The following is a 72,089-nucleotide window of genomic DNA, read 5'->3' as shown; positions in this document are numbered from 1 at the left end:
TGGATTCCATCTCCTCGGTCTTTTCACCATTATTTTCCTTGTTGGTTGTTCCATTGATCCTTTTTGTGGGCTCTTTTTGTAGTGCCTACGACGAGTCACCAGCGTCCAACCTTCATCATCCTCGGGTTGATCTTCTTCAACTTTGTTGTTCTCCAGTAATTCTTCAACTTTACTTTCTTTAAAACTACATAATTCGTCTGGACTGAATGAGCCAAATGTGATGGAGACTTGGTTTGCGCTTGCTTTCTCATCTTCAAGCACGATTTTCTTTTTGCGAGCCAAGTCCATAACTTTGTCCTTGAAGACAAAGCACTTCTCTAGAGGGTGGCTCACAAGTCGATGGTATTTGCAGTACTTTGGGTCATTTGTTTTCCCAGCTTCATTTGGTCGATTCATCTCCGAAAGCTCAATGAGATTTAACTCAAGAAGTTCTTCAAAAATAGCTGGCACATCAGAATCCATAAATGGGTATTCTTTCTCTTGCATTTATTTTAGAGTCAAATTTCCACTTGGATTATCCAGAAAAAAGTGAATTTCATACTTTGCTTCTTGGTCACCTTCGTCGTGAACCTTACAGGTGATGTGTTGACATTTATAGCTTTTTTGCTTTCAGGCTTGGGTATGAACTTGCTCCATTTCCTGACGTCTTGCTTGGCGTTCCCTTTGCAAGGCTCATAGATAGGCAACCTTTCATTTCCAGGGGAGGCCATGCTCAACTCCATTTCATGGGCACGAGTCGCAAGTTCTTCAAATGTGCCATGCTTGATACCTTGCTGACACACCTCCTTTTTTGCTACACCTGCAAGGGCATAAAGGAGTTTTTCCACTTGAAGAACAATCGGAACGGGATTTAGTTATTAATTATTCAGAGTCACCACTTGGGAGATTAATGATGTCCCAAGTCACCGTTTGAATCTCGAACCGAGGAAAAATATGACTGTGTATTACAGTCCGCGAATCAGAAATCCGGATAAGAATTTTGTTAACCCGGGAGAAGGTGTTACGCATTCCTGGGTTCCGTGGTTCTAGCACGGTCGCTCAACTGTTGTATTTGATTTTATCTGATTTTAATACATGCTAGCCTATGTGCCTTTTATTCGTAAACCACTTTTATTATTATTTTAAAAGAATTGCAACGTCGCGAAAATGCATCTCGAACCACGTCGCAATCAATGCACCCGTGGTTGTTAACACATTTGACTCCGTTGAGATTTGGATTTGGGTCGCATCAATGCGCACCCCGAGTTTAGGAAAGTAATTTAATTAAATCGCGCCTAAAGAGTCTAAGGCATTCTTATTTTGGGAAAGACCGTGAAATTCACTAAACGGCCCTCCGAATTCTAAGCATTTTGATTTAACCATTTATTGAGGACCCCGCAATTTATTTGTTTTGTTCGGCGAGGCTCGTTTCATTTTATGTAAAGGTAAGCCTAAGAGTGACAATGATTTTTCTATGTATTTTTGTCTCTAATAATAGAATAAAGATCCTAATTAATTACTATTAGAAATTGGGCTTCAAGTTTAAATCCGGGTCCAAACAAAAGGAAGAACCTTTTAATTTGAACCTGCTACCTAACTCAAAACCCAAACCTACGTTGTTGCTTAAATCTTGAATTGAATTATTTGAACTAAGCCCAAATTGTTGGCTCACTGAACTAGGCTCGTGTAAAGAGCCCAATCCCTAATTTTCTCGTTGTGTGCGGACCAGACATCGAGTCTGGGTGGAAACATTCCAAAATTCCACCCGAAAGTCCACATTCACATGGCATGCGTGTGCCCAGTTCATAGAATCTTCACGTTGCGTTTCTACAATCAGCTTCTAATTACATATTGGGCCAAAACCCACAACCCAGACATGCTGGAAATTCTCCTTGATTTATGCTAAGTATTCAATGATTGTGGCAAAAGAAGATGGTACACGATTACTAAAGGAACCGTTAAAACGTAATTCCATCCATTCCACCTACTAATGTCACATTGAGTTCTCAGATGTTAATAACGTAAAGACACAGCCAAATGGAATGTGATTTATAAACACAGGATGGACCAATTATTTTCGACTCCAGTTATCCAAATTACTGCACATCGATTAGGTGAGCGTGATGTTGATACTGTATTCCATTACTCAAGTAAACTAAAAATGATCAACTTAATTATGAAGCCTCTTCAACCTAACATGAGATTAACTGCCTCTAAGTGCATAACAAACTGGAAACAATGACTAACATAGTAGGCTGATTTTTCATCTAATTATTATTAATATAAGAGTTCAATTGAAGCCACAGGATCTAACAACCAACCAATTCAAAAATCAGTGTTCAAGTTAACACAGTCCCTACAGTTCGATAGTGATTCCAGCTTAACCCAATTCCAAGCAAACTACCAATGTCCTAATTTTACAATCTTTATAACTGCAACAAAATTCATATAGCCTTATGCAATATCAATACAACTATAACAGAACTTAATTACAATCTAGCAATCAACAGGAGGCACTCATTAACATATAAAATCGATGAAACTTCTTTATTTCGCCTTCCAACTCACAATTACATTACAACGAGTTCAAAATGGTACCTGGAAATAGAATTTGCAACAGAAGAAGAAAATCAGCAGCAGCAATACACCAGCAAACCAGCAAATATACGAACAACAATAATACACAGCTCAGGGAATCAAGTTATAGCCCAGAAGATGTTTGAAATCAACCAAAACGAGAGATCAGACTTGACTCGATTCCAAAACAGACCAAAACTCTTAAGAATTATCTAGAATACTCAATGCTTTCAAACACAACCCAAGCTCGATCAAAGCCAAACTGGATTGGATCTTCTTCACCCAAAATCAGTCTAGTATACCCTTGGCATCTCAAACAGCAAATTTGAAACTATGAAATTTGAAATCAAACTAGAATTTCCAATGAAACAGTAACTACCATTTTTTTTTATTTTTGAGTTTTCCTTCTATTTATTTTTTTTTAAAAGTGTGAATTCCAGTTTCAAATCTGGAAAATGAGAGAATCTTGGTGAGGGAGAATTTTTGGTTGAAAGAAGAAAAAAAAAAGACCCTTAACAAAGCAAATGTGATGCCTTTTATAGGCACAAAGAGTGAGTTATCAGATTTTAAATTATCTCTTAGGTCCCTGTTCATTTTCCACTTTCAGTCCTTGAGTTTTCTAACTTATTTTGCAAGCTAACACCCTTTTTTTACTGATATTCCACTATGACCCCAACCTAGAAGCTTCTACTGTATTCTAGCTACCTGAATTTTACTAAGTTAGAACAAATCGATCCTAAAATTATACTATTAATTCGACTAGAATTCGAAACAAACCAACAAAAGGAAAAATTAAGCACAAGATTAAAACCAAAAATCAGAACTGAAAATGATCAAAACTAACGGGAATTAAACTAACAATTAATCGCTATGAGAACACAAGATGGAAGAAGGTTAAACAACAAAAAAAACAAAAAATAAAAGAGAAGAAAATACATTTACCGGACTGCCCTTGCCCAGGCTGCTTCTGACCCAAATTTCCTCGGAATTTCAGACCATAATTATCCCTAATCATGTGTTTTCATAAGAAAACACATGATTAAGGACTATTATAGCCCGAAATCAAGGAGACCTCAACTTTAGCAAATTAGGGTTTTCCGGCCTAAATTCAAATTTAAATTCGAGACAAACTGACGACATTCAAAGACATCTAACTGGGGATTGGAGATGAGGAAGGGTAGAGGAGCATGAGGTGTGAATTTGGACCGATTTGGACAAGGTTGCGACTTGGCCGAAAAATTTAAAATGGATATTCGAAGATTTCTAGGTGGATTCGAGGGAAGCCATTTGCATATTCGGAAAGAGGGTGAAAAAGGGAGTTTAGGGTGTTATTTTGGTGGCCATTAGCGTAATTGGCGTCGTCGCCGCCGGCGAGCTCCGATGAAAGGATATTGGGGCGGCTGGTTTTTAGGGTTTAGGTTAGAGATGGACGGGGGGGGGGGGGGTCTGAGAGGGGTGGGTTATCTTCGGACATTTATATAATAACGAGGGGTGAGTTCCTGACCGTTAGATCTGATAACCTCGACGGCCAGGATCTATCGTGCACTAAACGGGGTCGTTTTGGGGGCACTGAAATGGACCGGGTAGGGCGATATTTGGCGCTGGGCGGGTGGAAATGATTTGGGCCATACGAAATAAATTGAAATTGGCCCAATTCGGGTAGCCCTTTTTATGTGTTTTGTTTTCATTTTTTATTTCATTTGTTTCTTTTATTTATTTTTTGTATTTTGTTTTGTATATATTTTTTTGTATTTTTCTGATTTTTATAGAATTGCAACAATTAAAATAAAGTCCTAATATATTTCAAAATTAAACTAATTAATTACTAAAATTATTTTAAAAACTATTTCGGGGCGAATTCACAATTAAATAATTAAAAATGCAAAAGTGAACTATTTTTGTTATTTTCTTCACATTTTGTTCTAAAACAAATTAACCCTTAATTAATACTAAAATATGAAATTAAGTCCTAGATGCAAATACATATATTTTTTTTGTATTTTTCGTATGAATAAAAATGCACAAATAAAATGCAACAATTACCAAAAAATGCCCCAAAATTCACAAAAATTGTAAAATAACAAAGAAATTGTTTTGTTTGAATTTTGGGAATAACTCATGTATAGGGAAAAAATCACGTGCTCACAGCTGCCCCTCTTTGTTCGAAAACATGAAAGGTTTTCGGGCAAAGATAAGTGAGCAAATACGAGCGATTTTTGCCCGTTTGAATATTCCGTGTGAAGCATTTTTGAAAAAGTTGACCACACCCTGCTTCAGAGGTTGCCTACATATCCTAGGCTAAACAGGAATCAGGTCAGTGTAGTTCGGGAGTGTCTAGTAGCTGGGACTACCAGGAGCTGTGATTTCACTGCGCTTGCTGCTGCTACTGCTTGCTGACCTCCCTTATTACACCGTGTCAAAGATAAAAAGAAGCTAAACTAGCTATGCTCTATGAATTGCAAAAGTCCTATTTAAATTCTTCAAACTTGACTCTTGTACTTCCTTGTTGCCTTGATGTCTTGTGTTTTCTTATTGCCTCGTTGTCTTGTGTTTTCTCGATGAAATCCCTTGTTGCCACTTCAAATTGTAAAACTGAGGTGTTGTTCCTTTTCTTCAAACTTGAACTTGAATGTATTCCCTTGTTGTACGAGTGGGCTCCCTACTTCAAAACTTGAACTGTATTCCTCTGTTCTCCAGGCGGGCTCCTGACTTCACAAAAATAGACAAAACGAGGAAAACTTTCTGCCCCAGTTTGGAAAACTGGGTGCTTGTTACCCTATACTAATAAGAATTGAAAACTAAAACTTGAATTGTGATAAGACTGAAATATCACTTTAAAATTTAAAGACTGAAATGTATTCCTCTGTTATATGGGCGGGCTCCCAATTTCAACACTTGAAAATTTAAAGACTGAAATATAATTTCAAAATTTAAAGACTGAAAATGTATTCCTCTGTTATATGGGCGGGCTCCCAAATCCAAAACTTGAAAATTTAAAGACTGAAGTATAACTTCAAAGTTTAAAGACTGAAATGTATTCCTCTGTTATATGGGCGTGCTCCCAACTTCAAAACTTGAAAATTTAAAGACGGACATATTTCAAAATTTAAAATTTAAAGACTAAAATGTATTCCTTTGTTATATGGGCGGGCTCCCAACTTCAAAACTTAAAACTTAAAGACTGAAATATATTCCTCTGTTATACGGGCGGGCTCCCAACTTCAAAACTTAAAATTTAAAGACTGAAATGTATTCCTCTGTTATATGGGCGGGCTCCCAACTTCAAAACATGAAAATTTAACTTCAAAATTTAAAGACTAGAATGTATTCCTCTGTTATATGGGCGGGCTCCCAACTTCAAAACTGGAAAATTTAAAGACTGAAATATAACTTCAAAATTTAAAGACTGGAATGTATTCCTCTGTTATATGGGCGAGCTCCCAACTTCTACTTGAATTTTGTCCTAAACATGCAAACCTTGAGACTAACTTACATTTCCCTATGTTATTCCTTATTATCTTGCATTTTAACCATACCACACTTGCGGTCGAACCTGATTACTGCTTGCTTTTCCCTCATGGAGAATTCCTCCTGAACAACCAACTTTTCTGCCTCTGTTTCAATCAAAGAAAATTTTATTAGTTTAAAACGGTGGTTAGTTGATGGCATTATTGCTGAAAAATCCTTCTGTTGCCTTGCTTTGTGTTGACTGACTTCCTTGAACTGACCCTGAACCGCTTGACTTTCTGACTGACTCTCAAATTCCCCAACCTCTGACAACCCGAATGTTTTGTACCTGTGCTGTTGTTTCATACCTCCGACCCCTTTGTCTGAACCTTTACATTTCCCACAACATTTCCCAATTATTCCACCGATGAAACTTCCGGCGACTTCCCATATTCCCCTTTACATCATGTTGTTGTTGACATGCTCTGACCACATTATGCTTTACCATGTTCGGAAGCTGGTAGTGAGCTTTGAAATCCTTTTCACTTACATTGAACAAAACTGGCACTGAAACATCTTAGATAGATAAAACCCTCAAAAGAAATGAAATGCAATGATTTTACGAGTTAAGGATAAGAAGAATCCAAAACTAGATGACTGTTAAAAGGAAAAAGAAAAGAAACTTATCTGACCGGAACAGCTGGCACCAATGGTCATGACATGCATTTCGGACTCATCAGCCCAATCTGTCCAACTAACCAGCTTTCAGTTGCCATACTTTATTGCCCCAGAATTTCCATCACTTGATTACTTCACCCAAACGTTAACCTTGTTCATCCTGCGGTGCCTCGAAACAGTTTTCCCCGACAGACCTTTCTCAATTAGCCATTTTTCAACTCACTTTCGCCTCAAGGTGCCCGCTAGTGTTTTCACCAAGAAGACTCTCTCATTTATTTTTCTCTCAGCTCCCGTCGCCTTGTGGTGCCTGTGAAAGTTTTCACCAATAAGACTCTCTCATTTTTTTTACCTTGTTTTTCTTGCTTGAACTAGAGTGTTGCCCCTGTCATGAGTTATCTCTACCTGCTCAACATGGCATTTCTCAAAAATTGATCAGAAGGTCTTTCTTTGGACCGTATTGTAGGCTTTTGGATTGGGTTAGAAAGAAAGGGTATAAAAAGCTCAAAAACAATTCAACAGGGGTTAACAATTACAACTTTCGGAATCTAATCTTCCGCAATAATCACAACGTTTGCCCCAGTTTCTTGCTTGGGGGACTTTTGGGTTTTTATTTTGGTATGACTGAACCTCAGAGAGGCTGCCTACGTACCCTTTTGGGATCAAGTCAAACGTAGTTCACGTCATAGAGACTACGTTGTTGTGTTTTTTTCTTTTCTGCTCTTCTTTTCCTTCCTTTTCTTCATTTTCTTTTCTTTTTCCTTTATTTTCTTTCTTCTTTTCACTTTCAATTTCCTTCTTATTTTCTTTTCCTTCTTTTCTTCCTTTCTTTTCACTTTTCTTTCTTTTTCTTTTCATTTTTTTTCCCTGCACTCGCATTTCTTAATGGTGCCATTGATTCCGAAAGAGGGATATGAAAGAGAATAAGTAAGGCTCAAAGGGGATGACAAGGGGTAAAAATGTTTAGATAGCAGAACAAAACGCCTTCGTCATTTCAATCTTTAAAATATGCCAAATACAAACAAGTACAATTAAAATAAAGAACTCATACATAGTATCTCTTGACCGCATCGGAATTGATGGCCATTTCTAAACATTTTCCTTCCACATCTGTCAGATATAATGCACCATTAGACAACACTCTGGTTACGACGAATGGTCCCTGCCAATTTGGAGCAAACTTTCCTTTTGCTTCGGCCCAATAAGGCAAAATACGTCTCAACACTAACTGTCCCACCTCAAACTTCCTCGGACGCACTTTCTTGTTGTATGCTCTTGCCATTCTTTGCTGGTATAGCTGACCATGACACATGGATGCCAATCTCTTCTCATCAATCAAACTCAACTACTTAAGGCGGCTTTTCACCCATTCATCATCATCGATCTCAGCCTCTGCAATGATTCGAAGAGACGAGATTTCCACTTCTGCGGGTATCACTGCTTCCGTGCCACACACCAAAGAGTAAGGAGTTTCCCCCACCGAAGTACGAACAGTGGTGCAGTATCCCAACAATGCAAAAGGCAGCTTTTCATGCCATTGTCTAGATCCTTCCACCATTTTTCGGAGTATTTTCTTTATATTCTTATTGACCGCCTCAACCGCACCATTTGCCTTAGGGCGGTATGGAGTAGAATGACGATGAGTAATCTTGAACTGCTCACATGTCTCCTTCATTAAATGACTGTTGAGATTAGCTCCATTGTCTGTAATGATCACTTTGGGTATCCTGAACCGACAGATAATGTTTGAGTGCACAAATTCCATACAGCTTTCTTGGTCACAGACTTGAATGTTTTAGCCTCTACCCACTTGGTGAAATAATCTATAGCCACCAAAATGAACCTGTGCGCATTTGACGCTGCTGGCTTGATTGGCCCGATAACATCCATGCCCCATGCAACAAAAGGCTATGGTGCGGACATCGTGTGTAATTCCGAGGGTGGATAATGAATCAAATCTCCATTCACCTGACACTGATGACATTTTCGTACATAGCTGATGCAATCCCGCACCATCGTGAGCCAATAATAACCTGCTCGGAGAATCTTCTTTGCTAAAACATACCCACTCATATGAGGTCCACAAACTCCGGCATGTACCTCAGTCATGATAGATGTGGCCTGTCTCGCATCAATGCATCTCAACAACCCGAGGTCTGGAGTTCTTTTGTACAACACTCCTCCACTAAGGAAAAACCCGCTTTCCAACCATCGAATTGTTCGTTTCTGATCACCTGTGGCCCGTATCGGATACACACCCATCCTGATATATTCCTTGATGTCATGAAACCATGGCTCACCATCAAGTTCCTCCTCCACCACATTACAATAAGCGTGCTGATCGCGGACCTGAATCTGCAAAGGGTCCACGTAAGCCTTATCCGGATGGTGTAACATTGACGCTAGAGTAGCCAACGCATCAGCCACTTCATTATGAATCCTTGGAATGTGCTTGAATTCTATTAACTGAAACTGCTGACAAAGCTCATGCAAACATTGTCGGTACGGTATAAACTTTAAGTCCCGTATTTCCCATTTTCCTTGAATTTGGTGTACTAGTAGGTCCGAGTCACCCATGACCAAGACTTCCTGGACACCCATATCTACAGCTAATCTCAACACCAAGATACATGCCTCATATTCTGCCATGTTGTTCGTACAATAGAAACGAAGCTGAGCTGTAACGGGGTAATGTTGCCTTGTTTCAGAAATAAGTACCGCTCTTATTCCCACGCCTTTCATGTTTGCAGCCCCATCAAAGAAAAGTTTCCATCCTAGCTTCTCAACTTGTTCCCACTCTTCAACATGCATCACCTATTCATCAGGGAAATAAGTCTTCAAAGGTTCATAATCTTCATCAACCGGATTCTCGGCCAGATGGTCCGCCAAGGCCTGTGCTTTCATCGCAGTCCGAGTCATGTAGACAATGTCAAACTCTGTGAGCAGGATCTGCCACTTTTCAAGCCTCCCTGTGGGCATAGGCTTCTGAAAGATATACTTTAACAGATCCAAACGAGATATGAGGTAAGTAGTATAAGATGACAAATAGTGTTTCAGCTTCTGTGCCACCCAAGTTAGGGCGCAACATGTCCTTTCAAGATGAGTATACTTAACCTCGTAGGGTGTGAACTTCTTGCTGAGGTAATAGATGGCCTGCTCCTTCCTTCCAGTGATATCATGTTGACCCAATACACAGCCGAACGAATTGTCCAATACCGTTAAATATAAAATCAAAGGTCGCCCTGGTTCTCGCGGAACCAATACGGGTGGATTTGACAAATACCCCTTTATCTTATCAAACGCCTCCTGACATTCATTTGTCCACTTGACCGCAGCGTCTTGCTTTAACAGCTTAAAGATAGGCTCACAAGTTGTCGTGAGCTGGGCGATGAACCTGTTGATATAATTCAATCTTCCCAGCAAACTCATCACCTCGGTCTTGTTCCTCGGAGGTGGCAATTCATGGATGGATTTAACTTTTGATGGATCCAGTTCAATACCCCGGCGGCTGACTACAAACCCCAACAACTTTCTAGACGACACCCCAAACGCGCATTTTGCAGGATTAAGCTTGAGATTGTACCTGCGAAGCCTTTGGAAGAACTTTCTCAGATCCCTGACATGGTCAGATTGCTGTCTAGACTTTACAATCACATCGTCCACATACACCTCGATTTCCTTGTGTATCATATCATGGAATATTGTTGTCATTGCCCTCATATAAGTTGCCCCAGCATTTTTCAAACCAAACGGCATGACCCGATAACAATATGTTCCCCATGGCGTGATGAATGTCGTCTTTTCTGCATCTTCCTCGTCCATTAAAATCTGATGATAACCCGCGTAACAATCCACAAAAGAACCAATCTCATGTTTGGCACAATTATCAATCAATATGTGGATGTTTGGCAGTGGAAAATTATCTTTTGGACTTGCCTTGTTAAGATCCCGATAATCGACGAACACCCTGGTCTTGCCATCTTTCTTCGGCACAGGCACAACATTAGCTAACCAGGTGGGATACCGTGTAACCCGAATGACCTTTGCATCAATCTGCTTGGTAATCTCTTCTTTGATCTTTACACTTATGTCCGTTTTGAACTTTCTCAACTTCTGCTTGACAGGGGGAATGCCGGGTCAGTGGGCAATTTGTGAACCACTAAATCAGTACTTAGCCCCGGCATATCATCATACGACCATGCAAAAATATCCTTGTACTCAAACAATGCTTTGATTATCTCCTCCTTGAGCTGTGGCTCCAAATGAATACTTATTTTAGTTTCACGGACATTGTCTTGGTCCCCTAGATTAACTGCTTCTCTGTCATTTAGGTTAGGTTTGGGTTTTTCTTCAAAGTGACTTAATTCTTTACTAACTTCCTCATAGGCCTTGTCATCATCATACCCCACCTCATCATCACACTCGATTTCTTGTACTATTATTTCTGAGTTAGATTGGATTTTAAAACTGGGCCGAAGATTCCTCATGCATGTCATGTCATTGATATCAGCATAAAAAGAAGTGTACAGAAAAGAAAAGAAAAAATGGAAACAAAATTAGGAATTAAGAAAGAAAAGGAATTGCATTTCATTGAATGTAAAGATAACAAGGTTTTAACTCATCCAAACGGATGGAACATAGTAACTGAATTACAAACCCTAGAATAATCCAGGTAAACAAAAGGAAAACAAAACCCACTACCACGACTCCTTCCGAGATGGACGAGGAGTGGCTTCCCAGTTGGTGACATTAGCACGTGGCCCGATGTACTATATATTTGCTTTGCTCGACCCTTCCCCGGCCTCAACCATGTTCACCTCAGCAAATACCCTCTCAAGCCCTTTCTCCAAGTTCCCATCTGCACCAATCAGTAGACCAGACACCTTTGCCAATAATTGCTTCCCGATACTTGGCCTGACGAAGGACCTGGACAGACGTGGAATTGGTTTGGGAAGAACCCAGACTCTTTTCTTCATCTTGCGGGCTTGTCTCACATCCGCTGCCGTAGGCTTGAACCCCAGCCCAAAGGTATCCAGATTCTTGGGCAAATAAACTGGCTAAACAATACCTTGCAAATCAGCACCCAACCCTTTGCCTGGTACAAACCTATTTTCAACATTTTAGAGGCTACCATGACAGTTGCAGCCGTTATTCTGGGGACTGGGATGCTTTTCCCTTCAGGAACCTTTTCTACCGAGACTGTGTCGAACATCTGGTAAACCGGCGGCCCCTTATCATCATCACTCTCTATGAAGGGTACGATGGCATCACTTACAGTGCTCATGTTGTCTTCCCCATGTACTACGATCTCTTCTCTATCCCACTCGAAGGCACCGCTTTGGCAGCGTGGATCCATGGTCGCCCCAACAGAAGATTATAAGACACTGCCACGTCTAACACCTGAAACTCCATGGTGAACTCGACTGGACCAATTGTCAATTCAAGTATGATGTCACCCACTGTGTCTGTACCACCACCATCAAACCCCTGAACGCAGATGTTATTCTTATGAATTTTGTCATCATCAACCTTCAACTTGTTCAATGTAGACAAAGGACAGATAATAGCACTGGACCCATTATCAATCAGTACTCGAGTGACTACCGAATCTTCACATTTCATGGTCAAATAAAGAGCTCTATTATGTTTTGTACCCTCAACGGGCAATTCATCATCAGAAAATGTCACTCTGTTTACCTCAAAGATTTTGTTCGCGATTCTCTCCAAATGATTCACTGAAATTTTATCGGGGATATGAGCTTCGTTCAATATCTTCATCAGAGCCCGGCAATGTTCATCCGAGTGGATAAGCAATGAAAGCAACGAGATTTGGGCTGGCGTTTTCCTTAGCTGCTCAACAATAGAATAATCTTGCACTTTCATTTTTTTCAAGAACTCTTCTGCCTCTTCCTCCGTAATATCTTTCTTAACTGGCACCGGATTTTCCTTGGGAGCCCTGGCCTTTCTCAACTCTTCGGGGGCAAAACAACGTCCCGAGCGAGTTAAACCTTGTGTTTCATAGACTTCCTCTTTGATTTCCTTCCCCTTGTAGGTCACAACTACCTGTTCATACTTCAACGGAACGACTTTACTGTCAATTACTGGTAACTGAGTTACTGGCTTTATAACAACTGGTTCTATGTGAGCCCCCTTCACGGCTGCCGCAGGTGTGCTTGATACTCCCTGAACCACTACCTTGATCGGCTTTGGTTTCTTCGCAACAATGGACGATCCTTTCCCCATCACCACAACTGGCTTGTTGTCTATTCTTTTCAATTGAACCGCTGGTTTTACACTAGCTGACTTTTCGTTCACTTTGGTTTCACTAGAACGGATCATCATGACTGTCTGTGAGAGCTTCTTAAGCTCTGCTCCCTTATGTATCAGTTCAATCATGTTGGCCTCATGATGTGCTGGCAACAGGTTCTGGTTGATATTGGGTGCCACCGGGGCCTGAACCTCGATCCTGTTTGTGTCAATAAGCTCTTGCACATCAGTTTTTAATATCTAACACTTCTCAGTATCATGTCCAGGAGCCCCTGAACAATACTCACAGCTCACTGAATGGTCCAGATTTCTAGGAAGGGGATTTGGCATTTTGGCCTCAACCGGGTTCAACAGGCCTAACTGCCTCAGTTTGTGGAAAAGAGTGGTATAGGATTCTCCCAGTGGAGTGAATGTTTTCTGTTTCTGTATTCTCTCGTTCCTGAAAGCTTGGTTTGGGCGAAAGCCGGATCCTGGCCTATAAGCCCTCGGGTGTGGATATGTGTTTTGTGAAGCTGGGTATGTGTTTTGGGGAGCCGGCGCACGTCATTGCGCGTGAGCCGGAGGCTGGGTATAAGTTTGGGCATGGTGGACGGAAAAGTGTGGCTCTGGTGGTGGATAATAGTGTTGAGGAGGGCCATATGGGGTATACGGATAATTTGGGTGGTGGGGTCTGGGTTGGTTGTAATAGGGTGAAGGGCTTCTAGACCTGGACCATGCTCCGGATTCGACAGTTGCAACCTCTTCTTTCTTCTTCTTCCCAAGCACACCCCCAGTGTCGTTTTGAATGGCTTGGGTGGTTGCTTTGATTGCTGAATAACTCATGATCTTATTGGATTTGAGCTCCTCCTCAACCATGCCTCCCATTTTCACGACTTCATTAAAGGACTTGCCCACTGTTGACACCAAATGACCAAAATATGTGGGCTCCAAAGCCTGCAAGAAATAATCAACCATTTCACTCTCTTTCATCGGGGGTCAACCCTCGCCGCTTGCTCTTTCCAACGGAACCCATATTCTCGAAAGCTCTCACTGGGCTTCTTCTCGATCTTTGTCAATGACAGTCAATCTGGGATGATTTCAAGATTGTATTGAAACTGACAGGCGAAGGCTTGGGCCAAGTCGTCCCAGGTGTACCACCTGCTATGGTCTTGTCCAGTGTACCATTCCAACGCCGATCCGCTCAAACTTTGGCTGAAATATGCCATCAGCAATTCATCTCTCCCTCCTGCTCCTCTCATCTTGCTACAGAATCCCCTCAAATGTGTTACTGGGTCGCCATGCCTGTCGTACAAATCAAACTTAGGCATCTTGAACCCGGCCGGTAACTGAGCATCTGGGAACAGACATAAATCTTTATAGGCCACACTTACTTGGCCCCCTAACCCCCTCATGTCTCGGAATGATTGCTCCAGGCTTTTGACCTTTCTGATCATCTCTTTCTGCTCAGGGTTTTTGGGCGGCTTCTCGGTGCCTGCCGTGAGATTAAGATGAGGGGTATAAGAGTAGGGTTCTGGAACTTTGAAGGTAGGCTCAGGGAGATAATACTGGTTGTCGTGCGTCTGGAACAAAGGTTCACTAGGGGATCGGTGTAGGGCAGCAGACGGAGGTGCCACAAAAACGGGAGTGATTGGTGGAGGAGGGTATGAGATTTGTTTGGATGGAGGAGCCTGTGATGTATGAGAAGTGGTGCCTTGGCATTGTTGGTAGAGGGAAATACTGGAGATGAATTCACGGTGGATGGTTCCTGAGGCTGAGCCAATGGTGGGATATGAGCAGGGTTAGCGGGATAAACTGGCGGTGGATACCCCTTCGCCCAGGCTTGGTACATTTCAGCAATATGTTGCTTCAGCTTATACATTTCCTCCCTCATTGCATGAACGTCCATTTCTTCTATTTATTTCGATGGGTCAGCGATACTCGTATCAGATTCCGGGCCAGTCATGTTCACTTTATCTTTAGACCGGGTGTTGTATGGATGGATTGCCAGAATGCCAAACAACTAACCACCTACCTGGACTCAACATCAACAACAGCTTGGTCAATAGTTAGGGCATGAGCAGATTTGATAACCGCATGTTGGGGAATGAATGTACCTAAGCAGTTTAACGGATTCTATTATACATTTGCTCGGCTGCTTGCGTCATCCCGGCTTTTATTTCCGACGGCAACTTTCTTTCTCTTTTTGCTTCCTTTTTTCCCTTCTTTCTTTTTTCCTTGCTTTTCCTTTCTTTTCTCTGTTTCCTTTTCAATTCTTGCCTTTATTTTCTGCTTATGTTGGTTCTCTCACTTCATCGACTTCTTATTTTTACTCTTTCTTGTTTTCCCGCTCTTTTACTTTTTTTTCTGTTTTTCTTTCATTTTCTTCCCTCTCTTTTGCTTTTCTCTTAAAGTTACGGCCGAATCCGATGAGGATTGCCTACGTATCATGACCCCGTACGAATCAGACCGAGCGTAGTTCGTGAAAATAAGTGCCAAAATAAAGGAACAATTTTTGGGAATTTTCAAGTTTTTCATTACCACAACATTCTATTACAAACTAAACATTTTGAAATGGAAAATAACAGACTCCAACTAAACTCAAATACAGACTCCGAACATACTAGCATACTTGGACGCAAAAAGAAAACAGACTGACAAGCAACAAACTCTAAAATGGAAAATACAGACTCGATCTATGAATACATTAGTGCTTCAAAAGTGGGTGCCCGCGGGGCATCGTTCGGCCTCGCCGCGGGCTTAGGTTCCAAATCCCTTTAAAGTTGCTCCAGCTCATACATGGTTCGCTTGACATAAATCATCACTGCCGAGAAGAAGGTAGTGCGGGTCATGTCTTCACATGCCCGGCATCTCCTAAGGATGGCGTGGGCAATGGTCTCAATCCTGTCTCTTGTTCGACCCTTTTTTATAAGCAATCGCCTTACTTGATTATTGCGAGACTCTAACACATGAGAATCCTGAAGATGCTGATCCTGCAGCTGCTGTATTTCTACTTCCATTCGGGCCAGTAAATCATAGCAGTGTCCACTTTCGGTCTCAAAAGCTTTAGCTTGCTTAGTTGTTTTATCCTCAAGGGTGACCACTTTTCTTTTCAGACTAGCAATGGTCTTTTCATAATCCTTCTTTAATTGTTGCATGTAATGGGTGCGTTCTTCTATTCTTTTTACCCACTGTGCACGGAGTCCCGCTATGGTGCCTTCGAATTTTTTCAGCTCATCCCAGCACTCACTAATTTCCTTTTTCAGCCCCTTTATCAACCGCTCGTCCGACCGACTCCTTTGTTAGTTATTGGCAGCTATCCTCATTTGCTGGATTTGAGCCCTAAGCGCCTCATTTTCTTGGGCCAATCTGTTCTTTTCTCCCTGATCAGCAGCAACTTGCACACTGTTCTCAAATTTTAGAGCTCCAATCTGTTGTTTTAGCTTGCCGATTTCAGCCTGATAGCCTTCTTCTTTTGATAGCCAACCCCATTGTTCTTGTGATGATTCAGTGAAATCCTGGATGTGGGGTCTTTTAGCTGGCCTTTGATGCTCAAGTTCTCTTCTGTACCATGCGAGGTATTCTGGCGACATTTCTCCTTTGGCCCAATCCTGCACACAAGTATGTGCTTATAGATATTGACATTCATTCCAAATCTCGCGGACTTTTGCTTCGGGAAACTGTCCGTCAGGGCTAATCTCAATTACTTGAGCACTAAGATCTTCCTCCTGTGGCACTGTTTGGCATCTTTCGAGTTGTCTCAGAACCCGATATGAAGCATAAGGATGGATGCTCTTAAGTCCCATCAAAAGAAAATGTGACCTAGCTACTGGCATGTATATGATTTCTTCAACAAGCAACCATCCCAAAGTCCACTATATCTGACTGTCCGTGAGAGTACGAAAGTATGATATCCACGTTGTTACTCCTTCATGTAGACTAACCCCATCAATCCTTGTGTAAAACTCTCCTATACAGGTTTTGTTAGACGAACCATAACTCAAGAGCTGGGAACAGTGGCATAGATGCTCGGTCATCCACATTTGTAGCAACAAGTTACACCCCTCAAAAAAATTGCCTCCGGCTTTGCAGGCAGTGAGAGCTCGGAAAATGTCAGACACGATCATAGGCGCAAGAGTGCTTTCATCTTGAGTAAGCAAGGTACTGACGACCCCGACTACTTTTATATCAATATTCTCGTCTTTCCTTGGGAACACCAAGAGGCCCAAAAAGGTTATCATGAAAGCCACCCGTCTGTGCTCATCCCATTTTTGACGGTTATTTTTACTGCATAGCTTGATGTCCGTCTTGTTAAACCCTCCCACGTGGTCGTACCTGTCGTATATGAAGCGCAGAGTGCAGAAGCCTTTTGCCAAATCTGGATTATGGACTGCCCTGGGTATCTTCAATGAATCTAAAAACCGATGCACCGTGATGGCTCTTGGAGCAACCAGATATTTTTCTCTTAACGGAACCTCAGCATTTCCGATGTACCCGGCTATTTCCTCCAGAGTTAGGGTGAGCTCAAAATCTGAGAAGTGGAAGACATTGTGCGCCGGGTCCCAGCAGGTGACCAACACTCTTATAATATCACCCCGAGGCTTGATTTCCAATAAACCCGTAAGACCTTTCAGATATTTCTTGACTTCGTCTTGTCCTTCTTTGCCTAAATCGTTCCACCATAGCCACAACTCGAAAGGGATTTTAGTCATTATTGAGAAAGGTTCGTTTTGCATCGTGCTCATCCTGCATATTTATTAAAGTGATTTAAGCGAAAACAAAACTTTTATTTGACTCAAAACAAAATTAACTATTTCCTTTTCCAAATTTAAAATGAAAGACTCGGTTTTCGAACATGGCCTTTCAGCACTCCCAAGGACGAAGATTTTAAGGCTGTGAGAGTCAACCGGTCAAAAATCAAAATTGACCAAAAATGGTCGTCTTTGCAAAGTCAACCTTCCGGCGTCCCTTTCGGGAATATTCGGCTATTTTGACAAGACGGCAATACCCGACTCATTATGACTCTTTCCTTGTTCGTCAGAATAAGTGACACGGTATTGCAAAACACGGCCTTCCAGCTCCTCGGGGACGAAAAATATAAGGCTGTGCGGGTCAACCGGCCAAAAATCTAAAAATGACCAAAGGTGGCCATTATGCAAAGTCAGCCTTCCGGCGTCCCTTTCGGGAACGTTCGGCTGTTTTTGACGAAAACGGCATCACCCGACTTATTCATGCCAAAATTTAAACTTAAATATTTTTGGCTATTTTTGCAAAGGGGAGGTTGGACCCGATGAGGGTTGCCTACGTATCCCACACCCTGTGAGAATCAAACCGGCGTAGTTCGGGCAAAGAAACTAACTATATTTTGGAAAACAAGGCTCTTTCTTTTCATTTTCCATGGCAAGACAAACTATTTTTCCTTTTCTATTTTTGAAAACAAGACAAAATAACGACTCTCCTTTTCTTTTTCATTTTCAACAAACAATAAACAACCTATTTGTTTTCCAAACTAAAACAAAGACTCTTTTTCTTTTCTTTTTCAACAAACAACTTTCCAAAAATAAAAGACTCTTTTTCTATTTTTCCTTTGTTTTTTAGTAAAACAAACTATTAAAAATAAAACATTTTCCTTTTTCCATTTTCTCAAAATTTCGGCAGAGTTTTGACAGTATTTGGTCATTGGTTTTTTTCTAAAATAATCAATTAACTCCCTAACTGCTATTTCTCTCTTTTTCTCTTTTCCTCTTTTTCTCAATTTTCCAACACTCCCGAGATTCAAAAACCGGTCAACATGCCGGTTCGAAACAAATATATGTACAGAACAAGTAGGATGCATCAGGATGGTCTTTTCATTTCAGGTTGCTACCCCTAGACGGACCCAACCCTTGTGTTGAGTCCCCTAAGTCAAATGCAACACGATGCAATTAAGCGCTCCTACTAGGGACCCGGCATGAAGTCAAGTTATTTTAGGTTCAAAACATGGGTATGTGTTCTAAACAGTGCACCCGAGCGGAAAACTCGAGTCGAGGAGGGGACAGCATATCGGGGACCCGCAAGATCGTCTGGCTTTGCAACTTATCCGAGCCTCTTTTTATTTTAGGGTATGACACTAATAGAATAGGGAGTCTCAACCAGTAAGCACATCCCCGGATGTGAGAAGAGAAGGGTTTCGGCACAGTTTATATATAGTTCAGATAATATCAAAGCGGTAAAGCATTTAGCACATTTAGCATGAAACATGTAAGGAGATCAGATAAAGTCAACACAACAATTATTCTAAGCTCGAATTCTTAAACCCTGAACTGAAGTTCTGGGTTTGCGTCCCCAGCAGAGTCGCCAGAGCTGTCACACCTCCTTTTTCGCTACACCCGCAAGGGCATAAAAGAGTTTTTCCACTTGAAGGACAATCGCGGGATTTAGTTATTAATTATTCAGAGTCGCCACTTGGGAGATTAATGATGTCCCAAGTCACCGGTTGAATTCCGAACCGAGGAAAAATATGACTCTGTATTACAGCCCGCGAATCAGAAATCCGGATAAGGAATTCTGTTAACCCGGAAGAAGGTGTTAGGCATTCGCGGGTTCCGTGGTTCTAGCACGGTCGCTCAACTGTTGTATTTGATTTTATCTGATTTTAATACATGCTAGCCTATGTGCCTTTTATTCGTAAACCACTTTTATTATTATTTTAAAAGAATTGCAACGTCTCGAACCACGTCGCAATAAATGCACCCGTGGTTGTTAACACATTTGACTCCGTTGAGATTTGGATTTGGATCGCATCAATGCGCACCCGAGTTTAGGAAAGTAATTTAATTAAATCGCGCCTAAAGAGTATAAGGCATTCTTATTTTGGGGAAGACCGTGAAATTCACTAAACGGCCCTCCGAATTCTAAGCATTTTGATTTAACCATTTATTGAGGGCCCCGCAATTTATTTGTTTTGTTCGGCGAGGCTCGTCTCATTTTATGTAAAGGTAAGCCTAAGAGTGACTATGGTTTTTTATGTATTTTTGTCTTTAATAATAGAATAAAGATCCTAATTAATTACTATTAGAAATTGGGCTTCAAGTTCAAATCCGGGTCCAAACAAAAGGAAGAACCTTTTAATTTGAACCTGCTACCTAACTCAAAACCCAAACCTACGTTGTTGCTTAAATCTTGAATTGAATTATTTGAACTAAGCCCAAATTGTTGGCTCACTGAACTAGGCTCGTGTAAAGAGCCCAATCCCCAATTTTCTCGTTGTGTGCGGATCAGACATCGAGTCTGGGTGGAAACATTCCAAAATTCCACCCGAAAGTCCACATTCACATGGCATGCGTGTGCCCAGTTCATAGAATCTTCACGTTGCGTTTCTACAATCAGCTTCTAATTACATATTGGGCCAAAACCCACAGCCCAGACACGCTGGAAATTCTCCTTGATTTATGCTAAGTATTCAATGATTGTGGCAAAAGAAGATGGTACACAATTACTAAAGGAACTATTAAAACGTAATTCTATCCATTCCACCTACTAATGTCACATTGAGTTCTCAGATGTTAATAACGTAAAGACACAGCCAAATGGAATGTGATTTATAAACACAGGATGGACCAATTATTTTCGACTCCAGTTATCCAAATTACTGCACATCGATTAGGTGAGCGTGATGTTGATACTGTATTCCATTACTCAGGTAAACTAAAAATGATCAACTTAATTATGAAGCCTCTTCAACCTAACATGAGATTAACTGCCTCTAAGTGCATAACAAACTGGAAACAATGACTAACATAGTAGGCTGATTTTTCATCTAATTATTATTAATATAAGAGTTCAATTGAAGCCACAGGATCTAACAACCAACCAATTCAAAAATCAGTGTTCAAGTTAACACAGTCCCTACAGTTCGATAGTGATTCCAGCTTAACCCAATTTCAAGCAAACTACCAATGTCCTAATTTTACAATCTTATAACTGCAACAAAATTCATATAGCCTTATGCAATATCAATACAACTATAACATAACTTAATTACAATCTAGCAATCAACAGGAGGCACTCATTAACATATAAAATCGATGAAACTTCTTTATTTCACCTTCCAGCTCACAATTACATTGCAACGAGTTCAAAATGGTACGTGGAAATAGAATTTGCAACAGAAGAAGAAAATCAGCAGCAGCAATACACCAGCAAACCAGCAAATATACGAACAACAATAATACACAGCTCAGGGAATCAAGTTATAGCCCAGAAGATGTTTGAAATCAACCAAAACGAGAGATCAGACTTGACTCGATTCCAAAACAGACCAAAACTCTTAAGAATTATCTAGAATACTCAATGCTTTCAAACACAACCCAAGCTCGATCAAAGAGCAACTGGATTGGATCCTCTTCACCCAAAATCAGTCTAGTATACCCTTGGCATCTCAAATAGCAAATTTGAAACTATGAAATTTGAAATCAAACTAGAATTTCCAATGAAACAGTAACTACCGTTTTTTTGATTTTTGAGTTTTCCTTCTGTTTTTTTTTAAAAGTTTGAATTCCAGTTTCAGATCTGGAAAATGAGAGAATCTTGGTGAGGGGGAATTTTTGGCTGAAAGAAGGAAAAAAAATGACCCTTAACAAAGCAAATGTGATGCCTTTTATAGGCACAAAGAGTGAGTTATCAGATTTTAAATTATCTCTTAGGTCCCTGTTCATTTTCCACTTTCAGTCCTTGAGTTTTCTAACTTATTCTGCAAGCTAACACCCCTTTTTAACTGATATTCCACTATGACCCCAACCTAGAAGCTTCTACTGTATTCTAGCTACCTGAATTTTACTAAGTTAGAACAAATCGATCCTAAAATTATACTATTAATCCGGCTAGAATTCGAAACAAACCAACAAAAGGAAAAATTAAGCACAAGATTAAAACCAAAAATCAGAACTGAAAATGATCAAAACTAACGGGAATTAAACTAACAATTAATCGCTATGAGAACATAAGAAGGAAGAAGGTTAAACAAAAAAAAATACACTTACCGGACTGCCCTTGCCCAGGCTGCTTCTGACCCAAATTTCCTCGGAATTTCAGACCATAATTATCCCTAATCATGTGTTTTCATAAGAAAACACATGATTAAGGGCTATTATAGCCCGAAATCAAGGAGACCTCAACTTTTAGCAAATTAGGGTTTTTCGGCCCAAATTCAAATTTAAATTCGAGACAAACTGACGACATTCAAAGACATCTAACTGGGGATTGGAGATGAGGAAGGGTAGAGGAGCATGGGGTGTGAATTTGGACCGGTTTGGACAAGGTTGCGACTTGGCCGAAAAATTTAAAATGGACATTCGAAGCTTTCTGGGTGGATTCGAGGGAAGCCATTTGCATATTCGGAAAGAGGGTGAAAAGGGGAGTTTGGGGTGTTATTTTGGTGGCCATTGGCGTAATTGGCGTCGTCGCCGCCGGCGAGCTACGACGAAAGGATATGGAGGCGACTGGTTTTTAGGGTTTAGGTTAGAGATGGACGGGGGGGGGGGGGGGGTCTGAGAGGGGTGGGTTATCTTCGGACATTTATATAATAACGAGGGGTAAGTTCCTGGCCGTTAGATCTGATAACCTCGACGGCCAGGATCTATCGTGCACTAAACGGGGTCGTTTTGGGGGCACTGAAATGGACCGGGTAGGGCGATATTTGGCCCTGGGCGGGTGGAAATGATTTGGGCCATACGAAATAAATTGAAATTGGCCCAATTCGGGCAGCCCTTTTTATGTGTTTTGTTTTCATTTGTTTCTTTTATTTATTTTTTGTATTTCATTTCGTATATATTTTTTTGTATTTTCCTAATTTTTATAAAATTGCAAAAATTAAAATAAAGTCCTAATATATTTCAAAATTAAACTAATTAATTCCTAAAATTATTTTAAAAACTATTTCGGGACGAATTCACAATTAAACAATTAAAAATGCAAAAGTGAACTATTTTTGTTATTTTCTTCACATTTTGTTCTAAAATAAATTAACCCCTAATTAATACTAAAATATGAAATTAAGTCCTAGATGCAAATACATATTTTTTTTTGTATTTTTCGTATGAATAAAAATGCACAAATAAAATGCAACAATTACCAAAAAATGCCACAAAATTCACAAAAATTGTAAAATAACAAAGAAATTATTTTGTTTGAATTTTGGGAATAACTCATGTATAGGGCAAAAATCACGTGCTCAGACTTGCAAGATATAGTATAGTCCTCAATGCATGTCTTGGATGCACATCTCTATGCCCCAAGCTTCACTAAACATGTCTTTGCAGTTGAGGCTTGCATTCCTCCAACGATTTATAAAGTCGATAACTTGTTCACTCTTTCGCTGACGAGTATTTGTAAGTTCTATCATACTCACAGTACGTCTCGTGCTATAAAAGTGATTGAGGAATTCTTGCTCTAGTTGATCCCAACTAGCAACAGATCCAGCCTCGAGGTTCGTGTACCAATCAAAAGCATTTCCTTTTAATGAGCGGACAAAGTGCTTGACGAGTTAATCTCCATAAGTCCCAGCATTGTTGCATGTCTCAACAAAGTGTGCCACATGTTACTTTGGATTGCCTGTGCCATCAAACTATTGAAATTTTGGAGGTTGATAGCCAGCATGCATCTTTAATATATCGATCCTTGAAGTGTACGGCTTTGCGTAGGTAAAGGAGGACTTGGAAGCAACTTCATATTTGTTTTTTATAGTCCATTCAATAAACTCCTTTAGTTGATTGATTGGAATCATCCCTTCTGAAGAGACTGGAATTTCCTTAGTGGATGCAACTTGTCGTGGGGGAGGATCAATCTCTTGAACTTCTGGGAGTTTGCCAGGTGCATGGGTGGATTCTTCTTCCATCAAGATTCCCACCCTATCTGTTAGTTTGTCTATTCTAGCATCTTGATTTTGCATGCACTTGGTCAGGCTAGTGATTGCTTCCGTCAAGTTCGCCAACTGCTCCTCCACAGATGAAGTGTTTGTCATCATGGCTTGCATGATTGTCGTGGATGATGGAGAGTAGCATGGATTTTCACAAAGATTGATCCTTGATTGGCTAACGCTATATGGTGTAAGTGGGGAGGATTCATCACTTGAAGCATCATCATCTTCCTTCACAGCAAAGTGCTTGGATCCGGAGAGATCAAGCAGAGCAAGAGTTTTCTTGATTTTTCAGCAACATCGTTTCCTCTTTCGGGTGCGTTTGTGAAAGATCTTGCTCCTTTTGAGGATAAAGATCCGAAAACAGGGGTTGATGTGGACGGCACTTGGGGTGCTTGTTGTCCTAACGAGCTTGATTTGCTCCTCATAACTGGTCCAAAGCTTCCAAAGGTAACTTCGAGTATGTTTTCCACATCAGCATAGAACCTGGAATTAGCAGCCTTAATGGAAGTTGAACTGGAGTTGGTTTTCTTTGAAGCCATTTCGATGTTCTTGAAATTTGGTGATTGAAAAGCTGAGATAAGAGGTAGAGATTGTCCCACTGGGCATGCCGGAATTTGTAGACAATAAATTGTGTCAAGAAAATAAAATCAATACCGAAAAATATTCCAATTAGCGTAGTATTTTATTTCGAATATTTGAGTGTTACAATCTCCATGAATCCTCTGATTCTACTCTTCCAATATAAATTCAAGGGCATTTGAGCTTGATCTTGAATTTTAATGATTTATCCATCGCGAACACTTTGATTGTTGCCAAGAATTTTATCACGAACAAGTAGCCTTGATCTTGAACGTCTTGTATTTGATTTGACTTCGTTCTTGATCTTAAATACTTGAATTGTTTTTCGTTCTTGAACTTGAACTTGATTGCTTGAAGTCTGAAACTTGTAGAGAAATTTGCGGCGTTTAATCCACGAGCTCTCTCTTGCTTCTTGTTATAACTTATGGTGTCTTTTCTAGGTTATGGAGACCTCTATTTATAGTTGTGAGAGGGAAGAGTTATGATAAGAACAAACTCTTTCCGACCAATCAAATTAAAGTGTGACAAGGCCGTATTTGATTGGCCGAAACATGTTACTTGCACACGTGGCATGATTTCATTGGCCTTTTAGTGTGACTTGGCACGCCTTGTCATTTTGACACGTGGCATGATCCTATTGGCTCTTTCATTTGACTGGGCGCGCCACGTCATTTGACACGTGGTATCAAACTAGGCCTCTAGGAAGATGACATCTTGGGCTTAATGAAGTGGGCTCATCACTTTAGCCTAATTAAATGGGCTAGCTCAATGGATTAAGACTTATTTATTTAATCTATATATATTTGATTTATATAATTAATCCAATTATATTAGTCCATAATATTTATTTGGATTAATATATTAAAATATAGTCCATATTATTTTACGGATTTTATTCCGATAAAATTTATATGCCCACAGATGGATTTCTTAATATGTGTGAAAATAGCCAAATTAATTACATTGAACCGGAGAGAGTATATTACAATGCTTGTACATAAAGTTTGCATTACAGTTCCTGCATTACTGATCTCTGTGCTACAATCCATACTTATTTCTAAATTAAATGATACCTAAGGGTTTAATCTAAGTTACACTTTAAAAAAATGTTGGTAGTTGTAAAACATGTTTTGGCTTTTAAATTTCCACAACTACTAAGCAGGCGCAAGCTGCGGACACGTCAGGCGTCACCGGAGCTTAATACGACGCCGCTTAGTTTGCATAGGAAGTTCCATTTAATTTTTGCCAGCTGCAAAAAGTAAAAGGCGAAAAGAAAAAGAGCGTTGGGGGAGAGGGGAAGCCAACGCTAGACAAAGCCATGAAAAAGATGGCAGGTTTGGCGTCGGCAGACTGGCAATGGGAAAACGCCACCGCCGGCGCCGTGGCTGGCCTCGCCACCGTCACTTTCTCTCATCCCCTTGACGTTGTTCGTACCAGGTTCCAAGGTAACTGTCTCTATGCTTTTTAAGCTATGTAGCAAAATGTCTGATCTCGTGTTGTAATTCCGACCTTGATTTTGACGTAAATGTTAAAATCATAGTTTACGATGGAAGAATCTCGAACGTCCCGGCTTATAGGAACACTCCTCACGCTTTATTTACCATTGCTCGAAGTGAGGTTTGTATTTTCTGTATTTTATAATTTCCCTGCATATATTGAAGCTTAGCTATATATGTATTGCTACTATTCCAAAAGAAACTGCTTTTCAATTCATCAAGTTGGTAGTTTTTCATGAAAGACGAATCCTATAGTAGTATGTCAAGGATGCATGTTTCATGAATTTTGAGCTTCTCAAATAGGTAATATCAGCATTGGGAAAATAATTACATGGTTTAATGTTGGGATTGTTACACAAATAGCCGGCTAGATTGAATGTGTATTTTTTCTAGCCGTATACATAGATTATATATTGATTATACACAGTTATACATGAATTTATATGTAAATTATACATTTGATGGCTATTTTTAGTTTAAGAGATTAAGTGGACGGCATTTGGGTTAATTCTTCTTCTTTTGAGTGAATGCCCTGACCTAGGTGTATCTAAATGGCATGGTTTCAGCAAGTATCCTTCTATGGCGAAATGAGGTCATGTTTGTGTGGACCCTAGCACTACTGATTTATACCTATGGAGTTTTATGTTTGCTTTCCTGAATTCTCCACATTATGATATCCAATCCACGGTAGCAATATCCATTTTATCTCTCAATAATCTTCTTGGAACCAAGAGGAAGTGTCTCCTAATAGAGTTTGTACATTGCTACTCCAACTAGAAAGACAGGTTTTCTGTAAAGATGGTTAAGCTCTTTACTTGAATGTCAAGAGGGAAGTGAGATGTCAGTATGCAAATCTTGACTTGACTGAATGCGTTCTTGTTACTTAGAGTTGATTCATTCAGCCTCATGACATAATCAAAGGGAGAAACTCCATCACACTTTGTCAATCACAATCAAACATCCTGCTGACGTATGCTTTTATATATGATCCTTTCCTTGCTTCCCACTTTTGAGTTTTGTGCTGCAGACTGCCGAATCTTTACCTTATTACCCATATAAGTGCTCGTGTTTCCGCCAAGATGATTTCATTAAGTTATCATATTGTCTGTGCTCCAGGGTCTTAGAGGACTTTATGCTGGCTTTTACCCTGCTGTTCTTGGGTCAACTATTTCATGGGGTTTATATTTCTTCTTGTAAGTAAAGATCTTCTGTTGATGTCCTTGATAATATACTATTTTACAGTATTTCATTGGAGAACGTTAAAGACTGAACTTCATTTCCCAGATCCCAAAAGCATCTTTGGAATCAATTATGTGATAATATAAATTTTTGCATGTTTTAGCTCTGTTCCAATCCGCAAGAAGGCTGCTCTCCGTCAGTCTATCCGTTTTTCCCTTGTGAAGTCTTTGCTCCACGCAAGTTGTATCCATCAGTACATGGAACACTATTTAGTCTCATTCAAGACCTGATCAAGGGATTTTCCCTTTTTACTTTTGGTCTATGTTATTATATTTATTTGGGTTCCCTTTGTAAAGCCATCAAAAAGAGACAAGAAATCAAAATATAGCAAAAGAACAGATCTATTTGATAGAGCTTCTTACTATACCTATGAATTCTATTGCACATCGAAATATACATTGGAAGATCCCATTAGGTCTTTCAGTATCAGTACATTGATTGTTTCACTTGAATCTTGTATAGTCAACTAATGATTGACAAGCTGCAAGTATTCTTTCGTGTACACAATCCATTTATTAAAAGAAAGTTGCTTTCTCTTTGATTCTTTCTTTTTTATAAGGTAAAAGTTTATTTATAAGGTACCAAGATGGTACAAAATGATACTGCTTTCTCTTTGATTCTTCTTACATGTCTAGGCTTGAGAGACATCTTTCTCAAACTCATACATCTGAAATTTCCCTCTCATAGCTATAGCAAGGCTAAGCAAAGGTATCTGAGAAGCAGGGAGGAGCTGAGTCCCGGCCTTCATCTTGCTTCAGCTGCAGAAGCAGGAGCTCTGGTCAGTAGTCAGATTTCTGATGCTTTAATGAATGTGTAGTTCATGTGTTTAGATGTTCAACATTTAATTAGTCAGTTTTTGACAGGAGTGTCAAATATAGATAGTTGGAGGATGTGATTCTTTATTTGCTGTAGTTGTCCTTGTAGGAGTGCAATTGTAGTTGTCTGGCTGGTAATGAATCCCTTACTTTACTGTTGTTAGAAGTGTTACCAATGTAAATTCTTTTTCTCAAATAAAGGCATGGTTGAGTAATAAACCTATATTTTGGACTCGAAAAAAAAAGAGAGGTGATTCCCATCAATTGTTGGCAAACCACAAATGTCTGTGCTTAGGTGTTAGTTAAATAATGGAGCTGGAGAATCTTATTGACGAACAAATTTGATGATTGATGACTTATTAGGTTTACCACTGACATGAAAATCTTTAGGTGGACAAAATTTGTGGCATGCTTATTTATGTAACTTTAAACATCCCCCCCCCCCCAAATATGCAGACTATGTCATATATTAAAAAGTGTATTTGTTGGAATTCAGGTCAGTTTGTGCACCAACCCTCTTTGGCTTGTGAAAACAAGATTGCAACTTCAGACTCCTAATCAGATTCGTCCATACACCGGGTTTCATGGTCTGCTTCACTCTTGTATTAACTTGTCACCATCGTGTATTTATCTAACTTTGAGCACTCTAGGACAACTTCTTTCCATCTTAATTTAATATAAGAGTTGCTTCCTCTATTTCTGAATTTTGCAGTTCTATAGTTTCGCATCCTTTTTTTAATTTTTTTTTATCAGACATCAGCCACAAAATTTACATGTATCTGGAATTCTGTATGATAGCTTTTTGCTGTCCACAATAGCAAGATTCTTGTATGTCAAGAATGGACTTACCTATGGAAACTTATTCTTGATCACTGTGTACAATTCTTAGTTTTTTTAGATAGTTTCATTTCTTTTCTGGTAATTTGTTTCCAATAGTTAAAATTGACAAAACTCCTCTTTATAAAAAAAGAATTTTTTTTTTGATAAAGCTCCTTTATCTCAGTACGGTAGTTGCATCTTGTGTCAATATCTCCTTCAAGGGTTTTAAATGTTGATTATGTAATTTCTAGTCATTGACCTGGAAAAATGAAGAAGTGCTTTCTACTGATTGAATTCTAAAATTTAAAGATTTCTCGTGACTAGCAACATTCTTTTATAAAGCCTCTGCTCTCTTTTGTATCTGCATGCACATTCAGTAAGCCAACTGGCCTCTTTTGTATCTACTATCCTACTTATTAACTTCATATGAACGTTGTTGTTTATGGATTGATTCAGATGCTGTAAGAACCATAATGAAAGAAGAAGGATGGAGGGCACTTTATAAGGGGCTTATGCCAGGCCTATTTCTGGTTAGAATTACATTTTCTTTTATTCTTGCAGTCTCTCTGCCGTTCTGTAAAATGTGTTCTTATCTTGACGTAAATTTTCAAAATTATACCTCATAGCTTCTTTTAACTTTTTAGATAGATTATCCAAACATGATATAACCAATTTAATGTTGAAATGTAAACTTTCATTCATGAAACATGCTGGTTTGCTGTTGCTTCAGCAGGTTACCCATGGCGCTATTCAGTTCACAGCATATGAAGAATTTCGTAAAGTTCTTGTTAGCTCGAAAGCTCAGGAAAATGAAAACACTCTTGCCTCAGCTGCTGACTTGTTGGTGAGGCTCTAAAAGCTATGCTATTGATTTCTTTGGATGTAATTTACAACTGAATAGTTCTTTTTATCTTTTGGATGACCAGCAAACCTGATCCCTGTATCTAAACACTGTCGAACTCTTAGTAGTGCGATTTTCTATCCTCATTATTTGGTCGTGGTACTTGTGCACAAACATTAAGTTGGTGTTCTAGGAAATCCTGTTCGCGCAAAAACTTTCAAACATTTCTCATTGAGTGACTAAGGTATCATTTCTGTTTCATGTCTTCGGATTATCCAAAGGCACATTAGATTTTTTTTTTCAGTCTCTAAATGACTGCATCAGAGTGACACTAGCCTGACCAACCCCTTCCCCTCCCCCATTAAAAAGATAAATATACAACAACATACCCAATGTAATCCACAAGTGAGGTCTGGGGAGGGTGGTGTGGACGCAGATCTTACCCCAACTACTAGAAGAAAGTAATTTTTCTGTGATAAGCAGATCAGAATGAAGAATGATTCAGTTATTTTCTAAACTGACTTTGTGGTTCTTGTTATTATTTATGTGGTGAGAGATGGTTTATTTTAAGCCAGTGAACTGCCACTCGTTGATCAATTTGTAGAAACCCATCTGCTCCTAAGTGGTGATATACTGTATGTTTTGTCTGAAAAGCAAGGAGACTTCATTAAGCTCAAAGTAAATGGAGAAAAATTGGTTGCACCATATCTGGAGGTTGATCATTACTCAAGGACACGATCAGATGCCAGTGATATTGTGATCACTGTTATGATTAGTTTTCCTCGTCGGAACATAAGGAATAAAATAGGATTGCTAACTTCTCTTGATTGTCATGAAGTAATACTGTAGACTTACCCCTTAGTATTTGCTCGTCAATTTCTTTCGCAGGATTCAGTTGACTATGCAACACTAGGAGCTTCTTCCAAGCTGGCAGCAATTCTCACAACATATCCATTTCAGGTATGTTAGGGGTGTGATAAGTTTGTTCTTATCTCTGTTGTTGGCGATATGGGTTTGGGAACAGAAGGTTTTGAGAGCATTATGGAGCACCCACCTAAAGGTGCCTATTTGTTCCAACAATCTTTTACCCTGTGCCCCTTGCTTTTCTCTTTATCTAATTATTATGTGTTTAAATGGAACTTTTGCAGGTTGTACGATCTCGATTGCAGGTAACTGCTTTTCATATTACTATTGTGACACTTAATGCAACTCTTCCTGGGGAGACGAGCATCTACTGGCTCTTGATTTTGATTTTCTGTAGAGTAGTTAAAAGGTCTATCTTCTCTTTGAACAGCAACGACCAAGTACAACTGGAGTTCCGAGATACATGGATAGCTGGCATGTTGTGAAGGAAACTGCAAGGTCAGGATAAATTTCAGCCTTATTTACTGCTGATGCACTTGATTGGCATCAAACATAGAGTTGCTTTATATTGAACTGTGTTCAGAATTTAAATATCTGTTCATCAAATGCTCTTAATTGTGGCTTTCAGTATCAGGGAATCAAACTGAGAATAAACAAAAGCCAAAGAAATTATCATTCCTTTTTATTTATTTTTCTACACTGACACTGTAATTCTTTTTTAAGACCGGTAAGTTTAGTAAAAAGATACAAATTACATGTTTCAAGTTTTCGAAGTCCTCTCTCAATCCTTATTTTCTCCATCCTATGTCTTCCCGTCATCTAATAACATGCAATAAAGATCGTCTACATAGTAAAATAATAGAAGAAAGTAGAACCCCCTTTATTGGCAAAAGTACTCCTTAATTTTTCCCCTCTAGTTCTTTTCTTTCGTATTGTGGAAACAGGTAAACAAATTATATGAATATGAGTGAACTTTCATCATTTAGTTATTGAAGAATTTGTAAATTATACATTTGATGGTCTCTTATAACCAACACACAAAAAAAAAAAAAAAAAAAGAATTATACATTTGATTGTTGGAAATTGTGTGAGTTCTTGATGTAACTGCAGAAAGAAAAATTCGGACCTTGAAAGATAAAACACAAACTCAACTTCAAGAAAGAAATCTGAAAATTTTGTCATGATTTAAGGAGGTTTACTTCTTAAAAGAAACAAAATAAATTTATGCCACATTAGAGAAGTTCAACCTTTGAAGGAGGTATGGTTCCTCTCAAAAATATGTATCCCTTATTGAATCTTCTTGGTGTAAATTGGAATGGTAGATGATAGTGAAACCCTGTTATAGTTCATTAAATCTTATGCGTAGATAGTCAGTGTTTTTCTCCTTCTTCAAAGCTCCTTTTGCTATCTTTTCGGATGTAATTACAACACTTTCTTAGTGTTGGCTTCTGACATCAATAATACTTACCATTTCAAATAAAAGTTGTATACCATATTCTCTATAAAAATAAAATGAATAGACCTGATTTGTTAATTACCCTTATGTCTTAATCCACGTCACCAAGTTAGCACCCACTTGTGTAAAATGCTATTGCACTTAATAGTGTAAATTATAAACTACTTTTTCTCAAAAATCTAGTAATGCAATTGCAGTTTCATGCTAGGGGTTTTGAAGAGTTTATCCTGAATTCTTATGAAGATCTTCACGACTTATAATACTAGAGAAACTACTAAAGTTTCTGTCATATCATGTATCAATGGAGTTCTAGTTGTTACCAGATATTGAATTTATTTTATCTTACAGGTTTGAGGGCATACAAGGCTTCTACAGAGGTATCACAGCGAACATGCTGAAAAATGTCCCTGCAGCTTCCATTACGTTCATTGTCTATGAGAACGTCCTAAACCTGCTAAAATTGTCTAGGAGAGAGTATTAGTTTTTTTACATTCTTTTACCTCCGGTTCTTGTTGTAGCATTAGGATTCTATACTAGTGAAACAACAACAACAACCCAGTAAAATCCCACAAGTGAGGTCTGAGGAGGGTAGTGTGTACGCAGACCTTACCCCTACCCCGAGGGAGTAGATAGGCAAACACTAATGAAACAATTTTGGAAAATATACTCAAAGATTTGACGGGTACAAAAAGATTCATGATGGCACTACGGGTTGGGTCACTTGTATCATATTTTGAATCTTTGTAATTTATCATAAAAGAAATAATCTTTTGAGTCTTTGTTCAAGTACCCACGAGACTGCTTCTGTAGCAAGAATAATACTAGATGGAACCTATGCTCTGTCGCTTGATTTTTGTTCTTGTTTTTTTTATTTGCTATTTCAGCAATATTGATCCCTTGTAATTAACGAGGAAGAGAGCTAGTTGCATTGTACATGTTGCCAACTACTTGAAAAAAGAAAAGGTGTTGAGGAAGGAACAGTAAGGGAAATCCAATTCTGAGTATAACGGGAGTAATTTCAGTCCAATTTCAAATCTACGCTTGCCAGTTCTCTAATTTTGATTTTCGTGTATTCTGATTAAAATTTTCTAATTGGTTTAGTGCCAGTTGGAAAAGCTTGATCGATAGTATAAGATAGCCTTCTATTGATAGTCTTGGGAGATTTTAGATATGTGACTACATTGGCTAAGACAAGTACCTGATGGATGTGAGTGAGATACGTCCTATCATGAAACATGCGGCAAAAGAACTTAGTGACATCAACCTAATCATATACTACTAATTTGCTTAGAGATGTGTATATTAATAAGTAGATCAAATCATTCAGATTTCAGATGAGTTTCTGTGGCAATAACTCATCGCATGATCGCATATTAGGGTAGCACAATATAGGAGTAAACCTAGCTGTCCTTTTTTCTTCTTTTGCCAACTATTTATATCTGCTTATGCTCACCTCAACTATCATCTGATCTAGTTTATGCTCACCTCAATTATATCATTTGTACTCGCTACCTCCCACTAACACATGTACCGGACTGAGAAGAAATCACCTAATATTTTTTTGTCTCTATTGAGATTTGAACCCTAATCTCCCATGATATTTACTCGCTTGCAGTAATAGGCCATACCGTTGGGTGCATGTCTTATTACAAACTACCTATGAGAAAGAGTGGAGGGTCCAAAAAACTAGAAACCTTCCTAGTATTATTTACCAGATATTACTCAGCAAGCTAACAAGGAAAAAAAGGGCACCAGCCAAACAAAGAAAAAGTGCAAACTTGTTTAAACGCCAGAAGAAAATTCTTCATGAGGTATCAATTAGGCTGTAGTGTATTTGATAAGAGTACATAATCTTGCACAAGTAGCTCAAAAGGAAAATCAGTCTCATTTACAAATACTGGACGGTAAAGGCCAATTTCCTGCACATAAGTTTTGTGCTGACACTGGCCATGGATATTTGGAAGTGTTTGACATTAGCATTTGATTTTATGTAAGCAAATGCAGCAATGTTGCCTCAAGGGTCAGATAGACACCCATCACACCTTATCATCATGGAACCACCACCTGGTTTCCTTGGGGGATCTGCCATTTCTACAGTTCTTCACGTAGCGGTCATTATCTTCAGGGCGTTGCTGCACAAGTGATGGGAACCGATAAGAATTAAAACTAAGATAAAGCACGAAAAGCCCGTCGGAACAACGTGGTAGATTACATATTTTCTCAGAGGACAAGAAAGATATAGATCCATACATATTTAAAACAGCAGGCCTTATTAGCACGGCGCAATCTCATAATAGCAACTCAAATTAATATTATAAAGAAACACCGGAAACGCACCTTCACAGTTGAACTTGACAGCATGGAGAGAATGCTGATGCATATAGAACTGACTGTCATGGCAGGAGACCATGAATCATACAGAATATCTGCAAAGACATGAAGAAGCTGCTGTCAACTGATGGTTTTACTGATGCATCTCCAATTTCTATCAGGTGTAGAAGAATCTTTCAGGGGATGGAAGCTTAGCGCTAGGCCGCTAGCACACCAATTAGTGAACTGCCCATCGGACTTTAAGTTTTCACCCGCAGAAAAATAAGAGACTGCTATTTAACAACATAACAGGAGAAACTAGAGAGAAAAACTAAAGATGGTATTCCAAAGTTTTCCACCTCTACGCCTTACGAGTCCAAAGGTCACTTAAGATGTTATGTGAATGTGATTTCTGCAAACCCACATTAGAGGAAGAAACTAGTAATAAAATATATATATAAAAAAAAACTGAAGAATATGATTTCTGTGAACACTGACAAGCGCATTCGAAGAACCTTTCAGTTTGAATAGGGTCATAGTCATACAGATAAGACAACGAGCTCACAGGCTATGTACACAAAAGAATTCAGATTCACTCTTATTTGTTACACAAATAGATTTAACTTAAAGGTGAATGGTTCCTCTAATAGATATTGAAGTTTATTTGGTACAAAATTTAGTTTCAGGAAAGAAACTTCGGCCTTAACCAATAAATTTAGTTAACAAATGCACAAGGAAGTTCAAATTTAGAAAGAACAGATGAAATATAAGTTATTCTCATGATGATTCAGTTCCAACAAAATGAAACATTCACCAAATGACCAATTCTTTCTGGTCCTAGTTGGAACTAATTTTGGATTAATTGAACTTCACAAAGAATCTGCGAGCAGATTGCCATTAATGAGATAGGCGGACTCTTGGTTTCTGCAGATGCACCCAAGTCAAACAAACTGGGCACGGATATGAGCACTTTTCACTCGTCTTACAGAACACGGGATACCAGCAAGAGATTGATAGCGGATGCTAGCAAATCTGGTACTCGTGCCGATGCCGACATAGTATAGGTTATGAAGGTTAAACCTCCAATGCCAGGTTTTATATACTATGTAAGCCATATTTGTGCATTAATGTTCCAACCCCTCCAAAAAGATTAGCATTTAGTGCTATTTAGTTGAGATAAGAATAGCATCACCTCTGTTGCGCACATACGACTTTTACAACACATTGTAATGATGTCATTATGGTAAAAAATAATCTAACTATTTTGGAAGATTCTCATAAAATACTTCAAAAACTGATACGGCACCGTAAGATACTGAAATCACTATTTCAAGCAACACGTTGATGGCCAAAATATTTTACCAGAAAAGATAACAAAATATAGTAAATAACAAATCATTCATCTCCATCAGTCCAGAAACAGTATGTCATTTTCAGTGTCAACCAGTCATCTTTCAGTTACTCAAACTTATCAAAATCATTGTTTAATCATTATAACATAGCTGGCAAACCTGGCCATTCATTGCTACACTAATTCAATCTATCATGCCGAACTTTAACAAAGTGCTGACACCTCTTAATTTGTCCAACGACCTAACTGCTCACATCCCGATTCAAAAATGCTAATTAGCTAGCTATATTTCTGATAATTACCGAAGCTATAAACAGCTCATTCGCCTAACATGCAACTCCATCTAGGAGGAAGGAAGAGAATTGATGGAAATCATGATATGCTAGTAAGTACAGAGTACGTAACTTGGTTCCAAACGAGAATGAATGATGGGTAATATACCATTACACAAAGAGCCAAAAACAGTGATGAATAGACCAACTTTAAGTTCACACGGCTCTTCGGCAATTAGGCAAGTATGAAAAAGATTTACCACAATTGTGCCATGCAAAAGTAGAAACTGAAGGGCATATAAATTTCGAAAAACCACTTACTTTTGGCAGATTATGGGATCGCTTCTGTAGAATGGTGCTACTATGCTTTTATTTATCAGGAGACAAAGGAAAAGTCAAATCTAATTCAGAATAGAAAGTAATGCGTATGGCTTTTGTGTTGTACTTATGTTGAAACAAGACAGTAGCATGGACCCAAAAACGGACAAAATGCAGATGCAATGCTTATTCTACTCGTGCAAGGGTAGAATGGATCCAAAAACGGACAAAATGCAGATGCAGTGCTTATTCTACTCGTGCTAGAGTAGGGTTTATATGCGGTCGGTTTTATTATGTTTTGGGTTTTTTCCTTTTTATAACAGTGGTGTCCAGGCCAACTTGCGCACCTCGACTAATTTCACCGGACCTGCTACCTCCAACCTAATTCTGTCCACCAAGGCTTAGACAGATAGGAAGAAATAACCTAGTGTTTTAGTCTGTGGATAGGCAAATCCATCATCGTCCAGTTTTGCTTGGTTTTTCTCTTTCTGGTTTGGGCCTTTTATCGGCTTCTAATTTCCTTTATTTTGGGCTTCTTATCTGCCACCGTCTTAATTTTCCCTTGCACACCCTATCTGTAGTGATCATTCACATCAACCTCCAATTCCACAAGTAGGTTGTTGACTAGGAGCAGTTTAATGCTTCTAGGCTCTATCCATTATAAGCTATATGAATATGAGATGCTTATTCAGATATCAATGTGGTTGTCTCTATCGGGCTTGTAATATTATGGGACGGTAAAATTAAGGATCAATTTGTCAATTTCCAAATGTTGTGTACCCAACAAGAAAGAGAAAAAGGTTCTGATTAGTTACTCAACCTTTTAATTTAAAGCACAGAGACCTCCTAATCTCATCTGAGAGCCAGTATACTTAACAAATGAAAGCAACTTCAAGCTTTAAACAACATTTAATTGATGATTAAAGCTTCATGTAACCAGAATTATTTAAGCAGCTAAGTCTCACCTTTTTCAAGTGATCTTAGTAAATTTCCACATGATGTCTCAAAATTTTGTTTTTAGTTTTTAAAACTGATAACCAAACCAGAGAACCTCAGTTTCATAAATGTTTCGAAAATAAGAATGTAATGATTGTTATCTTTGGTAGTGATACATCTTTAAAGAAGGGATCTTGTCAACTTTACAAACCCATGATACTTAATAAAATGAAGCCACCTGAAGCTTAGACAACCTCTTGATGGTCATTCAAGCCGCAAGGACAATGACCAGAATCTTGTTGGCAGCCAGATTACACCTTCATAAAGTAATCCTAGATATATTCATACTGTATCTCAACAATTTTGATTTTTCGCTTTACAGTGGTTTTTATTTTCTTCCAGAAAATCGAAAACGAACCTAAAAGTTAAATTCTCATAAACAACTCTGAAAATAAGAATGTATAGGTTGTCGTCTTTGGTAGTGATATTGCTCTAAAAGAAGGATATCTTGTCAAACGCACTTTTAGTGCTTGAACAATCGCACGTCCTCAGATTAAATTAAAGAGGGAAAAGAAAAAAGATTTCCTTCCAGAAAGAGCAGCTCGTTCAAAAGCAGTTACACGCTCAATCCAAAGAAAAAGCATACTTATACGTAAGAAAGACGAATCTCTTTCTCTTTGCTTATGCAATTTCAGAATAATAAGCTCACCCTATTTAGATACCAAATTGTATATGTTCAAAGGAATGGAAGTGCTCTCCCCATGACCTAGAAAGTGGTTTTTTGACCAAATCTTAATAACTTCTTGTTAGACTGTTGTAACTTTTGCACAAAAGTTAAAACCGCATAATGAACACCCCTAGCGAAGAGTGTTTTACATATGAAAAAGACTTCTTTTTTCAATTATTTAACATATCCTTGACTATTGCTCCCTTAGAGAGCACAGATGAGCAAATAGAACTGGACTTGAAAGAAAAACAGTCAATAAAGAGAAAAAGACACCGAGAACCATTCAATAATATCATTGACATTGGGCAACAATCGCGATCATTCACAACAATTCTAAGATAAAGCTGTTTAAAAGCACTTCAAGCACCAATATACTAGGCATCTAATCTTTAGCAGTGAAATAAGTATGCACCAGGAAATCATTTACCACATGCCCATGCATGGAAATTCAAGCGTTTGAACAACAAATAGCGACCAAATTATTGAACTTCTTGTAGTTGTAAGAAATAGAAGATATGTGGTTACATATATAACTACCTAAACAGATGTGCCCGTTGCTATAGATATGAGGGTGTAACGGAGCTGGTGGCACAAAAATCACCTGCATCAATATGGTAATCAGCCAAAATAAGTAAGATATGAGTTTCAATCGCAATCTTCAAAAGAAACAACCATCTTTAGACCCCCATAAGAGAATAATGCCAACCAATATGTAGACAGAGGAGTGATAAAGTAGAGATGGCCCTACATCTCCAGCTATGAGGTTGGTCGTTCAAGTCACCAAGAGAGTAAAGTGAAAAAACACTGTTTGGTCGGGGTAGGGATGATTTCGGGTGGGGGTTAGTTTTACCATATCAAGAAAAGGGTAAAAGAGTAACCACCTGGGGAGCTTCCATAGGATAATGTTCAGGGAAATCAACTTGAAGCTGATAGGTTTCATTAGCATACAGCGTTCCAGGAGCACCATTCACTTCAATTATCCACCTTCTCACCAAAGAACCACATCAATCAAAACTCAAAAGCTATTGTCATCAAATAACCGCTACCTTCTAAGAAATCAAAACTTAACCAAAAAAAGATTCTTTTTTTTAAATTATTGTTTATAAAGATTAACAAAAAAGAATCTCTAATGAATTACTGTACCACAGATCATAAATTGCAGTGGGCTAAAAAGGATAACCAATAAATTGACTGAATAAACATAAAAGACTAACAAAAATAGAGAAAAAGGTGAGACCTTTGTAGATTATCAGTGACCTTATGTTTGAAACCAGAAGGGGGATTGACCTGCCACTCCACCAACTCTTTCTGGAGTCGATTGCATGCTATCTTGCTTAATGTCTGATCAATAATTCAATCAAAACAGCAAAACCCACAACGGAATTACCAAAAACAAAGGGTCAAACACAAGTTAAAACATAGAGGGGGAGGAAAATAAAGGGAGTAATAAGAGGAAAGAAAGATCATACAAATTAAGGCAGAGAGAGACGGCAAATTAGAAGAAGAAGAAGGAACAACCTTGCGAGCGGAGGCGGAGGAGCTGGTCATAGCTTGCAGCAGCGTTGGGTCGACGACGATGTCGATGAAACAAACTACAAACACAGAAGAATAGGAATTGGCTTGATTGATAATTCATGTATTCACCCCCCTCCCCAGAAAACACCCAAAACACCCCCCTCCCCCCCCCCCCGGCCCCTTCCCTTTTGTTTTTCTCTATCATTTGTTTTTTTTCCAGATTAGTTTCCACTAAATATTTAATAAATCAGGTGACTTAGGCAATTTCAATTAATTTTCTTGATAAATAGTAATCTGACAAAAAACATAGTAATTAATTTGTTATCGCATGTTAATTTATTAACAGTATAAGAAATTTACATAGTCGATGTACAATTATAAGAAAAATTCTTCATCTACTTTACTTTTTTATTGCTCTCTTACTATTTCAATTTATATAATATTATTATCAAGTTAAATAATCTTTCTTTAATTGCTTTTCTATTTTTCTTATTTGTGAGATAATAGTCTATATTATTTTCTAATGTAAAATAGGTAAATTCTTATCTTAACATAATTAAGAAATTAAAATTAGAAATGAGACTGGAAATTAAAAACTATGAAGCTCTTTGGGTGTAAAGAGTGGCAGACCTGTCTAAGTACATTGTATTGCTCTGTCTCTTGTGTGTGTGTGTGTGTTTTTTTGGGGGGGGGAAGAAAAACATATCCCCCTTTTTCCTAATTTCTTATTATTTATTGGAAATAATATACAGCTATAAAGTATAAAGTTTAAGATAGAAAGAAAAAGAATATCAATCGAAATGATATCAAGACATGTTGGGAGAATCTGTCATTCATAGATTAAATGAGCATATATATTTGAAGATAAGTTCATTTTTCATTTTGTTGACTTAAAAAGTATAAGTTGACTATTTAATGAAATGGAGTAACTAAAGTAGAACTGAACATGTTCTGTCCAACTACAGTCTGGTCCTACTACATCTAGCAAAAGATTATATACTTGTCGATTGGACACCTGTACTTGTCCTACCTACAACTTGTGTTTTAATCGACTAAAGGTGTTTAAATAGGAAGAATAAGAGTCGATGTATCGGCTTTAACAACCTAAGACAAATACATATGTAGATTTAAGCATGAAGTCTTTTGCAAAACTAAGTTTTCTAGATTTTCCAAAGAAAATTCTGAAATTTTTATGTTTGAATTACATTTAAAAATGTAAATGAAAGGCAATTGTGTTACTACTTTTTATTAGTGATGTTTACCCTCAAATTCGGATAACAATTAAACTTATATTGTGGTTTTAAGGATATGTGATTTCGTCCAATGCTAATTAATAAGCAAGAAAATAAATGAATAAATTAGAAAATAAAATAAATCAAACCAGTGTGCTAACCAGGTCTCGACCTCGACTTGGGTAGTCTCGAGGTGGGATAGTAAATGATAAAGCAACTCTGATGAACAATAAGTGAAATAGCGGGAAAGTAATGAGTATATATATTCTTGTTAATGAATAATCATCATTACAAATGAATGGGATCCCTCTTTATATAATAGAGGAGTCCTAAATAAGGTACACTTCTAATTATAGTAAAAAATCATATTAACATCTAATTAACCGTTGTAGATTGATCCGTTCCGAGATTCGCGCCACGATCCTCGACCAATCGTGGATTCTCGCCTTTTCCGTTATCAAGCTATGCCGATGTCACTCGAAGTCTGCCTCTTTCTAGTCGCAATCGATGTCTACCTCGGTCCGGACTTGACGTCCTAGCTCTTTGACATGACATTCCTATTTCGATCAAAGAATGAAATCGGGTAGCCCCGATTTCTACCGTATAAAGATAGTCCCCTCGTTTCTTAGAGTAAAACGATAAGAAACGACTTGAGCCTCGATTTTCTGGAGACCATGATAATGATGTCATCCCCGTGATGTAAGGATCGAGGTGACCGAAACGTCCAGTCGGTACAGTTCCCCAAACCATTAATGATTGCCAGTGGATGGTTGGCCACTAGCACCACCGAACCGTCGCCGTGAACCTATAAATATAGGCTCTTTGGTTGAATTAAAATTTTACTTTCACCTCTACCAAGTTTTTTAAGTTTCTTACTCTCTCTCCATCTCTTCTCTTTCACCACCCATTGAGTCAACTTAGTTAGTACCAAAAATACCTAAGTTTACCTCTTTCCGCTTCCTTCTACCTGAATCAATGGCGAAAACCTCCAATACCATCCCACAAAAAGAGAAAGCTTCTTCTTCTTCTTCCTGGCCGGCCGGTGACAAAACGTCGGTAGAACCGCTCCTTCACTAGTATGTTCCCGGCTCTTGTGTCTTAAAATCTGACTTCAAAATCGAGAACCTACTATCAATCCCTGGCCGATGTGAATACGTGTCGAGATACATCTGCTCGATAATGGCGGGCCATCTCGAGGCTGTGAAGAGAGACTGTAACTGGGTCAGATGTTGTGGTACAAATCCCCGCTCCTGAAGAAAGCATTACCACCTATGTGAGGGGTTTCTAAGTGTCTACACTTACCCCTTCACATTGGGTCCTCTCAACCCAGTCATAATCGACTTTTGCAAGATGTACCAGGTCACCCTTGGCCAGGTTCACCCCTCATTCTGGCGTATAGTGATCATGCTCCACTTTTTTGCCAGCAAGGCCGAGGGGCTGGAGTTCACTCTCAGCCACCTCATACAATTATATCGACCTCGGCTCTTTCGAGGGTTGATCAAGCTCCAACGTCGAGCGACGAAGGCCTTATTCGCGAGCCTTGATGAGGACAACCATCGGGGTTGGATGAGCCGGTTCATGCGGGTAAGGACCTGCGACCTCATCCCAGAGGAGAAACTGCCATTCCCCGAGAAGTAGAACCCCGATCGTAAGTAATGTATTACCCATTAGTCTTCGTACTCTATTTTTTGCTTTATGTAATGCTTTCATCTGTTATGCAGCAGTTTCCTGGATGCCTCACGCGGTCCTCAACCTCGAAGATTGGGTTCGCAAGTTGGCCTCTACTTCCTCCCATGTCGAGCGCTGCTGACGTGACTTGGCAAGGTGTAGATGGGAAGCCAAGAATCATGGTAAGATTATCTTGTATGCTTTCAATGCCTTTTGTCTTTCTTTTTATTTATACTTGACTCCCTTTTATGCAGGCCTCAGAGAAGTTGCTGACATGAGGCCGGGCCTGCCTAGGGAAGAGGTCGAGTCCCGATTCCGAAGTCGGGGAAAGACAACAAGAGGAAGAGGGTCTCGGAATCCGAGGACCCCCAACCTAAAAAGGCTCCAACTCGAAGATGCAGAAGAAATGTCATCCCTCTGACTATAGAGTCGGTCTGCCAGTTAGGGGAAGAAGAAGAGGAAGATGAGGGCGATCACTCGGCACTGTTGGTTCGAGCGAGGAAGTTGGTCGAGGCCGCTAAATCTTCCAAGCCGAAGGTGATTGTCGAGACCCGGCCTCGTGATGAGGAGTCCTCGAAGAAAGATTTGGGCAAAGCCCCTGAATCGCCTGAGGTTGAGGTTATCCCTCGACCATCAACGAATATATCAGAGGGGGCCAGTTCTGAGACCACCAGGGCTGAATAGAGCGCCCCGAGCGATTCGCTTAGGGTTGTGACAGTAGGTCACTCTCCTTCTCTACCAGCTTTTTCCGAGGAGGCTATAAGGGATGCTCGGGCTCTACAGACCCCTGACATAGGCGGAGTCCCCAGTGAATAGGATCCCTTTCGGGATTGTTTCACCGGTGTCGATGATGCCGCTGATCTCAATGATGCGTCTTCCCTCTTTGAAGAGGCTCAACGCCTTTTATCTTGAGTAAATGCCAATCCCCGTTGTTTCGATTTTCCTTTCCTTCTTCTCCCTTTAGCCTAACTTATATCTTTCTTCTCATATAGGTTTTTACCAAGTCTCGGGCCGACCTGAACCAATGCGAGGTCGAGCTCCAGAAGACCTCGGAGGAGAGGAATGATTTAAGGCTCATTTGCGGTCAAAAGGATGAAGAGCTCAGGGATCTTCGAGCAGACTTGGCCCAGGATCGTAAGGAAAAGGCTGAGCTGGACGAGCAGGTAAATGTCCTTTTGAGAACATATGGGCTTGACCCAAGAGTGGAGGCTAACACCTTGATGTCTCAGTTGCAGCAAATGATTGAAAGGATCGAGCTACTCCCGGGGGAAGTCGATCAAGTTAAAACTAACTGAAATTGGTGGAAAAAGAACATGGACCGCCTAGCTGTGGAGAAAGAGGTTGCCTTGGTGCGGCTGTCATCAGCTGAAGTAGAACTTCAGAGTTCTAAAGAGAAGAGCTCAGCCCAAGCCAAAAGGATTGAAGAGATCGAGGACAAGCTTGCTGAGGCCAAGGCGGAGGTCGAAAAGACGAAGGTCTTAGCTGACAAGTCCATAGCTATGTACCTGACTGATGTCGAGGCTGCCCAAACTCAGCTGAGGGAGGCCGCCGATCGAGCGCGGTAGAGTAATGATCTGGCTAAGTGCCAATCTCGGAGGTAGACCCTCGAGGAAATCCATGCTCGAGGTTTTGACCTCTCCAAAGAGATAGCTCAAGCTAAGGTGCTTGAAGCCGATGCCATGATGCTTGCCTCCTTCGATGATGACGATGATGATGAAGGCAGCTAAGGCGGGTCTGATAACGACGAGGGGCCTAAAGGAGAAGCTCCCCCCGGGGGAGAGATCAGCCCCGGGAATAGTTAGGATTTTATTTTTCCTTTTCTCTTTTGTAAAACCCTTGTCGGTCCCTTGTACATATTTTTGCCCATATATATAAAGAAATTTCTCTTTTGGATGCCTTCTCAAATTTTGTCTTCAAACATGTTTCATGCCTTGTAAAATTTTAGCAAATTTTGATGCTTTAACAATATATTTGAGGTTTTTGTATCAAATGACTTGATCGAAGCCACAATAATAATACTGCTTTTATAGTCGGATTCGAGTGAAACCTGAATTCGAAGCGAAGAGACCCTTAGGTTTGTTTTGAACGACACAGGATCCTTGATCTGTAGTCGAGTAGGCTCCTGTTTGAATTCATGATAGCAGGACTCGTAGGTTCGAATCGAGCGAGAACGTGTTCTCGAACTCAAAATGTGTTAGCCATTGCGCTCTTTGAATTGGGCCGATATGGCCTCTAAGGGATGGTTACTTTTTCCCTCTTTCGGCTCAAAGACTTAGTAAAATTTTCTTATGCCTTAGAATGTATATATATACTTTTTGTATCCATTGGGTTTCTTGAGGGTTTAGTGTTGATCGAAACCCCTTTGTTTTTTGTGCCTTAACACAAGCTTGTATTTGAATAATTCGATACCTCTTAAGATTTTTTTAGGGCTGATTTTATCGAATCCCTTTGATTATTTTGCCGAGGGTAGCCTTTTTTAACCGGTTTTTGGAGAATTTGAAGGCCTATTTTTATTATGGGGTTCGGACATCTCCGAACCGCGTTAGTTTGGCTGTAGCCTTTGGGCGTGACTCTTGGTCTTACTTTCCCATCAACACTTCGAACTTGTTCAAAGTGTTAGTCCTCGAGAATGATGGCCTTGGCCTCTAAACCGAGGGGTACCTCTTTGAGGTCTTTAAATAATTCGAACATGTTGATTTTCGACGGTAGTCCCCGAGTAAGGGGGTTGATTTGTTCGAGGTACATTTATACTCTGCCCTTGAGCCATTTTTCACAAAAATCATAAGTATTGAACTTGTATAGTAGAAAAGTTTCTTTGAGTCACAAGGTATTTGATAGGGAAAAATGCTTCTTTGAATAATTTATACATGCGTATATGTTTTGCCATTGAGGCTCAACTAATCTATATGGACACGATTCGTTCGACCATTTGGCCCATTACAAAATTTCCCTATTGAGGCCCTTTTGAGATGAAGTATTTTCCTTTGAAAATAAATCATCCGAGGGTGATGCCCCCCAGTATTTGAGGTTGAATGTAGAGAAGCCTTGGATACTGTTGAATTGTCCCCATGTAGCACATATAATTGTTGCCTCGTTAAAAACCTCGTCGGAAAAACCCATTTGGGATAAAAACCAATCTAAGGAAAAAAGAGTGCAACGCGTGCTTTAAAACCTAAGGTCCTCGTGTTGAAGAGCTTCTCGACGTCTTCGGTCAAACACCTGCCATAAGTTAGTATCGAATACAAATGGAAAGGGTGAAAGTCATACCTTAGCAATAATATCGTTTGAGGAGTGATATATTCCAATTGTTTGGCAATTGTTCGCCCTCCATTGTGCCAAGTTTGTAAGATCCCTTTCCAATGATATCGAGGATTTGATAGGGTCCTTCCCAATTTGGGCCAGATTTTCCTTCATTAGGGTCTCGAGTGTTGATGGTGACTTTCCTTAAGACTAAGTCCCCAATTCTGAAGTGGCGAAGATTGATTCTTCTATTATAATATTTCTCGATTCTTTGTTTTTTGTGCAGCCATCCGAACGAGTGCGACTTCTCATTTTTCATCCAATAGTTCGAGGCTAGTATTCATAGCCTCGTGATTCAATTTTTCCGTTGTATGTCAAAATCTGGCGCTAGGTTCCCCGACTTCGACTGGAATCAAGGCTTCAGAGCCATATACTAAGGAGAACGGGGTTGCTCCCGTACGACTTCGATGTTGTTCGATATGCCCAAAGGACCTCGGGTAGAATTTCTCTCCATTTTCCCTTGGCGTCGTTCAACATTTTCTTTAAATTCTGAATGATAGTATTGTTTATTGACTTGGCCTATCCGTTTCCACTTGGATGATACGGTGTCGATAAGATCCTTTTTATTTTATGTTCTTCGAGAAACCTCATTACCTTGCTACCGATGAATTTCTTTTCGTTGTCGCATACGGTTTCGGCCGGTATCCTAAATCGGCATATGATGTGATCCCAGATGAAGTCTATAACTTCTTTTTCTCTGACTTTCTCGAAGGTCTGTGCTTCCATTTAGAAAAGTAGTCAGTCATAAACAAAATAAATTTAGCTTTACCTGGAGCCGATAGCAGAGGGATGACGATATCTATCCCCTATTTCATGAATGGTCATGGGGATAGGACCGAATGAAGTTGTTTATTCGGGCTTATGGATCATTGGTGCATGTCACACCTCTTATTTACACAACATCCCGGAGGAGGGCATATGTAAAGAGAGTTTTTCCGATCAAAGGACAATCGAAACAGGATTCTTTATTAATTTCAGAGTCGCCACCTGGGAATTTTATGGCGTCCCAAGTCACCGGTTTTAATCCCGAATCGAGGAAAATATGACTCTGTTTACCAGTCTGCGAACCAGAAATCCGAGTAAGGAATTCTGTTAATCCGGGAGAAGGTGTTAGGCATTCCCGAATTTCATGGTTCTAGCACGGTCACTTAACAATTTATACTTGGCTTAATTATCTTGATTTACTAACTACATTTTTTAACTTGTTGCATAGTTTTATTACCGCTTTTGGTTAGATTGTTTATAGTTATAGACCTATCTTGAAACGAATCACGCGTACGTATATTCGTTTTTTTTATTTATATAAAAATGTAAAGAATTGTGTCACGCATACGTGTATACAATAAGATTGATAGCATATTTTTATTTTTATTATTAAAAAAAATGAATTTATGGCCGAAATTATGCATGTTTAAAATAAAATTACGAACACTCGTCACTCTTGTATGATTAAATGGTGAACTACACATCTCGGGTTATATGAAATAAATTAATTTAATATCCTCTGAAAGACCCCTTTTTATTAAGAAAGTTTGCTCAAAGTTGCGCGAACGCATACTCCGAATTGTCTTTAGAAATGTAATCATGTCACGCGAACGTGTCCACAATTACACAAAATATTCTTAATGGCAATATAAATTTTCTACAAATGTTTATTATGTCCGTCTATATTAAATATGAAAGCCATGGAAAATTACTGAATGGAATGCCTCGAGATTTCCAGAAAAAATCAAGATTTATTAGGTGTTGACCACAGGTTATATGATTTAAACGTGTGAATTCTATCCCCCAAAACTATTCAAATTAGAAGCGTTAATGAGATGAAAAATAAATAAATAATGTGCAACTAAAATTACCATTTTTATCGTGAATACAATGTCCGTAATCCGTTTATGTATTTTTTGGTGCTTGATAATTATATGCACAAGTTATTTATTATTTTCCTAGGCTTAGGACTAAGTGATGTGTTTAAAAACTTGCCAAGTGATTTATTTGTAAAGCTAGGAAGAAGTTAGTTGGTAAGAAAACCAATTGTTTCATAGAATTTCCGTTATTTTACTCGGAGCAAACTCCATTTTGTATATCTTTTAAAATACCGAAATCAGTATTCCTAGATCTAATCCTCTTGTACACGATCATTTTTTAGTCCAAACAACTAATTATTCTATGGATTTGCTCATGACGATTGAGTTTTAGACGAACAAAATCAAACCGATTATTGCTTATGCAAATTATTTATAAATGCTAAATCTATACTTTATAATGATGTTGACATTATTTTATATTATTTTATAAGAAAATGGGCTAATTGCATTCCTAAATTAAAACATGCCATTTATTATTAAGAAAGAGAACTGATTTATAAAATGATTTTAATAGACAAATTTATACTACATATGCCGCAAGTACACGTTTGAATCTTTCGGGATACTCCAATACCTTAAACGTAACAGATTATGTCAATTTACCTCTCACTTATGGTTATACACATAACTGTTATCATGCCATATACAAACAAGAGACACTTACATCAACTAGATTTAAACAAAAATCTGATGCTTGACGAGATATACTAGTAGTGGGGTTTCTTGATATTTCCATACTATCCTACATTTAGCTAATCAAGGTTACAAAATTTAATTAATGATCAGCTTTCTACTAAGTTCCCTACCTTGACAATTCGAAAATAAATACTACCACTAAGCTTCAGAAATAAATAAAATTACTGCAGAGCTGATACTAACTTCAAAAGGCTAGTTGGCTAATAGCTCCCATGTCAAGTATAATACTACATTAGCTAACTAAAAAACTGAAACTTAACTAATAGATTTAAATGAGTAGAGGACAAAATTGAAATTCCAAACTTCATTTATTTGCAATATTGAAGCTTTTCATGACATGAGTCTACAAATATATACCTGGAAATGAGGGTAAAAGAGGTAATATTTCAGCAATAGCAGCAACAGAAGCCCAACAACAGAAAAATGCCAAACAATTCAGCAGATTTGAACAAACCAGCAAGACCCGTGAAAACCAGACGAACAGTAGTAGAAATCTTAGGAAATTTCAGATTCAAATCAAACAATATCACCAAACAAACCCAGACAGATGCAAGGAAACAAGTATTTCTGATTTTTTTTTTAAAACTTAAGAATGGCAAACTGAAACTCTCAATCTCCAAAATCAGCCTTAACACTAACTTCTAATGTAAAATTCTGTTTTTACTTTTCTGATTTTTCTCCCTTTCTTTTTCTCTCTTTTCTCTGTATTTTTTTCTCTTCTTCAGAAGTCCAGTCCCCCTCTTTCAAATCTCTTCTCATCCCCCTTTTAAAACTCAGTGCTCGACCCTTTTTCTCTTTTTCAAATCAGAATTTTTTCACTAAAATCTGATTTTTTTTCTCTTTAAGTTCCACTAAGAAAGTTTTTCCTTATTATCAGCCCCCCATTTTCTTTTGTTCCCCAGTATTCTTTAAACAAATACATTAGTGAAACTCCACTATTAGTTGTCTATTATCTTTTCACAAACCCACTTAGGAATGTCTCAAATCAGTCCATTAACAGGTTTTAAATATTCAGCAGTCCTTAATCAAGTATTTATGTAGTTTATTTCCCCCAAACTAACCCTTAAACTACCCCTGAAAACTCTCAATAATACTGACCCTAATACAAAAGTCAGAATCCAACACAAAACAGATTTTAAAATTTGTTCAAACTTAATTATCAACACTAGTTTCTGATTAAACAGTTATAACCAAATCAGATCAAGTAGCCTCAGAATAGGGATCAATGAATCAGGAAATAGCCATATTGAACTAACTAGAATAACAATTGGCATATATACAGGGAATAAACTAACACAAATCCTAAATACAGAACATTGTAAACACATTGAACGAAAATATATGCAGAAAGATGATGAATAATTAAGAGAAAAAGGATCAAACACAACATAAAGGATACCACTCAGAAACTATTAACAACAGGATGCCAAATGACTCAAACTATACGAACGACCTAATCAACGAAGCTTAATTAATCGATTATATATTACAATTGACATTTAAACAAATCAGTAACAAAGCAACAAACAACCAGTGTCATTGACGAAGTCACAGACTAACAGGAAATTAATTAATCGACGCAACTTAGGACTCGATTTCAAAATTTATAACACATACAATTAAAGCGAATATAAACAAATGACAGAATCGGACCAAATAAAAAGGTTCATTGAAGATGAGCAGAGTCAATTGTCTAAAAGAATTTAAAAATCAATACAGTAAATAAACAGATATGTAGATAAGGAAAATGAACAAATACGAAGGAAAGAAAAGGAAATACCCCATAATACCCGGACCATACGGACCCAGTCTTCGAAACTCTGATTCGGGCAATTTGAAATCGAAAAGACCTTAGTTGAAGTGTTCTCAACTGAAAACACTTCGATTAAGGTCGATTAGACCTCAACCTTTTATTTAATTTTGGGCAGATTCCATGATTTGGAATTTTAGGGTTCTTGAGGGTCTGATTTGGGGCTCGATCATTTCTAAGCAGATTCGAACCAAACCAAGTTTGGTTTGGTTACGAGTGAGGTCAGGAGAATAACTGGTGTGATTTGGGGGTACGTTGGGGTAGTTTTAGGTTTTGCTCGAATCTTCAAATGAAAATTCGAGCAGTTCCAGGAAGATTTGTCCTAAGCTACTACCAGATTCATGACGAGGATGGTCAGGAGGAGCTATGGTGTTAATTTGGTAGCCATCGGAAAGGGTTGGGTTTTCAGGCCAACCTTCAATCGAAGATTCGAGACGTTGGGGCCTGATTCGAGAGATATGGGTTATGGATTTGGAATGGGGAGGTTAAGAGGAGTCGAGGATGTTAAGCTGGGGTCATTTGGACCACCGGAACCGCCGTGAGGCAATTTCCGGTGGGCGGAAGACGGTGGTTGAAGGCGGCGGACATGTCTGATCTTTGAAGGTTCAAAGACGAAGAGGTGAAGGGGGGTATGGCTTTGGGAGGTGTGGGGTATGGTTTAGGACTTATATACGGGGTGAGGTAATTGATCCTGGCCATTGGATGAGGTGGGATCGATGGCCAGGATCTTTCGTTAAGGGGGAAACGGTGCCGTTTGATTAAATGAGACTGGGTCGGTCTTTGGGATGAAGTGGGTCGGGTATAGAGGATTGATCGGGACCGTTGGATTAAAGGGAAAAGACGGCCCTGATTGATTGTAATCATACACCGTCTGAACTGGACCGTTAGATCTGACTGATCAATGGTCCAGATTGAAAGCATCCAAACGACGTCATTTGGGAGACGACTGAGAAACCTGGTCCTAGACTGGGTTATTACACACATTGGGCCTGCTCTTTTGGTTTAATTGTGAAGCCCAAATCCGATATTTTCTTCAATTTTTTGCACTCTTTTCTTTAGAGAAAAATTCCTAATTAAATAACAACCAAAATTAAACTACACAGATATTAATTAAAACTTAACGACAATTAACACACAAATTAAAACATTTAATAAAATCACACGATGACAACAAATAGAATAAAAATGCATATTTTTGTGATTTTCGCTTAGTATTTTTGTATTTTTAATTAAACTGCAACAAGGTAAACATTTACGGACAAAATAATTACTAAAATGTCACGCAAACTCTCAAGATTGTACCCGAAGGTAACTTGCTTTATTTTTCGATTTCTTTTTGAGTCATTATCGTGAAGCAAAAATCACGTGCTCACAGCTGCCCCTCTTTGTCCGAAAACATGAAGAGTTTTCGTGCAAAGAAAAAGTGAGCGGATACGAGCGATTTTTGCCTGTTCGGTACTCCGTGTGAAGCATTTTTTGAAAAAGTTTAACCGAACCTTTGCTTTCAAGGTTTCCTACATATCCCTGGCTAAAAGGGAATCAGGTTAATGTAGTTCGGGAAGTTTTGGTAGCTGGGACTACCATGGAGCTGTTATCTTGCTGTTACTGCTATTGCTGCTGCTGCTACCGCTTACTGACCTCCTTATTACACCATGGTAAAAGAAAATAAGAAGTTAGACTAAACTAGGTATCACAAAATCTTATCTATCTTCCCCTTGCTCTGGTTGCCTTGCTTTCTTGTCGGCTTGTGTTTCCTCTGGTGCTTTTCTTTCGAAAATTGCTGGAGATGACACTGACCTTTTGCCTTTCTTGAACACAAGTTTTACCATTCTGCTTTGTCTGCTGGGGACGTTGCTTCCCAAATTAAGACCTGTTATGCTGGGGATTTCTGTTGTAACCCTCCTTATTACTGACTTCTGTTTGATCTTGAAACATATTCCTCTATTCTGCAGGCGGGCTCCTGACTCCAATCTTGACTTTGGAAAGGTGACACGACCTCCATTCTATAGGCGGGCTCCTGACCTCAACAGCTCCTCGAAATAATTATGCCTCCATTCTCCAGGCGGGCTCCTGACTTCAACAACTTTCTCAAAATAATTTTGCCTCCATTCTCCAGGCGGGCTCCTGACTTCATCAACTTTCTCAAAATAATTCTGCCTCCATTCTCCAGGCGGGCTCCTGACTTCAACAATTTTCTCAAAATAATTCTGCCTCCATTCTACAGGCGGGCTCCTGACTTCAACAATTTTCTCAAAATAATTCTGCCTCCATTCTACATGTGGGCTCCTGACTTCAATAATTTTCAAAATAATTTTGCCTCCATTCTACAGGCGGGCTCCTGACTTCAACAATTTTCTCAAAATAATTCTGTCTCCATTCTACAGGCGGGCTCCTGACTTCAACAATTTTCTTAAAATAATTCTGCCTCCATTCTTCAGGGGGGCTCCTGACCTCTTGAAATTTAAATTATATTTCCTTGTTCTCCAGGTGGACGCCTGATTGCTGATACTTCGACTGTTCTTTCTTGTTCTCCAGGTGGACGCCTGATTGCTGATATTTTAATTGCTCTTCCTTGTTCTCCAGATGGATGCCTGATTGCTGATATTTCAACTGTTCTTCCTTGTTCTCAAGGTGGACGCCTGATTGCTGATACTTTAACTGTTCTTCCTTGTTCTCCAGGTGGACGCCTGATTGCTGATACTTCAACTATTCTTCCTTGTTCTCGAGGTGGACTCCTGATTGCAACAAAAAAGACAAAAAACAAAGAAAAATTTCTGCCCCAGTTTGGTAGTTAGGGGACAGCTACTAAATCATATTACCAACTATTACTAAAATTTGAAAGTTGCATCCCATTATCCAGGAGGTCCTGACAACTCTTTCACTAAACGAAAATTTAAAATACAAGCTATATCTTTTAAAGGCATGACTTCTACTAAATCTTGTTACCCCAACCAATTTTAAACTATGTCCCATTTCCCGGGAGGGTCCTGAAAACTTTTACGCAAACTTTTACGCCAACCTACATTCCCTTTGGTGCTTATTTGTCCTACATTTATTTACTTATGATTGTTTTAAGGTTTAACCTATTTCCCATTTTCTAGGAGGGTCCTAAAAATTTATACGATCAAACCTGCATGGTACTTGCTTCCTTCACCGGGTGCTTCCTGAAGCAAAGGTCGTTTTTGCCCCCCTGTTTTCAAATCAAAGAAAATCTTGTCAGTTTAAACGTGGTGGTTAGTTGTGGCCTTTTTGTTGGGGAAGGTTTTCTCTTTGCCTTGCTTTGCTTCATCAGACTGCCTTGAATCGGTCGAAAGGACTGTTTTGACCTTATGATTGATCCTTAACCGCAGGATCCCTAACTGTTGTTTTCACTTCTGACCCTTCCAATCGTAACCATATGTCTCTTATGACATTACTGAACCACTTCACCGTTTTAACTTTTGCTCACACCCATGTCTTATTTTTTCATCATATTACCTCCCGCATATCCTGGCCGTATTTTGCGTTGTGCAATTTTGAATCTCGGTAGTATACCTTGACATTTCTTCTTATTTGTTGGAACCAGGCTAACCTTGAAATATCTTTAGAGGAGTAAAAATTAACAGCAATGAAATACGACGATTTTGAGAATTTAGAATAAAGAAGAAAATCCAAATTTGGATGACTGTTGGAGATAGGAACAAGGAACTTATCTGAGTGGAGTCACCAGCACCAATGATCATGGTATGCATTTGGATTAATCAGCCCAGTCTATTTAACCAATCTCCTTCCCACCAAATTATGGACCTTGTTCGATTTGCAGTGCCCTGAAGGGTTTTCACCGACAAACCTCTCTCATTTGTTTGTTCATTAATTCCTTGTCGCCTTATGGTGCCCGCGAAGGTTTTCACCGATAAGACTCTCTCATTTTCATTTCTTTATCATGTTTGGACCAGAGTGTTATTCTGACATGAATCACCTCTATTTGCTCGACTCGACATTTCTCTAAGATAATCGAAAGGTCTTTTGGATGTGGTTGGAAAGAAAGGGTATCAAAGGCCAAAAATAATTTGATATGGGTTTAAAATTACAACTCTTGGAATCATTTTTCTTATTACCAGTACAATTCCTGCCCCCAGTTTCTTGCTTGGGGGTCTTTTGATGTTTTATTTTACTATGTTACACTATGCACATTATGCATATTATGCACCCTATGCACCCTATGACCGAGCCGTGAGGCGCCTACGTATCCTCTTTGAGGAATCAGGTCAGACGTAGTTCACACGAAATTTCCTTGTTTATATATTTTTCCTTTTTCTTTTTTTTTTTAATGTTATTGATTCCAAAAGAGGGGTATGAAAGAAACAAATGTGGCTCAAAAGGGGGAACAAAGGGTACAAGTGTTTAGATAGCAGAATAAATTGCCTTCGTCATTCCAATCTTCGAAATAATGCCAAATACAAACATTCAATAATTATACCAGAGAAAAATCATGTGTAATATCTCTTTACTGCATTAGAATTGATAGCCATGTCCATGCATTTTCCTTTAATATCTGTTAAACATAACGCACCGTTGGACAATACTCTTGTCACAATGAACGGTCCTTGCCAATTCAGGGCAAACTTGCCCTTTGCTTCAACCTGATGTGGAAGAATACGTTTCAGTACTTGCTGACCCACTTCAAACTTTCGGGGACGCACCTTTTTATTGTATGCTCTTGCTATTATTCTTTGATACAATTGGCCATGACATACTGCTGCCAATCGTTTTTCATCAATCAAGTTCAACTGCTCCAAACGGGTTTTGACCCATTCATCATCATCAATCTTAGCTTCGGCGACGATCCGAAGGGAAGGGATTTCGACTTCCGCAGGAATTACCGCTTCGGAGCCATATACCAACAAGTAAGGAGTTGCTCCTATCGAAGTGCGAACGGTAGTGCGACATCCCAACAACACAAATGGTAATTTTTCGTGCCATTGTCTTGAACCTTCTACCATTTTCCGAAGTATCTTCTTCATATTTTTGTTGGCTGCCTCGACTGCTCCATTCGCCTTGGGCCGATATGGGGTAGAATTGCGATGTATAATCTTAAACTATTGACATACCTCTCTCATTAAGTTACTGTTAAGATTAGCACCGTTATCTGTGATGATCACCTTTGGGTTTCCGAATCGACAGATGATATTCGAGTGAACAAAATCGACCACAGCTTTCTTGGTCACCGATTTGAATGTTTTGGCCTCAACCCATTTGGTGAAATAATCAATGGCTACCAGAATGAATCTGTGCCCATTAGATGCTGCTGGCTCAATTGGTCCAATAATATCTATGCCCCAAGTGACGAAGGGCCATGGTGCCGACATTGTGTGCAATTCGGATGGTGGAGAATGAATCAAATCTCCGTGTATCTGGCATTGATGACATTTGCGCACAAAACTGATACAATCTCGCTCCATGGTAAGCCAATAGTAACCAGCTCGGAGAATTTTCTTTGCCAACACATATCCGCTCATGTGGGGTCCGTAAACTCCCGAATGTACTTCAGACATGACAGTCGTAGCTTGTCTAGCATCTATGCATCTTAATAATCCAAGGTCTGGTGTTCTTTTATAGAAAACTCCTCCACTTAAGAAGAATCCATTTGCCAACCGTCTAATGGTTCTCTTTTGATCCCCTGTGGCTTGTGCTGGATATATTCCCATTCTGATATACTCCTTGATGTCGTGGAACCATGGTTCACCATCAAATTCTTCTTCAATCATGTTGCAGTAAGCGTGCTGATCGTGGACTTGAATATGCAGTGGATCCACATAAGCTTTGTCCGGATGGTGCAACATTGATGCCAGGGTAGCCAATGCATCGGCAACCTCATTATGGATCCTTGGAATATGCCTGAACTCCACTGATCGAAACCGTTGACAAAGATCATGTAAACATTGTCGGTATGGTATGAGCTTCAAGTCTCGTGTTTCCCATTCTCCTTGAATTTGATGTACGAGAAGATCCGAGTCTCCCAAGACCAAGATTTCCTGGATATCCATGTCTGCAGCTAGCCTTAACCCCAAAATACAAGCTTCATACTCGGCCATATTTTTAGTGCAATAAAACCGAAGTTGAGCCGTAACAGGATAGTGATGCCCGGTTTCAGAAATAATCACAGCTCCTATCCCGACTCCTTTCATGTTAGTAGCCCCATCAAAGAAAGTTTCCAGCCAGGTTTTTCATTTGCTCCATCTCACCGATATGCATCACTTCTTCATCGGGAAAATAAGTTCTCAATGGCTCGTAATCTTCGTCGACCAGGTTTTCGGCTAAATGATCGGCCAATGCTTGGGCTTTCATTGCAGTCCGAGTTACATAGATGATGTCAAATTCTGTGAGCAATATCTGCCACTTTGCAAGTCTCCCTGTTGGCATAGGCTTTTGAAAAATATATTTCAACGGATCCAGACGCGAAATGAGGTAAGTAGTGTAGGATGACAAATAGTGTTTCAATTTCTGAGCTACCCAAGTTAGGGCACAACATGTCCTTTCCAGATGAGTGTACTTAACCTCATAAGCTGTGAACTTCTTGCTAAGATAATAGATGGCCTGTTCCTTTCTGTCGGTGATGTCATGTTGCCCCAGTACACAACCAAATGAATTTTCCAAGACTGTCAAGTAAAGAATCAAAGGTCTTCCTGGTTCTGGCGGAACCAACACAGGTGGGTTTGACAAATATCCTTTTATCTTATCAAACGCTTCTTGACACTCATCAGTCCACTTGACCGCAAATCCTTCTTCAGCAATTTGAAAATAGGCTCACAAGTTGTCGTGAGCTGAGCAATAAACCTGCTGATATAGTTCAACCTCCCTAACAGACTCATTACTTCAGTATTGTTCCTCGGAGGCGGCAATTCTTGGATGGCTTTGATCTTTGATGGGTCCAACTCGATGCCTCGCCGGCTGACTATGAATCCGAACAGCTTTCCAGATGGAACACCAAATGCGCACTTGGCAGGGTTAAGCTTGAGGTTGTACCTGCGAAGTCTCAGGAAGAATTTCCTCAAATCCCCAACGTGGTCGGCCTGATGCTTTGATTTTATGATCACATCATCCACGTATACCTCAATCTCTTTATGTATCATACCATGAAACACCGTAGTCATTGCTCTCATGTAAGTTGCCCCGGTGTTATTTAAACCAAATGGCATTACCCGGTAGCAATAAGTTCCCCATGGTGTGATGAATGCCGTCTTTTCTGCATCTTCTTCATCCATTAGAATTTGATGATACCCGGCATAACAATCCACAAAAGATCCTATCTCATGCTTGGCACAATTATCGATCAAAATATGGATATTGGGTAGTAGGAAGTTATCCTTCGGACTTGCTTTGTTGAGATTGCGGTAATCGACGCATACTCTAATCTTGCCATCTTTCTTTGGCACAGGAATGACATTAGCCAACCAAACAGGATATCGAGTGACCCGAATGACCTTTGCATCCAACTATTTGGTGATTTCTTCTTTAATTTTCACACTCATATCAGTTTTGAACTTCCTCAACTTTTGCTTGACGAGAGGAACCATTGGATCAGTGGGCAATTTGTGAACCACTAAATCAGTGCTCAAGCCTGGAATGTCGTCATATGACCATGCAAAAACATCTTTGAATTCGATGAGTACTTTAATTAACTCTTCACGGATCTTTTGTTCGAGGTGGACACTTATTTTAGTTTCTCGGATATTATTTGTGTCTCCTAAATTGACGGCTTCTGTATCACTCAGGTTGGGTTTGGTTTTTCTTCAAAATGAATTAACTCTTTACTAATCTCTTCGAAGGCCTCATCCTCATCATATTCTGATTCGTAATCACAATATACTTCTTGAATTATTATTTCGGAATCAGATTGATTTTTAAGACTGGGCTGAGGATACCTTATGCATGCCATATCACTAGAGCCAGCGTAAAAAGGACTGTACAGAAAAGAGAAGAAAAACAAAAGAAAAACTATCAGGAATGATAATGAAAAGGAAACTGTATTTCATTGGATGATGAAAGATAACAAGGTTTGTACACTTCAAACAAACTGCAAGATAAAAATTTGGATTACAACCCTGAAATAACCCAAACAAACTGAAGAAAAATCAAAATAAACTACCAAGACTCCTTTCGAATGGGGAGAGGAGTGGCTTTCCAATTATTAAGCTTTGTCTCTGGCCTAACGAATTGAACTTCTGCGTCGCTAGAACCTTCACCACTTTCCACCATGTTCACATCGTCAAACAGCTTTTCAAATCTTTCAATTAATTCCTCCTCAGGATTAATCATAGATTTAGGAATTGTTGTTATCGAGTGATTTCTGGTACCGGACTTGACAAAAGATGTGGGACTGGCTTTGGAAGGACTCATGCCTTCTGTTTTAGCTTTCTGGCCTTTCTCACGTCTGTGACAGTGGGTATGAATCCCAAACCAAATGTCCCCAAGTTTTCGGGAAGAGATACTGGTTGTATAATGCCTTGCAAAGATGAGCCCAAACCTTTACCGAGTACAAAACCATTCTTCAACATCTCATAGGCTACCATGACTGATGCAGCGGTTATCTTTGGATTTGGAATGTATTTCCCTTCCGGAATTTTCTCTACCAACATCATGTCAGAAACCTGGTAAACCCATGGTCCCTGGTCATTTTTTATTCCCACGACCGGTACAATGGCACCGCTGTGAGCATCTAAGCTGTCTTCCCCATGCACAACTATTTCTTGTATATTCCATTCAAACTTGATCACCTGGTGTAGTGTTGATGGGACTGCTTTAGTAGCATGGATCCATGGTCGACCCAACAGTAAATTATAGGAAACAGCCATATCCAACACATGAAACTCCATTGTAAATTCAACTGGCCCTATTGTCAGCTCCAGCACTATGTCGCCAACTGAATCTCTACTTCCACCGTCAAATCCCCGTACGCAAATATGGTTTTTATGGATCCTCTCCTCTTTTATTTTCAACTTGCTCAGAGTGGAGAGAGGGCAGATGTTTGCGCTTGACCCGTTATCAACCAATACCCGGGTTACTATGGAGTTTTGACATTTTAATGTGAGGTAAAGAGCTCTGTTGTGCTCAGTACCTTCTATAGGCAATTCATCATCAGAAAATGTGACTCTGTTTGCCTCAAAGATTTTGTTGGATATTTTTTCCAAGTGATTCATGGAGATCTTATCGGGAACGTGTGCCTCATTCAAGATCTTCATTAAATCTTGACGGTGCTCGTCCGAATGGATCAATAATGACAATAGTGAAATTTGAGCGAGTGTCTTTTTTAATTGTTCCACGATAGAATAGTCATGCAGCTTCATCTTTCTCAAGAATTCTTCCGCTTCTTCTTCAGTCACGACTTTCTTCATTGGTGTTGGATTATTTTTAACTTTTCTTAACTCCTCGGGAGTAAAACATCTTCCTGAGCGAGTCAAACCCTGTACTTCACAGATTTCTTCCTTGACTTCTTTTCCTTTGTACATTACCGTTACCCATTCGTAGTTCCATGGAATAGCCTTGTTGTTGATCACTGGTAATTGGGTTACTGGCTTGATAATAACCCGCTCTACGCGGGCTCCTTCCACGACTATGATGGGTTTGCTGGCCACCCCTGGTACTTTGCTGCTTCGTGGCAACTTTGCTCGAAGATCCCTTCTCAACCGCCACAGATGGCTCAACACTGTTTTTGTTCTGCTTGGGTACCGACTTCTCATCTGCTCATTATTCATCTATCTTGGCTTCATTATACCGAATCATCATGACGGTTTATGATGGCTTCTTGGTTTCTCCATCAGCCTGCACTATTTCTATCATATTGGCCTCTTGATGGGCTGGCATCAGATTTCTGTTGATATTGGGAGCTTGGGGAGTTTGAACTTCAATTTTATTAGTATCAATCAGCTCATGTATTGCATTTTTTAAGTGCCAACACTTTTCTTTATCATGACCTGGGGTACCATAACAATACTCACAGCTAACGGTGTAGTCCAGATTCTTTGGAGGAGGATTTGGCAGCTTGGATTGTATCAGCCTTAGCATATCTAGCTGTTTTAGCCTGTGGAACAGACTAGTGTAGGACTCTCCCAACGGAGTAAAGGTTTTCTTCTTCTGCAACCTTTCACTCTTGAGTGCTTGATTAGGCCTGAAACCTGGCCCGGGAATATTTTGATAGGTTCGTGGATATGGGTAGGTACTTGGTAAGACAGGAGCACGCCAATGAGCGTGGGCAGGTGGTTGATTGTATGCTTGCACATGGTGGACGGAAAAATGCGGTTCCGACGGGTGATAGTAGTGTTGGGATGAATTGTGGTGATAAGTTGGTTGGTGGGATCGAGGTTGATTGTAGTAATGAGGTGAGCCTCTGGATCCGAACCAAGTTCCTGAATCAACCATTGCCGCTTCCTCCCTTTTCTTCTTGCCAATCCCTCCTACGCCGCCTTGAATAGCCTGAGTAGTTGCTTTGATAGCCGAATAGCTCATAATTTTATTCGACTTGAGGCCTTCTTCTACCATACCTCCCATCTTCACTACTTTGTTGAATGATTTTCCTATCACTGAGACCAAATGGCCATAGTAAGTAGGTTCCAAGGCCTGTAGGAAGTAATCTACCATCTCACTTTCCTTCATTGGGGGATCCACCCTTGCTGCCTGTTCCCTCCACCGGAACCCATATTCTCTAAAGCTTTCACTATGTTTTTTCTCAAATTTAGTCAAGGATAGTCGATCTGGAACGATCTCCATATTGTATTGGAAATGACAAGCAAATGCCTGTGCCAGGTCATCCCATGTGTACCATCTCCCATGGTCTTGGCGGGTGTACCATTCCAAAGATGATGCGCTCAAACTCTGACTGAAGTAAGCCATTAATAATTCATCTCTTCCTCCATCCCCCCTCATCTTGCTGCAAAAACCCCTCAAGTGGGCTACTGGATCGCCGTGCCCGTTGTATAGGTCGAACTTAGGCATCTTGAAACCAGCTGGTAATTGCACATTTGGGAACAGACATAGGTCTTTGTAGGCCACACTGACCTGCCCTCCTAACCCCCGCATGTCTTGGAACGATTGTTCTAAGCTTTTAACATTCCTGAACATCTCTTCATGTTCGGTATTTTTGACTGGCTTGTCAATTTCTGTTGGGAGGTCAAAACGGGGAGTAAATGAATGGATTTCTGAAGCTTGAAAGTGGGCTCCGAGGGGTAATATTGGTTGTCCTGGGCCTGGAACATAGGCTCACTAAGAGATTTGGGGAGTGTAGCTGGGGGAGGTGCTACGAAGACAGGAGTTACTGGTGGAGGAGGGTATGAACTGGTTTAGGGGGTGGAGATTGTGGTGTATGAGAAGTGGTGCCTCGGTAGTGCTGGTAAATGGGGAAACTCGGGGATAGTTCAGTGGTAGGATGATCCTGAGTTTGAGCTAGTAGTGGGGTGGAGGCAGGGTTAGTAGGGTAAGCTGGGGGTGATTGTCCTGTGGACCAAGCCCGATACATCTCGGCCATCTGTTGCTTAAGTTTAAGCATCTCTTTTTTCATTTTACTGACGTCCGACTCCTCTATCTCAACACCTGTGTCGACATCCGGGATAGACATGCTTTCGGGTATCGGTCCTTTTGATCTGGTTTGATAATGATAATGTGCCAGTATACTCTAGATAAACTAACTGCTTGAATTCTGGAAATGAGCAAACTTGTTAGTTTTGAGAGTTCAACACATATATAATTACACGTTGAGATGCAATGTTCCTAGGCAATTAACCATCTTCTATCATACATTTGCTCGGTTGCTTGTGTCATCCTAACTTTTCTTGATCTTTCTTTTTATTGTCACTCACTCTTATCTTTATTTCCCTCCCTTTTCATTTTATTCTTTCTTTTGATTGTGGTCGAATCTTATAGAGATTGCCTACGTATCATGTCCCCGCATGAATCAGACCGTGCATAGTTCTGGCGGAAGGCAATTATTAACACTTTTATTTATTCTTAAAACAATACAAAGACGGAAAGGACATTACATTTGGAAAACATTTTAAGAAAATGGTTTAAAAGACTCGACACAAACCCAAATCAAACATGACTTAAAAGAAATAACTCCTAACAGTTGTGAATATGCTCCACTCCCCACTTTTGTTTTCAATCATTGGAACATCTTCTCACGGTGGGGCTTGACCCGGCTGACCTCCTAGTGTACGATACATTCTTTCTAACTCCATTGCCATATGACGGACAAAAGTAGGTGAATACTCTAGAAACCTTTCATAATCCATCCCTTGACAGTTCACATAACTTTGAGAGGTGTAAACCGCCAAATCATGGATTTGTGCCCTGAAATCTTGGAGACTTTGGTCTTGGTTTTGTAATTGCTGTTGGCGAGTGGTGGCTATATCTCTTATGCGGTCTTCGCGATCTAAAGCTGACTCCAATTGAGCTCGAAGTCTGGCCTGATCGAGTCTTGCCTGTGCTCTTTCTCTGTCAATGTCTGCGTGCTGATGTTCTCTATTGTACCTTCTCGTTTCTTCCAATTGCACATGGAGTTGAGCTTCTGAATGTATCCAACGGTTCTTCTCTTTCTTGAATTGAGCCATGTCTTCTTCGAATCTCATTAATTGGCGTTCTTTGTTAGATTTGGCCTCCTCGTTTAATTGTCTGATTTTTTCCTTAGCTTTGCCTAACGCCTTTTCAGTCTTTGACAAGATGGAGTCATAATCTTGCATTTTTTCCATTAGATTGGCAATGATTTTTTGATCTTTCCAACTTCTCACTGGTGCTTCAGAGGCTTTCTTCATCTGTTGAAATTGAGCGCGAAGATTTTTATTTTTACAAATCAGACTCTTCTTTTCACCCTCTACCTCTTGTGCTTGTAAGTCTTTCTCCAAATTGAGGTTCCTTAGACTTTCTTCTAAGGCATGAATAGTTGCTTTGTATCTCTTTTCCTTTTCTCCCCAAGCCAATCGTTCTTGGATTTTATCATCAAAGGCTTGAACATGTGGTCTTTTTACGGGCTTTCTAAGATCAGGTTCTGGTGCATCATCCACGCGGGATCTTTTCTCAAACCACCTAGCATATCCTGGATTTATCTCGCCTTTTGCAGGATCTGGAACTTGAGTATCATCTTTCAAGTATCGACACCCATTCCACATCTGCTGAATCAAAGCCTCGGGGAGAGTGGCTTCGGGGTGTAGCTCGATCACTTGCATACTTAAATCCTTATCATCAGGCACCACTTGGTATCTCCCTAGTTGTCTTAGAACTCTCTGTGGTGCATATGGTTGGACACTTCTCAAACCCAACAGCAGCAAATAACTATTCAAGGTTGACATGTGTATCACTTCTCTTACCGGGAGCCATCCCAAAGTCCACTCAATTTGACTAGCCGTTAAAGCTTTTAAATAAGATATCCAGGCTTCCACCCCTTCTGGAGATTTATAATCTTTTATTCTTTCTTCATAACTCCCGATGAAATTGTCATTGCTTGGACCATACTGCATGAACTTGGGATGATGTCAGAGATGTTCGGTCAACCACATTTGCAACAAAATTTTGCACCCTTCGAAGACTTTTGCTCCTGATTTACATAAAGTCAATGCCCGATAAATGTCTGAGAGAATGATTGGGGCAAGGGTGTGACTTTCCTTGGTAGTGAGGACTTGTACGACTCTCGCTATGCGAATATCAATTGTCCGCTCTTTGTTTGGGAAGACCATGATTCCCAGAAAAGCCACCATGAAAGCGAAGCGACGGTGAATCTGCCAAGCATCCTTGTTTTGTTTGTCAGTAAGGCCCTTTTCATGAATTTCAAATCCGTCCGGCTTTTCGAACCTTGAATACAGGAAGTTGAAAGAACAACACCCTTTGACAACGTTGTTTTTTCTGATTTGATTACTAATGTTCAGAAGACCAAAGAATCGATGCACTGAGGGAGCCTTTGAGAATATAAGATTTTGTTTTCTCAAATCTCCGTCAAAACCGGAATATCCAGCTATCTCTTCTACTGTGGGAGTAAGCTCGAAATCAGAGAAGCGAAAGACATTGTGAACAGGGTCCCAAAAAGTCACTAATGTCGTAATCAAATTGTCGCGTGGTTTAACTTTCATAATATCTGTGAGAGTTCCCAAATACTTAATGACCCATTTCTGACCATCTTCTCCTAACTCATGCCACCATATCTGAAGCCGAAATAGAAACTCATCTACGTTTGCGAATGGTGGGTTTTAGATGGTGCTCATTTTGTATCTGCGATTAGTTTTAACAAAATCAAGACTCATTTTGAAAACATACACTCATAATTTTTTATTTTTATTTTTTTTTTTAAAAACGACACTTCCCTTTTTTTCAAAATTTTAAACTATTTTGGGAATTTTCTAAAACAACCCATTTTCTTTCTAGGCTCTCGCAATGTTTTTCTATCCTTTTCCAATTAAGCTGGTCAACATGCAAATTCGAGGCAAATGAATGCACAAGTAGCAAGTAAGATGCATCAGGATGGTCTTTTTATTTCGGGTGCACCTGTCCTAGACAGACCCAACCCCTGTGTTGAGTCTCCAAGGTCAAATGCACATGATGCAAACAAACGTTCCTACTAGGGATCTGGTATGAGGCTGAGTTATTCTAAGTGAAAAACCTGAGGCATACTGTTCTAGACCTGGCTTACCCAAACGGACAACTTGAGCCGAAATGGGGGCAACGTATCGGGAGCACGAAAGTCTACCCGGCCTAGTTACTTGTCCCAACTTTGTTCTATTTGGTATGACTTCTAACAGAAAGGTGGGTCACGCGCACGTGTGCACCATAAATTCAGAAGACTCAGAAAGAAGAAGGGTTTCGTAGCAGTTTTATGTACACAATTCAGATAATATTAAAGCGGTAAAAAGCAACGTTTAGAATATTAAGCATAAAAAAAAATCAGATAACTAACAAAGCCAACTATAACAGTTATTTTAAGCTCGAATTCTTGAACCCTGAACCAGAGATTCTGGGTTCGGGTCCCCAGCAGAGTTGCCAGAGCTGTCACACCTCTTCTTTACACAACATCCCGGAGGAGGGCATATGTAAAGAGAGTTTTTCCGATCAAAGGACAATCAAAATGGGATTCTTTATTAATTTCAGAGTCGCCACCTGGGAATTTTATGGCGTCCCAAATCACCGGTTTTAATCCCGAATCGAGGAAAATATGACTCTGTTTACCAGTCTGCGAACCAGAAATCCGAGTAAGGAATTCTGTTAATCCGGGAGAAGGTGTTAGGCATTCCCGAATTCCGTGGTTCTAGCACGGTAGCTTAACAATTTATACTTGGCTTAATTATCTTGATTTACTAACTACATTTTTTTAACTTGTTGCATAGTTTTATTACCGCTTTTGGTTAGATTGTTTATAATTATAGACCTATCTTGAAACGAATCACGCGTACGTATATTTGTTTTTTTTATATAAAAATGTAAAGAATTGTGTCACGCATACGTGTACACAATAAGATTGATAGCATATTTTTATTTTTATTATTAAAAAAAATGAATTTATGGCCGAAATTATGCGTGCTTAAAATAAAATTACGAACACTCGTCACTCTTGTATGATTAAACGGTGAACTGCACATCTCGGGTTATATGAAATAAATTAATTTAATATCCTCCGAAAGACCCCTTTTATTAAGAAAGTTTGCTCAAAGTTGCGCGAACGCATACTCCGAATTGTCTTTAGAAATGTAATCATGTCACGCGAACGTGTCCACAATTACACAAAATATTCTTAATGGCAATATAAATTTTCTACAAATGTTTATTATGTCCGTCTATATTAAATATGAAAGCCATGGGAAATTACTGAATGGAGTGCCTCGAGATTTCCAGAAAAAATCAAGATTTATTAGGTGTTGACCACAGGTTATATGATTTAAACGTGTGAATTATATGCCCCAAAACTATTCAAATTAGAAGCGTTAATGAGATGAAAAATAAATAAATAATGTGCAACTAAAATTACCATTTTTATCGTGAATACAATGTCCATAATTCGTTTATGTATTTTTTGGTGCTTGATAATTATATGCACAAGTTATTTATTATTTTCCTAGGCTTAGGACTAAGTGTATGTGTTTAAAAACTTGCCAAGTGATTTATTTGTAAAGCTAGGAAGAAGTTAGTTGGTAAGAAAACCAATTGTTTCATAGAATTTCCGTTATTTTACTCGGAGCAAACTCCATTTTTTATATCTTTTAAAATACCGAAATCAGTATTCCTAGATCTAATCCTCTTGTACACGATCATTTTTTAGTCCAAACAACTAATTATTCTATGGATTTGCTCATGACGATTGAGTTTTAGACGAACAAAATCAAACCGATTATTACTTATGCAAATTATTTATAAATGCTAAATCTATACTTTATAATGATGTTAGACATTATTTTATATTATTTTATAAGAAAATGGGCTAATTGCATTCCTAAATTAAAATAGGCCATTTATTATTAAGAAAGAGAACTGATTTATAAAATGATTTTAATAGACAAATTTATACTACATATGCCACAAGTACACGTTTGAATCTTTCGGGATACTCCAATACCTTAAACGTAACGGATTATGTCAATTTACCTCTCACTTATGGTTATACACATAACTGTTATCATGCCATATACAAACAAGAGACACTTACATCAACTAGATTTAAACAAAAATCTGATGCTTGACGAGATATACTAGTAGTGGGGTTTCTTGTTCCATACTATCCTACATTTAGCTAATCAAGGTTACAAAATTTAATTAATGGTCAGCTTTCTACTAAGTTCCCTACCTTGACAATTCAAAAATAAATACTACCACTAAGCTTTAGAAATAAATAAAATTACTGCAGAGCTGATACTAACTTCAAAAGGCCTGTTGGCTAATAGCTCCCATGTCAAGTATAATACTACATTAGCTAACTAAAAAACTGAAACTTAACTAATAGATTTAAATGAGTAGAGGACATAATTGAAATTCCAAACTTCATTTATTTGCAATATTGAAGCTTTTCATGACATGAGTCTACAGATATATACCTGGAAATGAGGGTAAAAGAAGTAATATTTCAGCAATAGCAGCAACAGAAGCCCAACAACAGAAAAATGCCAAACAATTCAGCAGATTTGAACAAACCAGCAAGACTCGTGAAAACCAGACGAACAGTAGTAGAAATCTTAGGAAATTTCAGATTCAAATCAAACAATATCACCAAACAAACCCGGACAGATGCAAGGAAATAAGTATTTCTGATTTTTTAAAAAAAAATTAAGAAAGGCAAACTGAAACTCTCAATCTCCAAAATCAGCCTTAACACTAACTTCTAATGTAAAATTCTGTTTTTACTTTTCTGATTTTTCTCCCTTTCTTTTTCTCTGTATTTTTTTCTCTTCTTCAGAAGTCCAATCGCCCTCTTTCAAATCTCTTCTCATCCCCCTTTTAAAACTCAGTGCTCGACCCCTTTTCTCTTTTTCAAATCAGATTTTTTTTACTAAAATCTGATTTTTTTTCTTTAAGTTCCACTAAGAAAGCTTTTCCTTATTATCAGCCCCCCATTTTCTTTTGTTCCCCAGTATTCTTTAAACAAATACATTAGTGAAACCCCACTATTAGTTGTCTATTATCTTTTCACAAACCCACTTAGGAATGTCTCAAATCAGTCCACTAACAGGTTTTAAATATTCAGCAGCCCTTAATCAAGTATTTATGTAGTTTATTTTCCCCAAACTAACCCTTAAACTACCCCTGAAACTCTCAATAATACTGACCCTAATACAAAAGTCAGAATCCAACACAAAACAGATTTTAAAATCTGTTCAAACTTAATTATCAACACTAGTTTCTGATTAAACAGCTATAACCAAATCAGATCAAGTAGCCTCAGAATAGGGATCAATGAATCAGGAAATAGCCATATTGAACTAACTAGAATAACAATTGGCATATATACAGGGAATAAACTAACACAAATCCTAAATACAGAACATTGTAAACACATTGAACGAAAATATATGCAGAAAGATGATGAATAATTAAGAGAAAAAGGATCAAACACAACATAAAGGAGACCACTCAGAAACTATTAACAACAGGATGCCAAATGACTCAAACTATACGAACGACCTAATCAACGAAGCTTAATTAATCGATTATATATTACAATTGACATTTAAACAAATCAGTAACAAAGCAACAAACAACCAGTGTCATTGACGAAGTCACAGACTAACAGGAAATTAATTAGTAGACACAACTTAGGACTCGATTTCATAATTTATAACACATACAATTAAAGCGAATATAAACAAATGACAGAATCGGACCAAATAAAAAGGTTCATTAAAGATGAGCAGAGTCAATTGTCTAAAAGAATTTAAAAATCAATACAGTATATAAACAGATACATAGATAAGGAAAATGAACAAATACGAAGGAAAAAAAAGGAAATACCTCATAATACCCGGACCATACGGACCCAGTCTTCGAAACTCTGATTCGGGCAATTTGAAATCGAAAAGACCTTAGTCGAAGTGTTCTCAACTGAAAACACTTCGATTAAGGTCGATTAGACCTCAACCTTTTATTTAATTTTGGGCAGATTCCATGATTTGGAATTTTAGGGTTCTTGAGGGTCTGATTTGGGGCTCGATCATTTCTAAGCAGATTCGAACCAAACCAAGTTTGGTTTGGGTACGAGTGAGGTCATGAGAATGACTGGTGTGATTTTGGGGTACGTTGGGGTAGTTTTAGGTTTTGCTCGAATCTTCAAATGAAGATTCAAGCAGTTCCAGGAAGATTCGTCCTAAGCTACTACCAGATTCATGACGAGGATGGTCAGGAGGAGCTATGGTGTTAATTTGGTAGCCATCGGAAAGGGTTGGGTTTTCAGGCCAACCTTCAATCGAAGATTCGAGACGTTGGGGCCTGAATCGAGAGATATGGGTTATTGATTTGGAATGGGGAGGTTAAGAGGAGTCGAGGGTGTTAAGCTGGGGTCATTTGGACCACCGGAACCGCCGTGAGGCGATTTCCGGTGGGCGGAAGACGGTGGTTGAAGGCGGAGGACATGTTTGATCTTTGAAGGTTCAAAGACGAAGAAGTGAAGGGGGTATGGCTTTGAGGGCTGTGGGGTATGGTTTAGGACTTATATACGGGGTGAGGTAATTGATCCTGGCCGTTGAATGAGGTGGGATCGATGGCCAGGATCTTTCGTTAAGGGGGAAACAGTGTCGTTTGATTAAATGAGACTGGGTCGGTCTTTGGGATAAAGTGGGTCGGGTATAGAGGATTGATCGGGACCGTTGGATTAAAGGGAAAAGACGGCCCTGATTGATTGTAATCATACGGCGTCTGAACTGGACCGTTAGATCTGACTGATCAATGGTCCAGATTGAAAGCATCCAAACGACGTCGTTTGGGAGACGGCTGAGAGACCTGGTCCTGGACTGGGTTATTACACACATTGGGCCTGCTCTTTTGGTTTAATTGTGAAGCCCAAATCCGATATTTTCTTCAATTTTTTGCACTCTTTTCTTTAGAGAAAAATTCCTAATTAAATAACAACCAAAATTAAACTACACAGATATTAATTAACACTTAACGACAATTAACACACAAATTAAAACATTTAATAAAATCACACGATGACAACAAATAGAATAAAAATGCATATTTTTGTGATTTTCGCTTAGTATCTTTGTATTTTTAATTAAAGTGCAACAAGGTAAATATTTACGGACAAAATAATTACTAAAATGTCACGCAAACTCTCAATATTGTACCCGAAGGTAACTTGCTTTATTTTTCGATTTCTTTTGGAGTCATTATCCTAAAGCAAAAATCACGTGCTCACAGTGCATACATTTGGCATTTATCACATTTTTGAACAAACTCCTTAGCATTTTTTCCCATACTATCCCAATAGTATCCTGCTCCGATTACCTTGTGAACTAGTGATTTGACACCGGAGTGGTTCCCATAAGTACCTTCATAGACTTCTTGTAGAACATAATCGGTGTCCCCTGGTCCCAAACATACTGCTAATGGTCCGTCGAACATCCTCATGTACAATGTTTCATCTTCAGTCAATGTGAATCGGGCAACTTTGTTTGTAGGGCTCTGGATTCTTTAGGGTCCGATGAGAGCTTTCCATTTTTCAAGTACTCGATATACTTATTCCTGCAATCCCAAGTTAAGCTTGTGGAGTTTATCTCAGTATGACCTTCCTCGATCACTGATCTCGAGAGTTGAACGATACCAAGCTGATTTTGTCCTCCTCGACTAATGACCCCAAATTTGCAAGAGCATCAGTTTCACTGTTCTGCTCGCGAGGTACGTGTTGCAAGGTCCATTCTTTAAAATGATGCAAAGTCACTTGTAGCTTGTCCAAATACCTTTGCATTCTATTATCTCGAACCTCAAAGGTGACTTAGTTTACTACCGGCATAGAGTCGTACTTGGCTTCAATGACTTCCGCCCCCAAGATTTTAGCTAGTTCGAGACATGCAATCATGGCCTCATACTCGGCCTCATTGGTAGTCAGCTTAGAAGTTTTGATGAATTGTCTAATAGTGTTGCCTGTGGGCGGCTTCAAAATAATGCCTAGCCCGAACCCCTTCACATTCGAGACACCTTCTGTGAAAAGGGTCCACACCCCCGATGATGTACCTGATTTTAACAAGAGTTCCTTCTCGACTTCAGGTACAAGGGTTGGCATGAAATCGGCCACGAAGTCTGCTAAAATTTGAGATTTGATGGCCGTTCGGGGTTGATATTCGCTATCATACCCACTGAGTTTGACGGTCTATTTGGCCAATCGGACCAATAGCTCAGGCTTATGCAAAACATTACAATGTGGGTAAGTGGTTAGTACACAAATGTGGTGATATTGAAAATACAGTTTTAGCTTCCTAGAGGCGCTTATCAACGCAAGTACCAATTTCTCTAAGTGTGGATATCTAGTTTCTACTTCTCCTAGAGTTCGACTTACATAATAAACAGGAAATTGAGTACCTTTTTCTTCTCAAACCAAGACACCACTTACTGCGATCTCCGAGATTGCTAAGTATAAGTACATTTTTTCATTTGCCTTTGAAGTATGAAGCAATGGTGGGCTTGAGAGGTATCGCTTCAATTCTTCTAACGCCTGTTGGAATTCCGGGGTCCATGCGAAATCATTCTTCTTTTTGAGTAGAGAGAAGAATCTATGACTCCGATCCGATGATCTCGATATGAATCGGCCTAAGACAGCTATCTGCTCCGTCAGCTTTTGCACGGCTTTTACGCTATCCACGATGGTGATGTCTTTGATAGCCTGATTTTATTAGGGTTGATCTCGATTCCCTAATTTGACACCATGAAGCCAAGGAACCTGCCCGAATCGACCCCGAAAACGCATTTCTTAGGGTTGGGCTTCATGTTGTATTTTCTCAGTATCTTGAATGTTTCTTGCGAATGTATCAAATGGTCCTTCGCGTGTAGGGACTTAACTAGCATGTCATCAATATATACTTCCATTGATTTACCTATCTGTTCTTCGAACATTTTATTTACTGGGCGTTGGTAGGATCTCCTGCATTTTTAGCCCGAAGGGCATTACATTATAACAATATGTTCCATACTTAGTGATGAATGAAGTCTTTTCTTGGTCTTCCGGGTTCGTTTGAATTTGATTGTACCCGAAATAGGCATCGAGAAAACTAAGGATCTCGTGGCCGGCCGTGGTGTCGATCATGCGATCGATGTTAGGCAGTGGAAAAGAATCTTTGGGACATTCCTTGTTTAAATCTTTATAATCTACACACATCCTAAGTTTGTTCCCTTTTTAGGAACTACGACTATATTAGCTAACCATTCAGTGTACTTTACTTCCCGAATGGACCCTATTTCGAGAAGTTTAGTTACCTCGTCCTTTATGAATGTGTGTTTTACCTCGGGCTGGGCCTTCTCTTTTGTTTTGCCGTTCTGAACTTTGGGTTCAGGCTTAGTCGATGCATCGTTATTTCCGTCAGGATCCCTGTCATGTCTAAGTAGGACCAAGCACAATAATCTATGTTATCAATAAGAAAATGAATAAGCTTTTTCCTGAGTTCGGGGGTTAACCTCGTTCCCAGGTATACCTTTCGCTCGGGCAAGTGCTCGATCAATATAACATGTTCCAGCTCTT

General features: G+C 39.2%; 3 protein-coding genes across 4 annotated transcripts; 1 reads left to right on the top strand and 2 right to left on the bottom strand.

Moving 5' to 3' along the window:
* Positions 1 to 25,579: 25,579 nt before the first annotated feature.
* LOC104222293 (folate transporter 1, chloroplastic) lies at positions 25,580 to 32,716 on the top strand. 2 transcript variants are annotated; one of them, XM_009773519.2, is made up of 11 exons: positions 25,580 to 25,842; positions 25,938 to 26,014; positions 27,010 to 27,086; positions 27,820 to 27,910; positions 28,444 to 28,534; positions 29,223 to 29,296; positions 29,497 to 29,610; positions 30,496 to 30,567; positions 30,756 to 30,776; positions 30,902 to 30,969; positions 32,276 to 32,716. In XM_009773519.2, the coding sequence occupies exons 1-11, from the start codon at positions 25,716 to 25,718 to the stop codon at positions 32,406 to 32,408; spliced, it is 945 nt and encodes a 314-aa protein (XP_009771821.1). In that variant the 5' UTR covers positions 25,580 to 25,715; the 3' UTR covers positions 32,409 to 32,716. The 2 variants fall into 2 exon arrangements, with proteins under 2 accessions (XP_009771821.1, XP_009771822.1); XM_009773520.2 differs by having other exon boundaries at positions 25,581 to 25,842; positions 29,500 to 29,610.
* A 989-nt stretch (positions 32,717 to 33,705) lies between these two features.
* Positions 33,706 to 39,471, bottom strand: LOC104222292 (probable ubiquitin-conjugating enzyme E2 18). Its single transcript, XM_009773518.1, has 6 exons — positions 39,360 to 39,471; positions 39,079 to 39,182; positions 38,723 to 38,825; positions 38,379 to 38,442; positions 34,265 to 34,353; positions 33,706 to 34,059 (listed from the first exon to the last, which is right to left on the bottom strand). Exons 1-6 carry the CDS (start codon positions 39,387 to 39,389, stop codon positions 33,964 to 33,966), a joined length of 486 nt encoding a protein of 161 aa, XP_009771820.1. The 5' UTR covers positions 39,390 to 39,471; the 3' UTR covers positions 33,706 to 33,963.
* A 19,906-nt stretch (positions 39,472 to 59,377) lies between these two features.
* On the bottom strand, positions 59,378 to 63,243 carry LOC138885158 (uncharacterized). Its single transcript, XM_070166065.1, has 2 exons — positions 62,380 to 63,243; positions 59,378 to 59,623 (listed from the first exon to the last, which is right to left on the bottom strand). Exons 1-2 carry the CDS (start codon positions 63,241 to 63,243, stop codon positions 59,378 to 59,380), a joined length of 1,110 nt encoding a protein of 369 aa, XP_070022166.1.
* Positions 63,244 to 72,089: the final 8,846 nt, after the last annotated feature.

This window comes from Nicotiana sylvestris, chromosome 2, assembly GCF_000393655.2.
Source record: "Nicotiana sylvestris chromosome 2, ASM39365v2, whole genome shotgun sequence".
Taxonomy (NCBI): domain Eukaryota; kingdom Viridiplantae; phylum Streptophyta; class Magnoliopsida; order Solanales; family Solanaceae; genus Nicotiana; species Nicotiana sylvestris.
The sequence above is the reverse complement of the archived record's forward strand: the minus strand, read 5'-3'. Positions and strand labels throughout refer to the sequence as shown.

Excerpts from the sequence above, each read along its gene's own strand:
- LOC104222293 (XM_009773519.2), top strand. The coding sequence starts at position 25,716 with ATGAAAAAGATGGCAGGTTTGGCGTCGGCAGACTGGCAATGGGAAAAC. Across the intron at positions 26,015-27,009 it reads TTACCATTGCTCGAAGTGAG|GGTCTTAGAGGACTTTATGC; the intron begins GTTTGTATTTTC and ends TCTGTGCTCCAG. Across the intron at positions 30,777-30,901 it reads TTGTACGATCTCGATTGCAG|CAACGACCAAGTACAACTGG; the intron begins GTAACTGCTTTT and ends CTCTTTGAACAG.
- LOC104222292 (XM_009773518.1), bottom strand. The coding sequence starts at position 39,389 with ATGACCAGCTCCTCCGCCTCCGCTCGCAAG. Across the intron at positions 39,183-39,359 it reads CCTCCGCCTCCGCTCGCAAG|ACATTAAGCAAGATAGCATG; the intron begins GTTGTTCCTTCT and ends ATTATTGATCAG. Across the intron at positions 34,354-38,378 it reads CAACGGGCACATCTGTTTAG|ATATTCTGTATGATTCATGG; the intron begins GTAGTTATATAT and ends ATGTCTTTGCAG.
- LOC138885158 (XM_070166065.1), bottom strand. The coding sequence starts at position 63,243 with ATGTCAACCTTGAATAGTTATTTGCTGCTGTTGGGTTTGAGAAGTGTC. Across the intron at positions 59,624-62,379 it reads TTGACAGAGAAAGAGCACAG|AACAAAAACAGTGTTGAGCC; the intron begins GCAAGACTCGAT and ends GTACCCAAGCAG.